This window comes from Gymnogyps californianus, chromosome 4 (genome assembly GCF_018139145.2).
Source record: "Gymnogyps californianus isolate 813 chromosome 4, ASM1813914v2, whole genome shotgun sequence".
Taxonomy (NCBI): domain Eukaryota; kingdom Metazoa; phylum Chordata; class Aves; order Accipitriformes; family Cathartidae; genus Gymnogyps; species Gymnogyps californianus.
In genome coordinates this window covers 31,149,746-31,221,220 of record NC_059474.1, presented here as the reverse complement: position 1 = coordinate 31,221,220, position 71,475 = coordinate 31,149,746, and the positions used below count along the sequence as shown (strand labels likewise).

At 44.1% G+C, this 71,475-nt stretch overlaps 1 protein-coding gene and 1 non-coding gene across 2 annotated transcripts; both read left to right on the top strand.

Moving 5' to 3' along the window:
- Positions 1-7,562: 7,562 nt before the first annotated feature.
- TRNAK-CUU (transfer RNA lysine (anticodon CUU)) lies at positions 7,563-7,635 on the top strand. The gene has a single exon. It is a non-coding gene; the product is annotated as a tRNA-Lys (tRNA).
- A 15,061-nt stretch (positions 7,636-22,696) lies between these two features.
- On the top strand, positions 22,697-55,148 carry KDR (kinase insert domain receptor). Its single transcript, XM_050896136.1, has 30 exons — positions 22,697-22,748; positions 24,033-24,123; positions 24,637-24,833; positions 25,997-26,121; positions 26,447-26,615; positions 27,852-27,991; positions 28,187-28,355; positions 29,757-29,868; positions 29,962-30,129; positions 31,052-31,207; positions 32,305-32,425; positions 33,039-33,147; positions 33,891-34,235; positions 35,185-35,331; positions 35,485-35,616; positions 37,290-37,396; positions 37,803-37,938; positions 38,221-38,325; positions 39,563-39,676; positions 40,911-40,999; positions 42,719-42,875; positions 44,372-44,472; positions 45,825-45,947; positions 46,085-46,196; positions 46,590-46,689; positions 46,806-46,911; positions 48,800-48,951; positions 52,417-52,513; positions 52,626-52,714; positions 53,569-55,148. Exons 1-30 carry the CDS (start codon positions 22,697-22,699, stop codon positions 53,786-53,788), a joined length of 4,041 nt encoding a protein of 1,346 aa, XP_050752093.1. The 3' UTR covers positions 53,789-55,148.
- Positions 55,149-71,475: the final 16,327 nt, after the last annotated feature.

The window sequence follows — 71,475 nt, the reverse complement described above, 5'->3', positions numbered from 1 at the left end:
TTGCTTCTCCTCTCTGCCTTATAGCATAGCTGGGGCCAAGGATAGTGCTTGTCAACACTGTCACCTTATGATATGTTTCTCATTAATGTTTGAGAATTGTTGGGAGAATTTCATAAAGAAAGGCCATCCCATAAACAGCTAAGTATTCTGCCTTCCACTTGTCAGGTCTTCTAATTGAGCTGCCCACTGGCTAACCTCTTCTCTCATCCCTCAAAGGCCAAATCAGTCAGTGTAAATGGAGATGATTTCAGTGACTGTGAAGAAATTACACTAGTTTGTACCAGCTCCAGCTTTCTCCCACAACACTTCTCTTCCTTCAGTGTAAGTGAAAACTTGCCTCTTTCTAAAACTGATTACCTCAGGAAGGCATCTGATGATGGACATTATAAAACCATATAGGAGCATGCTGTGCTCTGGAGCCCAGTACAGAAATACCCAGGCTAGGTGTGACCAACCTGGGAACGAGAATGCCTCTGGAATCCACCTAGAAGCCCTCTCCTGTGGCAGTGCATGCAGACCTGCTCATCGGAAGGTAGTCTGGAGCATTTTGCATCCTACTTCATCCATTGCACAGCCCCAAGATGCTGAGTCCTCCCTAACTGCCACCTGTGGCTCCTAATTCCAGAGCTGTAGGCTAAACACCTGCATAATTTTCCAGCAACTTAACTTTCTACTCCCAGGCAAAACTCATTGCTCCAGTGAATCATCCTCCAGCCATTCTGTGTGGGAACGATGGTCACACATGGTGATGCCATGCATTCATGGATCTCCTTCCTGTTACAGCAGGATAGATGGCCACAAATGGCCATGATGGCTGGTGTAGCAAGAGACCATGTTGGCCCATTTTGTCTAAGTCTGGGAGAGCAGATGTCCTGTGTTGGTGTAGATAGTCCTGATGTGCAGGAACTTTCCCAGCCCTTCAACAAAAGGCTTTGCACTCCTATCTTGTCTTCATGATTCACAGGGATGCAGGATTTTCCTGGTCTCTCCCTTTTGAGCCGCAGCCCTGGGAACTCATCATTCATCATGCTGCTGCAGGGAGGTGGGGAACGGGCGCTGCCCTGCTCCTGCCTGGTGCGGTGGGGTGGAACAACCCAGCAGGGGCATGGCTTCATGCAGGAGAGATCCCCATTTCCTGTTTGTCCCCATTTCAAAAGAAACCTAATCCAACAGCAAATAAAAACCCTCTTGCTAAGACCTTTAGACTTAGGACTGACTGACTTAACACTGAAGCCGAACTTAATCTTCCCCTTCCAGATGTGGTCACCTGGATGATGACTGAAAATGCTGGTGTTGCAATAGAGAAAGGCTGCCCTTGTCTTTTCTCTGTTAGTAATCAGAGGGCTTCGGACTTCAAACTTCAAGAGTGTCAGCCTATCCCCTTCTGCAAAAGCTATTTCTATTAATAAATACATAAAATTAAGGGAGAGCTTGGGGTCCCATCTTTCCACCTCAGTGTGCAACAACAGTTGTGGGTAAGCCCCATGTGAGAAATAAGTCCTCACAGCTGCTATCCTGTTAACTTTAGTTATTTTGTTATTTTGGCTAAGTTGTCAAAACGTTCATTTCCTGATGTCTGGGAAACTGGCTGAGCAGCATCTACAGCGCTCGGCTCTGCTGCTTGCTCCTGAGATAGAGGGAGGCTGGATACGAGAGTGCAGGCCTTCAGCAAGCAGTAATGCAAAGAAAGGACTGCTCTTAGTTCCTCAGCAGCAACTTTATCTTATCGGTGCACATTGCTCTTTCCAAATCAAGACCAGCCTTTTCATTATTATAAACAGAAGAGAGTGGGAAAATATTCCCTGAGGCAAGAAGCAGCACTTGAAGTAAAGTGCTGTAATGGAAGCTGCAGCACGCAGCAAAATTAATCACTCCTTAAGATATATTCCTGCTCTCAGTGCAAAATTCACTTTTGCCCCAAATGATACACAGCCTAGTGTCAACTCCCCGAGCCCAATGAGACCATATTAGAAGGACAACATGTTGAGTCACAACTTCTAATCATGTAAGTCTCAATCTCATGAGGTGCTGCAGCTGAGCGTCCAAGCTGCAGTCCCATAGTGCATGTCAACATAGTGCACGTCAGCCTCAAAACACTCTCCCCATTTGTGGAAGGCACGGGAGACACATATATGCTTAAAATTGAGCACACATGCTCAAAACTCTTCAGGAGTATCAAAGGCAGGACCTTGCAAGACTGAGCTAAAACAAACCATTAGTAGCTGGACCTGCGTGGAGTCAGAGTACAGCTCTTGTCAGAGATGATGCCCAAACTCAATTCCCTTCTTTAGGGAAGAAAGTTGCTTATTGAAAAAACAAAGGTTTTTGTCAATGAACCCTATTAAATTTTATGACCTCTTCCACCTCTTCTTCCTGCACTGTGGTGCTGCTGCTTTTATTAGATGTTACAAATGTCCTCATTGTTACTACTCTTATTGTGGATCTGCTTGTTGCTAACTGTTATATGCAGAGTACCTGGGTGTTTTGCAGTGCTGGTGTATCATTTCACCCAGTATTTTCTCCAGTGAAGTAACTGAGCCTGCCTGTAATCGGAAGACGGTGTTTGTGCGAGCGTGGTCAAAGTGCACCGCACAGCACAGGATGACAGCCTCAAAGTCAGCCCTGCAGCTGTTGTGCTTCTTTGAAAAAGGTCTCAGTCAGCTCTTACAAATTTGCTGATGTTATTTCATTTCCATCAAACGGGCCAGGAGCCCCAGAGCTGTCTCTTTCCCCATCTGCTCTTGCCTTCCCTGCCCACCTTGCTGAGAGCTTGCTGAAAAGGTTTCCTCTTCATTTCAAAGCCTGCTGGCACTCTGAACCAGGTCACTGTAACAAGGTGCTTGCAAGCAGTCAAAACTTGACACGGTCTTGAAATGTGATTGCATCAGATCAGGACTTTGCTTTTTAGTGGTGTATGAACTTATTTTGATCAACAGCTTGCAAAAGGAAGAAAGAAAAGCAAAACTTCTATGAAGTCAAGGTTGGTGAAAGCTGTTTCCAGAGCAGTCCTCCAGGTTCTGTGCCCTCAGGAAGGGAAAGGAGAGTACAAAGAGGGAATCGTGAATGTGATTCAGTCTGCGAAGGCAAGAGACACTGCTGCTTATGCCAGTTCTGGAGATGATTTTTTTGAAAACAGGAAGCTTTGCAGGGAACACGAACCACTAGACTCAGTTGAGACAGCAGCATTACGGTGCAATTACATGATTTACCAAATCTGACCTAACTGCTCACTGCCAACAAGGGGGTGATCTCTGCTTCCCAGTTTTTATCATGCGTTCCCTACCCTCTAGCAATTGCATGATTATGGGTTGTGCTGGTCCATTGAGCTGATCTGACGGAAAACTGTTTCTTGGAAGCGGGTTTGTTTTCTGCCAGATGAGCTCAATGGACCAACTCACTGTAACTGTGGGATTATGGCTGTGAAGAGAAGCAATGACAACTTATGCCTCAGGGTGTAGGATGGGATTCATCCCTTTCAGTGCAGCCTGGATCATGCTGGAATAGGTGAAATATTCAGCTTCATTTTCAGAGGCCGTGTCTGAACCATCAGCTGGACCAGTGGTGGTCAGATTAGCCCTAAAACCAGGACTGGGGATACCAGTGTCGAGGGTGCGGGGAGCTGTGTTTCCTCTAGGGCTGTAGCACTAACGCTGGCCCTAAGAAAGCCACAGGGATGCATGGCTGAGGCTGGGGGAGAGGCTGGGACCATCTTTCTCAGAAGCAGTCTCAGCTCAGCCAACTTGTGAAGCCGCAACATCAAGGCCTGAACCTGCCACTGTTTGTGGGTAATGTAGGTGAAAGCTTCTGTGTCCAGTTGAGACGAATACTACTAGTAAAACACAAGTCCTAAACCAGTGTTGTTCCCTGAGTGCCAGTACATGTAAGTCATGGTGAATGATTCAAGCACAAGATTTTGAAAGCTGACCATCTAGCAGATTTGGCTGTTACTACAGCTATGTGGTCAAAAATCTGTTTAGCTGCCAAAAGACATCATTTCATACTCCTGTGCAGTTCGCTTTCCATGGCAGGGAGCACAGTGGCACTTACTACACACAAGGAAGATGAGAGACCAAGCCATGGCATCAACAGCACACCTGTGCTGTGTGAATGCAGAGGTCTTGTGCCCATGTTGGCAGTGACTGATTGTTGAGTATTTTTTGCTAGCAAATGGTGAGCATGACCCAGTATCAGCAACATATAAGAAAGTGGAAGGGGAAGCTCCAAAACCACTTCTGTGTTCAGTGATGCTTCATCTTCCTTTACAGGTGTTTATCTGGATGTGACTATCACATGGCTGGAAGGTCTCTGGCTAAGTCCATGTTGTGAAAGACCTCAGGAGCAGGGTACATACCTGGTGAGATATGATGGATTTAGGTGTCCACGTCCCTATCTGTTCAGTTGTCTTCTTTCCCAAAGGGTCTTGCCCTTACTGAACCATTGCAGTTTATAATCTTTTCATAAAATAGGCACTCATTCTGAGATATTTTATTTTGCTGGATTGTAAACCACAAGGCTTCAAAAGCTGGCACAGGAGCCAGTGAGATGTCCTACAGCAAAAGCAGCAGCTTCTGAGAAATGGGTGAAGGAAATCACCATGAGTTTTTCCAGCCCATGAATCAGACCTTCTTTCAAAGAAAAACCACCACTTCCCTGTTTTCTTAACCATTCACATTTCTTTTAAAACAAGAGACTATGCGCAAAATTTTGGATATCTGTGGATTTATTTCCCCCAAGTAAAGGTACTGAAAGTAGCTTGTTAAAAATGAATTAGATGTTTAGACACATACAGCTTCCTCTAATGTTTTTTTCTCAGATAGTGAGTACTGGGGCAGTAGACAAAATGAAGGAAGCAATAACTTTAAAATCCGGGAAAAAATACCAAAGCTTTTTGCATAATTTTTGCCCGGACTAAGCATTAGGAATGCATCAGAACCATTGAAATGAATGGCAAGATTTCAGCTTGTTTCACCATCAAAAGAATTGAGCCCCAAATGGATGTAACTGGTCCATGAAATTTAGTAGGCACAGTTGTGCAGTGTGCTGGATTATCTGTGAAGAGCCTGATATTTTCTGTAAGTCTAGTTCCACTTTAGAGCCTTGAGACACTTTAACTTACATTATGCCTTACTAATTAATTGCTCTCTGATGACTAGAAATGCAATAGACTGGCAACTCTTAATGAAAATCCAGCTGAGGGAAAATTATATGAGCCTTCCTGGATTTTTCTTTCTTTATTTTTACTCAGAGTTGATAAGTTCAGAAATTTCACCATAAATTATGTTTTCACTTTCCCTTTACTTAATCTTTAGTCTTGAAAGCACAGTGTGCTTTAGATGATAATGGAAAAATGTACAGTAATCTTCACTGGGCTGGGATATAGAGCAGCCCCTTCTTTAAAATGCACTATAGGAAGTGGGATGGGGTGGAACTGCTTACAAAATAAGAGCTCTGCTTCCTGGCAGTTAATTTTCCATCATTTTATTTTATCTAGGTCTGGGTGTGCTTGCCACTTTCACTGGAAATCCATGTTTGGCTCTGAGTTTTAAGAAAGGATTCAAGAAGTAAAAATCAAATGGAAATATCCCCCAGAATGGAGCGGGCTATCAGAGCCTTTTGCTACAAGATTCCTTTTATGTGTGAAATATTTATTAGTCCTTGCCTGTTCATTATTTGAAGGGATATCTGAACTGGTGTATCCTTAGGGAATCATGAGGGGAGCAGAGGGAATGTTTACAATGAAAATGGTGCTTAATCTCCATGAATGACAGGAAAAGATTAAGCAAACTACAGATAAACCATCTTATCATTCAAAAGTATACATGCTGAATGCGTTGTAAAATAAATACACAGCTGCTCTTTAAATCCTTTGTGCATCAAAGGACCAGAAGCAAAAAAAGGACTTATTCACCTCAAACAGGATTTACATGGACTCTCCATCCAAAGATTTAAAAGAACTTCCACTGATCAACCACCTCAGTCTAGTATCTGAACTGGTTTGGAGGTCCCTGTTGGACCTGGAAATCAGACCTGCTTGTGCTGCCTCCATAGCCAGAGTGGTGCTGGCTTCAGCAGCTCTGTACCTCTCTCCTCCACTGCGATTCAGAAACTAGGCAAAAAGTGGCCTCTGTTCCTATGCTGGCATCAGTGGGCTATTATATGAATATAGAGCCTTTATTTTAGGAAAGGCTGCCCATGGTAGCCCATTGTATATATAACACGATAGTCAACTCACATATCCAAGAAGTGGGGAGCTCGGGTTTTATGCCCTTTCTGGTTAATGGTAAATCACAACTGTAGTTGCTAACACTGGATTATGACTGTCAGGCTCTAACTGAACCTATGAAAAACCTAAATATTTAGAGAATGTGACCTCTTGATTGACAAATGGCATTTTGAGAAGAGTTTCACAGAAGGAAAAATTTCTGTGCCTATAAGACTTTTATCAATAAGGCGAGAGGTCTCACTAATGCGTTCAGAAGGTTATCTAACTGTTCAGTTACTGTGTTATTTTCCCACTATAATATTCTCTCTCACAACTAGAGCATTTTTCTACCACTAAAGTTAACGTACCAAACTCAGAGATTTCCAGCCTTCATAAAAGTTCATTTTGCAGAGCCTTTCCTGGCATCTGACACCGAGATGAAAGCTCTTCCTCACGCAGTCCATTACAATTCCTCCAAGGCTTAAAGGCCGCATTTCCAAAGTGCCATACGGCTACCACTAAAGATGATCGCAGTGACTGAGCTAAAGATAGGGGTGGTTTCGTCTATGCCTGGAAGAGGACAATGTACAAAACCTTCAACGGGATGGCTAAAGTGTGGAGCTGCCTGATTTGCTGTTGTGCTGTGTCATCTCACAAAGTAAATCTCTTCCAGGTTAAGACTGTACCTAAATGTCACCTCCAAAATTCGAGACAAGGATTTTCCTGTATCAGAAACTCACCTGTCTATCACTAGATGTTGATGTTCACTTGGAAGAAAATGATCTCTCTGTTCCTACTGCATAAAAAGCCCCACCACACTTATGGTGGAGGATAAATCTATCTCTACTCCAATTGATAAAAGTAATTACTTCAGGTAGATACTTGATGAAAGCCATCCATTAAGAATGAAATCTAACCTGTTCATAGTGAAGAAATCTAGATTAACTCCATGATATTCAAACCAATTCTAGCTGAATTCCAAATACGTGTTCCTGCCCCGAGAACACAACTTTTTAAGTTGTGTTTCTTCTTTTTATAAAACCAACAGATTTCTACAGGCTGTGCAAACACTTCATGATAGATGAAAGACAGTGTCCTTCTTTGCATAGGTCCTTTCTCACATGTAACACTGACCATTGTGCTTAAGAAAAAAGATCTGACATCAGCTCAAGGGTGAGGTTCTTTTTACTAATTGGTGGACGTGTCTGTGTGAGGACTCTAGACACTGCAACCGGAAGATCATATTTCAGATGAAGAATTATTTGGCATTTCTTCTTTCATCACACTGAGCCAAATTCATTATCCACTTCAGAGAAATTAAGGGTTACTGAATCTGGGTAACTGTCAAAAGGATTATAGAGCCCGGCTAGCTCAGTTGGTAGAGCATGGGACTCTTAATCCCAGAGTCGTGGGTGTGAGCCCCACGTTGGGTGCCAAAAAGGACTGTAGCGGGTTGACCCTGGCTAGATGCCAGGTGCCCACCAAAGCCGCTCTATCACTCCCCCTCCTCAATTGGACAGGGGAGAAAAAATAAAATGAAAGGCTCGTGGGTCAAGATAAGGACAGGGAGATCACTTCACCAATTACTGTCACGGGCAAAACAGACTCGACTTGGAGAAAAATTAGTTTAATTTCTTACTAGTCAAAAATGGAGCAGGATAATGAGAAATTGTATTGGGTTTGCGTGGCAAGGTTTTGGTAGCAGGGGGGCTACAGGGGTGGCTTCTGTGAGAAGCTGCTAGAAGCTTCCCCTGTGTCCGATAAAGTTAATGCCAGCGGGTTCCAAGACGGACCCGCTGCTAGCCAAGGCCGAGCCCATCAGCAACAGTGGTAGCGCCTCTGGGATAACGTATTTAAGAAAGGCAAAAGAAGTTACAGGGGAGTTGCAGTTGCAGCCAGAGAGAGAGGAGTGAGAAGATGTGAGAGAAACAACTCTGCAGACACCAAGGTCAGTGAAGAAGGAGGGGGAGGAGGTGCTCCAGGCGCTGGAGCAGAGATTCCCCTGCAGCCCGTGGTGAAGACCATGGTGAGGCAGGGTGTCCCTCTGCAGCCCATGGAGGTCAACAGTGGAGCAGATATCCACCTGCAGCCCGTGGAGGACCCCACGCCGGAGCAGGTGGATGCCCGAAGGATGCTGTGACCCCGTGGGAAGCCCGTGCTGGAGCAGGCTCCTGGCAGGACCTGCGGACCCGTGGAGAGAGGAGCCCATGCTGAAGCAGGTTTGCTGGCAGGACTTGTGACCCCACGGGGGACCCACGCTGGAGCAGTCTGTTCCTGAAGGACTGCACCCCATGGATGGGACCCATGCTGGAGCAGTTCGTGAAGAACTGTAGCCCGTGGGAAGGACTCACATTGGAGAAGTTCGTGAAGGACTGTCTCCTGTGGGAGGGACCCCACGCTGGAGCAAGGGAAGAGTGTGAGGAGTCCTCCCCCTGAGGAGGAAGGAGCGGCAGAAACAATGTGTGATGAACTGACCCAAACCCCCATTCCCCGTCCCCCTGCGCCGCTCGGGGGGGAGGAGGTAGAGAAAATAAGGAGTAAAGTTTAGCCCAGGAAGAAGGGAGGGGTGGGGGGAAGGTGTTTTAAGATTTGGTTTTATTTCTCATTATCCTGCTCCATTTTTGACTAGTAATAAATTAAACTAGTTTTTCCCCAAGTCGAGTCTGTTTTGCCCGTGATGGTAACTGGTGAGTGATCTCCCTGTCCTTATCTCGACCCACGAGCCTTTCATTTTATTTTTCTCCCCTGTCCAGCTGAGGAGGGGGAGTGATAGAGCGGCTTTGGTGGGCACCTGGCATCTAGCCAGGGTCAACCCACCACAGAAATAAAACCAAATCTTAAAACACCTTCCCCCCACCCCTCCCTTCTTCCCAGGCTTAACTTTACTCCTTATTTTCTCTACCTCCTCCCCCCGAGCGGCTCAGGGGGACGGGGAATGCGGGTTTGGGTCAGTTCATCACATGTTGTTTCTGCTGCTCCTTCCTCCTCAGGGGGAGGACTCCTCACACTCTTCCCCTGCTCCAGCGTGGGGTCCCTCCCACAGGAGACAGTCCTTCACGAACTTCTCCAACGTGAGTCCTTCCCACGGGCTACAGTTCTTCACGAACTGCTCCAGCATGGGTCCCATCCACGGGGTGCAGTCCTTCAGGAACAGACTGCTCCAGCATGGGTCTCCCGTGGGGTCACAAGTCCTGCCAGCAAACCTGCTCCAGTGTGGGCTCCTCTCTCCACGGGGCCACGGGTCCGCAGGTCCTGCCAGGAGCCTGCTCCAGCGCGGGCTTCCCACGGGGTCACAGCATCCTTCGGGCATCCACCTGCTCCGGCGTGGGGTCCTCCACGGGCTGCAGGTGGATATCTGCTCCACTGTTGACCTCCATGGGCTGCAGAGGGACACCCTGCCTCACCATGGTCTTCACCACGGGCTGCAGGGGAATCTCTGCTCCAGCGCCTGGAGCACCTCCTCCCCCTCCTTCTTCACTGACCTTGGTGTCTGCAGAGTTGTTTCTCTCACATCTTCTCACTCCTCTCTCTCTGGCTGCAACTGCAACTCCCCTGTAACTTCTTTTGCCTTTCTTAAATACGTTATCCCAGAGGCGCTACCACTGTTGCTGATGGGCTCGGCCTTGGCTAGCAGCGGGTCCGTCTTGGAACCCGCTGGCATTAACTTTATCGGACACAGGGGAAGCTTCTAGCAGCTTCTCACAGAAGCCACCCCTGTAGCCTCCCCCGCCACCAAAACTTTGCCACACAAACCCAATACAAGCAGAATAAGTCTATTAGAAATGTTGGGGATTTTTTCTGTGTCTTTTGGCACTCTCAGGGGGAGTTACTTTTAAGTGGCATTTTAGACACGCTAACATTAACCAGTGAAGGATGTTCATACAGAGTTTTCCAGTTTGCATCAGTGCAAAGGAGGTCAGAACCGGACTGATAGAAGTGTAGTTCCTTTGGAAGCACTGTGGCTTCTTTTTGGAAGGCACTGGCCTTTCATTTGGCTACGACGTGCAATAAATAAATCCAAGGCACTTTGGCATTTGGCACCTGAAGTACATCTGAATATGGTAACGCATTAACACACTGGGTTTTTTGAGCAGCACAACTAGCAGAGCTTAGTTTCCCATGGACTTGTGTCCTCTCAGCAGTCCTTGCAGTGTGACCCCAGCTCCCATGCCTATTTCCATGTCCACTGGGCTAGAGCTGTACCTGTGCTGCGGGCAGTCAGGAGGTAGGAACAAGTTGACTGGCAGGCTGATATGTGTATGCCCTTTAGCTATCTGGCTGCTGTCAGAGAGATTACCTGTTCCCTAGAGGGACAGTGAACTGAGTCTTTCTTCTCTGCCTAGCTGCCAGTTTCCACAAACATAATTATCTGTGCTATTTCTAACCCCCTTTCGACTTTAACAGAAATTGGCCAATGAATTCAAAAGCTCGTAAGGAGAGTGGGACTTACAGATGGACAAACAATGTGATGGCACAGTTTATTTCCTTAGGACAACAGGCTAAAGCTCCATAAGTGTGGAAATCTCTCCCAAGAGGTTGAGATATATTGTTTGTTTCCCAGTTTGAACTAGGCATGGAAGAAACAGCAAGTCAGCACATATTAGACCACTTCCAGTCCTGCCTAGGGGAGAGATCCAGCTGTGCGCAGTAGGATTTCTCAGAGCAGTGAGGTTTGGTTAGAAGTTCCCCATTCCCATCTGGCCCAAAAGAGACACGGAATGATCTTTCATTTGAAAATATTCTTGATGCTCAATTTGGATTCCTTCTAAGTTCAGTTGCTTCATTTATGAAACTCATTTTGTCCACATGTAGCCACAAGTTCACAGAAGATGATCTCAGCATTGAGAGAGATGCAGTCCTAGTCCTAGTGCATTGATGACAGGGTTGGAGGGACTGAAGTTAGTAACTATTTCTAGACAAAGGAGCATTTTGTGGTGAAGCCCTCATTAATACGTCCTGGGCTCCCATGGCTTTCCAAAGTCACCGTGCAGCCGAGAGTGTTGTGCTGCTCCTTGGCCTGTCTTGTCCTCTCGGGGAACACAGCACTGGAGCCTCATCTGGGAGGACCTGTCTCCACTGCTCAGTCACTGTCCTTCAATGGTGCAGCCTGAACAACAGCAAATGGGCAGTAATTTCATTTGCTGTAGCACCAGGATAGCAACCATCCCGTGAGTTGGTTCAACAAAGGTAAGAAAAAGATCATGTTGAACTCTAATGGGACTGAAGAGACTTTTTTTCTTCCAAGCCTGAACATTCAGGGACAGATACATTTCTCCTCCTGGCTCTGCCTTTTTAGGCTGGTTTATTTCTTTGTTAAACTACCTCCTTGATGATGTCTCCTGCTTACCTTCCAGCTGTGGCTATTCTCTTCTGTTTTCTCAGAAGAAGCATCTCATAAGGAGAGATGCTTATCCTGGAAAAATTACCAGGGAAAAAAATTGGGGGGAAAAAATGGGATTGGGAATATTGAAGAAATGACTTTTTTTCTGGCACTCACAGCAATGTCTCCCTTGGAAGAAGAGGACAGAAGCATTTGGAGAAACGGAGCTCTGCTTTTTCACATGTACTGTCACCGCTGTGTGCCATTTTAAAGGCCAAGGTCCCCATCCCCACGAGGCATTCATTGTCCTACCCAAAGAGGCAGCAAGTGGGATGCTATGTGGTTTTTGGTTCCTTTTTTACTGTTGAGCTATCCCTGCTGCACATCGCAGTGGAAACACTGCTTTGTTTTCCAGTCGCAAGGATGGTTTGAACCCAAATACATTCCCATCACACAGCTATCATACGGGCCGATGAAAATAATGAACCCCGGACACGCGGAAGGTACAGGATGTGGTTGTGCTAGCAGAGGCGGCGTGCAGGTGGCAAGCCCTCTCAGCAGAGGAGCCAAGGGTCAGGAAACATGTGGAGCTAAAGGGGCGGAAGAGAAAGTAGTGAGCCTGGATTCAGTTTTCCTGATGACATGCATATCCAAGAGGAAGGCTAGAGGCTACAGAAAGTGACTTTCACTGACTGCACCAGGCGAGTGTGGTAAACCTGCCTACTTATCTGTGCTCTCCTGGCTGGCTGGGGCCATGCTTCGTAGGTCAAATGGATTAAGGAAGGGAAGCAGAATGCAAAGTCCTTTAACAGCTTTTAATCAGGACCTGTCATTTTTCTTTCCCTACTAGCTAGAAACTATATACCTATATTTTCCTACTTGCTTCCTTTAATAACTGGATAATGTTATTATATATCAGTAGGTGTGTTATTCTCCTAGCATATTTTGACATCCATACCTTGGGTTTGCCTGAAATATTTTTGCACCAGTTCAATCAAAATATTTTCACAGGTTCACAAGAAAAAAAAAATCTAGGGACTGAAATAATGACAAGAGGGTAGCAAATCTGCAGTTAAACTGTGTGAATAAAGTAAATGACATTATGGATGAGTCAGAGGGAAAGGAATGAGGAGACAGAGAGGATTATTCAACATAGTGACTGTTCATACATCTGTGGATGTTAGAGAGATTCGTTCTTCACTGACTCGAGTTGCTACATTTTCTGGGTTAAAAAAAATTATTGTGATTTTTAAGAATTTAGAAATGGCAATTCTATGCTTAGATTCTCACCCTTTATAAAACAAATATTCCTGTATTTCTATGTCATCTAAGATAAAATAAGTCTTGCTGGCAGGTATCAGTGACCCTGAGCTCAATGTCTTCCTTCCTTGAACTGCTCAGTTACCTTTTTCTTGGCACACGACAGTCAGCAGATGTCAAAGAATAAGGAGGTGTGTGGTGCCAACACTTCAGTGCTGGCATAGTATTTCCTGCAATAAAGGGTCTAATTTCAGGCTTGTGGAGAATTCCTGCTGACTCTCATCCTGTGGCATTTTATGGACAAAAGTCCAAAAACAGATAATCTGAGGTCCATGACAATCCTATAAGGTTTTCACCCTAAATGGTTGCTTGCACCACTCATTTCTAATGATGATAGTTGTGGCTTCAGGAGAAAGTCCTTCCTACAAATTTAAGCCTGGAGATTTGGCATCCCTGTCTGCTTTTGCACCTGTGTAGCTTGCACCATGTCATTCTTGGACTCACAATTCCTGTCTCACCTCTTCTCTATTGCCCAGTATTACTCTGCTAGTCTCAGCTGGAAATGCTGCCACTGAATCATAACCTCTGCAGAGAAAGCAACACCCCAGAGGACAGCCTGGCAGCGCTCCACCATGTGGCCTCCTGTGTATTGGTTTTCCTGGTCTGCAGTGTTTTGTATCCAGGGCTCGCCTGGAAAATATGATCCCAAGGATGGAAAGGAAGAGAGCTGGGCGCTCTCCCAGGCTGCTCCCTCGACTGCAGGATGGGTCTCTAGGAAACCCTCCAGCCCCTCCCAAGGGTCTGGGCTTTCCTTAGAGCTTCCTTGGCCTTGCTAGCCTTAACCAGCTCCCTCTGAGTCTGGGCAGGAGGAAAGGAGTGTCCTCATTGCTTGCTATGAGTATTACAGGGAAGGGTCACCTTGTTTATTCCCACAACTGAAAGGATGGGAATGGTAGTGCATTTCTTGCAAGCACTGAATCAGCATTTCAGTGAAATGAAATAATTCCAAAATGCTTATCAGCTATGTTTGCTGTGTAGTTAATAAATGCTCTACTAGTAGAATTCCAGAAATATTCCTGATCTCCCACAAGGCACAGATATATATGTATATATACATACATGTATATTTGTATCTCATAGCCCCCACATATATGAGTGTATAGTTATTGTTTGTCTTTTTAGAATAATCTCAACACAGTGCTAAGTTTGCTATTATATATGATCCTAAAATCCTCCTGGATAACACACAGGCTCTGAGTCCTTCACAAAGTATTCACTGTCTGGCTCTAACTTCAATCAGGCTCAAGCTGCTAGTAAATATTCCTCTTCTTTTCTAATAGCATTTGCACTTAAATAATGAAGAATGGCATCCCAGTGGGCTCCCTGTGTTGCCCCTGGTTTTCAAAGGTCAGACTACATGTCTTAATACTTCCTTTTGGCCTTAATGACTATTCTATGAATTTTGTGTATGGCTTGTTTGGGCGTCCCCCTCCAGAAAACAAAGTGGAATGTATTTTTTAACCTTTGGTTGGTGACAACCTTTGGTGAGACAAACTCATTGGGGAATAGAGAGAGTATCTGGTCACTTCCTTTTCTTTCCTGTTGATGCTTTTCTTCTGGGAGCCACACTGCTGCACATCAGCTACAAAATGTTCAGAGGGTTCATTTAGCTACAGCCCCAGCAGAAAAGAGTGAGAAGGTGATATGATATTTGCTATGCTGTTTCTGTTGGATGAGAGGTGTGAGAAAACAGTCAGGTGTTAAAAAAAAGTGTAATCAATCAGTCAACTTGTTCACAAAGGCAAAATATGTAGAAAACAGAGTTTTAGGTTAGGGTTTCTGGTTTCGGGGTGAAGACTCTGGTTGTGAGAACTGAATTAGTCTGCTTCCCCAGGCTGTAGAAAGGTGATTTGCACCCCTGTAAATAGAGGAATTTGATCAGCAAATAAGCTGAGACATTCTCCTCGTTCCTTTTCAAACCTGATTAATTTGTGTCCTGGAAGGGGAGTCTGAAGAGAAGCTGAACTTGCCGCTAGTGGAACAGTTCTTTTCTTTGGGACAAATGATGGCCAATAGCTCATAAAAGTAAAACAAGGAAAAAGATTAACAGGCAAATAGACAACTAGTTGTGATGATCTTTTATACTTTGTAAGAAAAAGGCTTTTGGGACATGGGTGTTAAAAATCAACTTGTGTGTTACAACTTTACAGTGATTAATGACATTTATGATATCATATGTGCAAATAAATCTTGACTGTAGCATACTTGAAACAAGGCTTCCTCACTGCTGAGATAAAAATAGTTTTTCAGAGGGACTGTGAGAGCCAGGTGTGCTAGTACCCCAAAAAGTCTTTCAAAGAATGGTAGAATGATGGAGATCCCTCCTGTGTCTGTAGAAGCCCTTGCTGTGTCCTTTTCTGCATCTTGTGGTTCCTTATCATCTTACGTCCCTACATTGTTGGGACCCTACATTATGTCCCATAAGACTGTTCACTTACCATCCAGTTATCCTGGCTGTGAAAATATTTGCGAAGAAAATTAATTACTTGGAAGGAACCAGTTTGGACATTTCCCCAAATGCTGTTTAAATGGACTGGCAAGTGTTAGCTGAGAAAGAAGTCACGCGCTATCAACACATGCACTGTAAACTGCCATTGGCACTGATTTGGGAAAGTCATTTGACATCTTTTCAAACCATCACTATAAAGTGCTGCTTGTACTTTGGCAACTATTGACACATTTCAGAAGTCCCCATCAACTTGTGCCCTGAGGTCTCTCCCAGGAGTTCCTAGCTGGAACTAGGGCTGTGTGAATAATGGTTTGGAGGTTGGGTGGGGTTTTTTCAGTTTTGTTGCTGAACACAAAAAAAATGACAACAAATCCACTCACTCCAAGATACCTTCCAAAAAAAGAAGTAGAAGAGGTATCAGCTCAAACTGATCATATTAGTTCTCCCAGCTGAGAAGAAATACTGAAATGTTGTTGTAGGCTGGATGAAATGTTACACTTGACCCAATAAAGAAGTGCTTCATTTTTGGGCTGCTTTATTAAAGAACAGGAAATCACAAATTGTATTCCTATCAATCATGAATACGTGGGACTTGAATAAACCTGAGAAGACTATCTAATACCTACCTCTATTGTAAACCAGAATTAAATTTCATCCCTGACAGAGATCTGTCAGACCCGATCTTCAACACCTCGATTGATGCCAGTCCCAGACTCCCCAGACAACCTTATTCAGGGCTTAGCAGTCCTGAAAGTCAGAAAATGTTCCACATTATCTGAGCTAAATCTCCTGTCCAGAAAATTAGACTGATTATTTCCTCTCTTACCCGTGGTGGCTATGAGAGTAATTGATCAGGGACCTCCAGCCTTTCCCCACTGGAAGGCTGTTATCACGCCCATCTGTCTGATCTCCTCTTCTAGATTGAACAGTCTCAAATCTTTCAGCTTTTCCTCGTAGGCTGGGTTTTCACAACTTCTGACAGCACTTTGCTTTCCTTTGAGTTGCCTCCAGTTTCAACTTCTAATCCTATCCTATGAAGTTCTGGCAGTTTTTTCCAGTTAGTGTGACCTGTAAATTATAGCCTGGTTTCCTAGGGAAATAGGACTTACCTAATCATTTTTTATGTCTGTCTGTTTATTTTTTCTATCTACTTGACTCATAATTTTTTAACCCTTCTGCCAGTTACAAGCAAACATGACAGTGGTCAAATATCTCTAAGATATGAAGTCCATATATATTTCATTTAAAAAGTGGTAGGATGTAGGAGAGACATCTCATTAGAGCCCTCACCAATGAAAGGCTGCAACACTATAAAATCCTTAGCAGACACCGAGGCACCTCCGTGGCAGAAAGGTGCTACAAACAACCCAAAAACCTTCAGCTGGAGATTGTTCCTTATGTGACATGGGGGACACAACCCCCCTGGAGCTGGGGTGCATTCTTTCTACTCCTAACGCAATGACTTGTTGTAAGAATACGTTGGATAGGCTGGCTCCCTGTCAGATACATTCATAATTTTTCTTTATTTCATAACAAACCAGTAACATATATTTTTGGCAGACTGTTTCCCAAGCAGTTAGACTTCCACCACCATGGAAATTCACCTGTGGGAGGCCTGGCTTCAGGTCAGTAGAAAGCCTTAGGCACCATGCTATAGCAGATGGGCATTTCAGGTTTCCCGATGGTGCTGTTCCACATCGAACAAAATCCTTCAATATTTGCAGGCGCGAGGGCCGGAATCCAGGTCTCTCCTCCAGGACTCTCTTTGTGAATAGTGTGACATTCCTTCTCCTTCAGTGAATATTAAGGGAATCGGCATAAAAATCCATCCATGTGGACAAAGCGACTGAGGATGCTACTTTCCATTCCTGCAGCATGGAGGTGAGGGTACTCTTGTGAGATGCAAATGTCTTCACGGGAAAGGATGCAGTGAGAGCATGCTGCACCAGTGAACTATTGAAAAAGAAGATTTTGTCCTTCTTCAGCAGTTTTGTCAACCTAGGCTTTGAGACTTTTTTCACAGACTATCAACTTTGAGCCCCCTCCAAAAAAAGGAAAAAGAAAAAAAAGAAAAAAAAAGTAAAAAAGGAAAAAAATATCGCATGTCACTTACTTCTGTGTAAGAATCTGTAGCTTGTCCCTGTCACCAGTTGCCCATCCATTAGCCTGACTGACCACACGTCCAGGGGCCCAGACACTGAATTACCCTCTGCTTCCTGCTCAGAAAGTGATGCTTCAGAGCTGCTTCCTGCTGCAAGCAGGAGAGAAGTTTCCAGAGACTTCAGCCACATAAACAAGTAAAGGCATTTTTCTCTTCCCCACAAAGGGTTTGGTGGGGAAAAGCAGCTTGGTGGGGAAAAAATGAACAGCTCGTTCAATGGAGGGTGCGTAGGACCCTTTTGTCCTGGCATGAACAGTTATACAGAGTTTTAGGACATGATGGGGGCAAGCAAATAAACAGTGAAAGAAATTGAATTTTTCAAAGATGTGTCCCTAAAATTCCACGTGCTTCCAACCATAATGAGGTGCCTAAGAGTGTAGAGACATATCCAAGGCAAGTTAGACTCGTCTAGGCCTTGACAGCAATGAACCTGCTCCTCCAGTTTTGTTACCATCAGCATCCAGCCAAGCTAGAATAAAGCCGCTTTGGGGATGTCCACACATGCCCAACTCACACCTCCTGTTTATAGCCGGACATAGCCAAATACAAGTGACATGTTCACAGATTCCAGCAAAGGTCTCAACATTTTTGGCATGCTCTGAAAACAGGGTCATTCAAATCTCTACCTTTAGGCAACTCTGTCTGAAAATGAGTGGTTTTATGCTTTCTCATTCCTGCTTCCATGCCTGTTCTCACCTGGGAGTTATTACTTCATTTCTAGCTAGAAGGATAGATTTTGTCCTTTGCAATGCCACTTGCAAACCAACACATTTTCTGTGGTCTACACATGGAGTATGTGTCGTGCTAAATGTATTTCTGATGTTGCATGTGGTTTATATGAAAAGTGATGGCATTCAATGTTAAATGAATGCCTTCTCATTTTCTTCTTGTAGCAGCATCTTGAATGTGCTTCCACATCTGCCTTAGCAAGGTTTATCAGTGTACTAGTGAAGCATGCCTGATGAAAGCCACACTAAGGCCATATTGCCTGGCTCCAGTGGTTGTTGCAAGGGTGCAGGCTGTTGCAATGGTGCAATCTGCAATGTAGACAGAGCTGAAGGTAGCTTCCACCCTTGCATTAGATGCTGAGGTGCTTGCAGCCCCAGCTGTGGCACAGAGATGTGACTGCGAGCCGGTCCGGCCACTGGCTGCCGCATTCCAGATGTGGTCTGCATGGGACGTTGACCACTTGCAAACTTATTCAGCTACGTGAGCAAGGAAGCACATAATCGGCATTCCCAGTGCCAGTCCTTATCTGCCCCCAGGTTGTTACTTGAATAATTAAGCAAACAAAAGGCAGCCTGGTTGCTCCTGCGGCCGCAGTTGCTCTGGCTGGGCTCCTCGGCCAGGCTGCCCGGGAGGCGCTGACAGAGCCGGCGAGCTCGGGGGAGTCGTGACAGGTCGGGGAGGAGAGGGGAGGGGGGTTGTCCGGTTCCTCTGCTGCTTCTTTGTGTCTTGTTTTTAATGAGCGTTTGGCGACCAGAGGAGCAGATGCATAAACAAAAGCTTGCTGGCCCTGTTTGGCCAAGGCGAGACTTCGTGCCCCCTCCCATTGCACAGACCGTTCCCAGGCACTATCCACGGACACAGAGTTTCCCCTGCACGGGGGCTGCGGCAGAAAGAGGCTACAGGGAAGGAGGAAAATAACTCCAGGGGCTGGGAACATACAGATTTCAGAATGGGAGCTGCTCTCCGAGGGGCTCTGGGAGATGCTGTGCGAGCAGGGAATCGATCTGGTGAAACACGGAGTGATGCATGTGGTCTGATTGCATCCCGTCTGTTGGCTACCAGCTCTCCTGCAAATCTCCAGGTCCGGTCCCACACTGGGCTGAGATCTGCTCAGTGTGGCAGGAGAGCTGACCATTCGTGGACCTCCTTCCAGCCCCTCATTTCTTTACTGGTATTGTCTGGCCAAGGCAGGGGCAGACTTTTCTGAACTAAACCAGATTTGAAATGTCTTGACGGGATTGCTTGTTATTTAAGGCAGGTGAGGGTGCTGAGACAGAGGGTGGAGTAGCTTTAGAAGCCATTGCATGTTATTTTTGGGATCCCAGGAAGTTTCCCAGATTGAAACTGTCTTTGGGGAGGGAGGAAATCCCACGCCGTACTCACTCAACATGAATATATTTGGCTTCTCTCACTAACTCCCCATGGTTCAGCACTGATAATCTCTGGTGCAAGCTGGGCTATGCTAGATACTCTACAAGTCTAAAGGATGACACAAAGGCTATGCAGAGATTACAGCCTAAAAGGCTGGATAAGAAAGCTGCCATCACTTGAATCACTGGGGTTTTGGTTTTGTAACCAGACATCTGTTGTCCCATAGCTATCACAGTAGCAGTGTATTTAGATGAATCTTTCACCTGGACTTTAGGTGACTGTCTTTCTTCTGTGCTTAGGTTGATTTTTCTCTCAGAGGTGCCCCGTGACATCTTCCAGTGACAATCCACTTGAGAAAGCCCCATCAAAGCTCAAGACAGAAAAATCAGTGTAGCAAAGCACATATGATACCATATATCCTGTGTCAGTAAAGTCACCTCACATCTTTTCTAGCTCTCACTTTCCCCAGACACCTACCATTTCCAATGATTCTTGGCTACAGTTTTTACTTGATCTTACTAGAGGATTAGTCCCACCAACACCATGGTTATAAGTAATTTGATTCAGATGAAAAGCCCTGCATCTGTAGAATGACTCTCCAGAGTCAAGTTATTCTTGTGCTTAAATGTTTACAGGGTCGGGGCCCCATTCAAGTATCTGGAGTGTAAAGAAGTTATCTTCTAGTATTCTCATTGGTATCACCAATGTCCCTGGTACTATAGGGATGGCAATTCATACAGTGAAGCAGCAGTTCCTGCAGCATTATTCTTGTTAACAAGATTACACTGACAGCCAGGCAAAGCGCTGAAGGATTGGGTCCCGTTTAGGAGGCACAGTGTAACGACTGAGATCTCACTGGGATCACTCAGGGAGATAAAAACACTTTGTGCTTTTGAAATGTGCACTTCCCTGTGCATGCCCAACATTCACAACGTGCAAGCTCCTCGCTGCCGGCTGCTCAGTTCGATGTGTGCGCTGACCAGCCAGGAGGTTTGTATGTTTGAGGGGTCAGCCCCCCTCCTTTCCTTCCCTTCCCTTCCTCAGGACGCTGCAGGGGAGAAGAAGGCAGGGGACATGGCAAACGCCAAAGGGCCTGGGGAGGGCTAGCATTCATCTATCTTTGCTTAGATATGCTTAGGGCAAACAGTGGGTATTTGTTCCCATAAAGCTCAGACACCAAAATAATTTTCAACAATGAAACCAACTACCCCCCTCCAAACTGCTCACTTAATAGCAATGACTGTGCATGAAAACAGAGCCTAAGCGGTATTGCAGTAAGCTCTAGTTGCACATGATCTGACTAAATTTCAGAAAAGTCACTTGTTAAAATCAATATAGTGGCATATTTTCTACAGATTGTATTTTTGGAAGCTCATGTAGGAAGGCAGAAAGGACTGAAGTGAGCTACCAGTGATTTTACTGTGTTCTATGGATCCTGTAATAATTTCATGTGAATATTTTTCAACTTATGCCTATAATTTCATTTGCTTTGTTGACTAGCTAAACTGCTTTGGAGGCAAACAGCTCTTGCAGGTCCTCCATCCCCTATCAAATTTTTTCTCTGTGCAGTCAAACCCAACAAAACCAGCATCACCACAAATAAAGTTAACAAAACTGGCTCTTTAGCAGTAGGTACCCTTGGTTCTCACTGGGTATTTATCACTACCATGTAAACCCTGTGTGCAGCCTAGTCTCAGCAAGTGTCAGTTGCTTAGTAATCAATGCCAGAGTTCCCAAAATCACTTAGAAATACCAATGACCTGACCTGCAGTGTGATGGAGGTGTGGATATTCACGAGGGCTACCAATTTTCTGGTTTAAGAGGTCATAAGAATAGCAAGAACACATTTTATTTGCACAGTGCTGACTTGCTGCCTCTTGAACCACATGAGTCTTCTTTGACTTTTCATGGATTTTATTGGATCTCTGGGAAAAATCACTATAGAAATTTGGCTTCTCCCACTCCTTGTATCTTTCTGTGAGCAACAGGGGTGTAATTTCAAAGGAAATTACACTCATCCCTCAGTACAGTAAAACAGCTGGAATTGCATAGCATGCAAAATAAAATCACTGCTTCATTAACTTAGTCATTTGTGGACAAGCTCACATGCAGATTTACAGGGAAAGAGAAAAATGTAGCATGTAGAAGTACATATATGTATATGCATGCATAGTTATGTACATAGCTGTGTGTTTCTATCTATCTACTTGATTATCTACCTATTTATCTGTGTATCTGTCTACGCAGATATATTTATTTCCCCCAGAGGCTTTATGGTTATGTGTATGGATAAAGCATTAATAACCATGTGTTTATTTTTCCCAAAGGATTACCTCACGAACTTCTCTTTCAACAGTCACTGGTTAATAATTTTGATTAAAAGGTATAGTTCCAGTTGGGGGGTTCATTTTTAGAAAAAACCAAACCTTTGGTGTGAGAGGGGAACGGTTACTGCCACCGGGTAGCATCCCGCAGAGAGCGGGATGGGGCTGTTGCGGGGTGGGAAGGGTGGCTCTCCCAGGCAGCTGTTGGATCCCATTAGACGTGATGTGGCCAGTTAGGCTGGTCAGTACACGCTACGTGATTCAGGGACTCCCACGTTGTGAACTCAGCACTGATAGTGCCAGACACTTCAAACCTGGTTGGATGAAGTCACTGCCAGCAGGAAGACGGCTGCATCTCACTGCATGTGCCCCATAGGGTTGGTCTTCGGGGTCATTTCTGTTGAGGGGATCTTAAGGAACCCCAAACATGCACGATGAAGCGCCAGGCGACGCTGAATTTCAGTGCTGACGGCCGCTCTGCCTGAGGCCCTCCTGCTGCCCAGCAGGGAGGAGAGCTCCCGGGGTCCCCCTCCAAATCAGAGCATCCCCGGCGGGCTCCGCTGCGGGGCCCTGGGGCGGGACCGAAGGGGCGGGGCCACGGCGGGCGGGGGCGGGGTCGCGGCGACAAGCCCCGCCCCCGGGCACAAGAGGGGCGGTGCTGCTCGCCGGGGTCCCGCATCTCTGCCGTGCGGTGCGGCGCGGCTCGGCGCGGCTCGGCTCGGCTCGGCTCGGCTCGGCTCGGCTCGGCTCGGCTGCCGGCCCGACGGCGCCGTCGGGCAGAGGGTTCGCTTCGCGCCCCGCAGCGCCCGGCGGCCGCGGAATGGAGCTCGGTGCGGCGCGGCTGCTGGCGGTCCTGCTGTGCCTGGCTCCCGGTAAGCCGTCGGGGAGCCCCGGGTGCCCCGGGTCCGGCCTGTCGGGGAGCCACCGGGGTCCGACAGCCTCACGGGGCTCCGAGAAGAGGGGGCGCGGGGATGATCCGGTGCCGGGAAAGGCACGGGTGCGGGTTTCCCTTGGGGTTGTCAGGGCTGGTAGAGCGGGTGAGGCGGTGCGAGCCCCGGGGTGGGACGGGACGCCCAGCGCTGCGGGCTTGCTGTCCTCTCCTGTCCTCTCCTCTCCTCTTCTCTCCCGTCCTCCTGCTCTCTCCTGTCTGGCCGGCCGGTGCTGGCCTGTCGGAGAGGGCTGCCTGCCATGGCATAGTGTCCTGCTCGCTTGGCTCCAGCATCAGCCGTCGTTTCCGAGAGCAAAATGTCCCTGGAGCCAAATGCGGGAAACCCGTCATCAGCGAAGAACATGCTCGGGATGCCAGTGATTAAAGCGCAGGGAAATACTAGGGAAATAGGGAAGGTCCCGGTCTGGCCGCGCTTTCTTGTTGCCCGTTATAGCTGGCCGAGCTGTCCCGGTTGGGGCTGCTGGCTCGCCCCGGTGAGGCGGGATTCCTGACGGTGATGGGAGCACCCAGGGTGGACTGAAATTCTCTCCCTGTGGTACTCGCAAATGTTGTGCAAGCTGGGCTGTTGCCTCAGAGCAAGCACTGGCACCCAGATCTCAGCCCTCACAAGCGCGGGTGGCTCGGGGTGGGCGCAATGCAAGCCCTTGTGTGAATAAAGTCTGGTAGTAATAGATTTTTTCCTAACTAGTTAGGAGGAAAGAGGTAACCTTAGAAAATCATGGGATAAAATAAATTCATAGGATCTTGAATTTGTGACAAACTGTAAAATAGTTTCTTCACATAATTCATTGATCAGCAGTCTCGAAGAACATAAGTATATTCAATTTATTATAAGAAAAATTGGTAATCCCTTTCCCCAGGGAGTGAGATCATCAGATGAAGGTTCACTTCGTTTCAATGTCCCACATCCTCTTGTTAGACCTTGAAGTTGGCAACGCAAGAAAACAGGAACTCCACCCTGGCTGGCTGAATTGTAGTGCTCTGCAGCTAGCTCCTGACCATCTGCCTTTGCTTCCTGTTATGACAGAGTTTTTGAACTTTCTGGGATGTGTGAAAAGTCATTATTTACCCTTCACTGCTAAGTAGGTGATGCGAAAGTGTCCGCTTAAAACATGCTGCATATTCCTGTATGTAATGCTTTTCTGATTGAGTAGCATTTACTTTCTTTATTGGGTTGATTTGAGGGTTTTTATATATGTTTTCGCAGGTTTATTTATTTCTCTGGATCAGCCAGCCCTTAGCATCCAAAAAGATGTCCTCACAATAACTGCAAATGACACGCTAAATATTACTTGCAGGTAAGGGCAAATCTGTCCAGCATGATTTTGATGGCGGTAATTTATGTAGTGAGTTTTTGTACATAATCGCAGGTGATTCGGTCTCTCTCCTGTCATCGCTCCTGTTTCTCCCCACTCCCTTTGTGCCCCCTGCCTCTCTTTTCCCTGACAGACTTTAGAAATGATCTTAGAGGGTTGCAGCAAGGGAGAGCTGGGGAGCGCAGGGCGGCCGGGAGGAGGAAGCGTCAGCCGGGTCCGTGTGGAGCCCACTGGTGAGCTGTGCTCTTGATGCTCCCTTTTGGGTGCTGTGTCACTTAGATTCAGCAGAATGTAAATCTCAAGTAGCTTCCTTATAGGTATTAACAATAGGTCGATTTACGTGAATTTATCCTACGTGGCTTGATGCTCCATGTGACGGGATGAAGCCCGTTCCTCTCCATAGCCGTAGAGACTAGCGGGACTGGGGTTCGCCACCTTGGCGTTAGTACTGGTGCTCATCACATGCTCATGCTCCTCTAATGTTTGCTTTCCCAGCGGTCAGAGACCACTGGAGTGGTCCTGGCCAAGCAACCAGAGCAGTGCTGAGAAGCGTATCTCTGTGACAGACTGCAGCGATGGCCCCTACTGCAAGACACTTACTCTCCTCAAAGTCATCGGCAATGACACAGGGGACTACAGATGCCTTTACAGGGACAACCAGGCAGCTACAACCATTTATGTCTACGTTCAAGGTAAGTGCTTACACAGTTCTTAGGTGGCTTTTCCCCTAGCCTCAAGAGAAAAAAGGGATATCAAGTATCTCAAAACACTTTTGCATTAAAATGTATTAATCCTCGAATTTTTGATCCTGTGAAACTGTTATTTTTCTTGTTTTCATGTTGAGTAATTACATGCCAGTATGCTAGTTGCCATCAATAGAAAAGCCTTTGTACCTGTAATTTTGAACTGACCTGCCGTATGCAGTACTTGGTCTGCTATTCTCCTCCACCCAGAACTTAGCATACGTATCTCCACTGCGCTCTGAGCCTGTGGTCATGAATGCAGAGCTATTACTGACCTCAGCCGGAGTTTCATATGAGAGAGGATTACAGAGATTGCGTATTTATTAAAAATGACAGATCCGATCCCTTTTACGATTTGTACTATCTGATACCATTCAAAGAACCCCCAACCCCAAAACATAAACTTCCATACATTTGCTGACTGTGATGGTAAAATCTATTTAGGCTGTAAGACCTAAGCTTTCAAACTCAGGCTGTCAGTTGTGTTGGTAGCAATGCAGCTGAGCATCACAGACACTGCAAAGCCTCCAGTTATACGCTCAGCTTAAGTAAGTGCATTCATTGAGGCATCTGCCCTTTTGCACTGATGGCTTCATACTGGTTTTCTTATGCGTGCGCCCTGTTTCCTTTTTATTGTTAACTTACAGTTACCATTTTGAAAAAGGAGATGTTATTATGTATGTGGGTTATCTTGTTTTATAAGATTGAACTTACTTTTTTTTTTGGTCTGACTTTGAAAAGGATGCTGCCATTGGGGGAGCCAATGTAACATGTCACTACTTTTAACTGATATTTCCTGTAATACTTACGCAAGGAAAGTCACACTAGGGTAGATCAGACTTTTGTCGGCACAAAGACTGCGGTGGCAGGAAGCTATTCTCCAAAGGGTGCACTGCTGCTGGTAACTGTTTTGAGAATGATATTGTAAAGCTGGGGGGGGGGTCTGTCAAAATATGTACCCCCTATTTAGTCTCAGTGTTTAAGTGTTTTACCACATAGAAAAGAATAAAACTGATTTGAGAAGAAATAGACAGGGAAAGAACAAAATTGGCAAGTTTCCTCCATAATCACGTGACAAATAATATCCATTTACCAATTGAATATTCTTCTAGATTACAGATCTCCATTTGTGACTTCAGTTAGTGATCAGCTTGGGATTGTATACATCACTAAGAATAAAACTGTGGTAGTGCCGTGCCTTGGAACCGTATCAAATCTCAATGTATCTCTACATGCGGTAAGGAAAAACCCTGTTATTATTTTAAGAGTTAGTTGAAATCGCTGTGGCATAAATACATTGCTTGAAGTATAAATACATTTCTTAAAAACTTCTTTCCGTCCTTGGGAATTTTACAGCCTGTGATTACAAGGTGAGTACTGTAACTGTACTCGTCCATGATCCTGCGCTCTCAAAGTGCAAAGTGATTGCCTATGAAAGGGAGATTGCCTGAGCTATGATGTTAATACTGGGACCCTGCGGTTATGGAAAATGTTGGACTTGAAAATTCAGGGTTGTTTGATTTTTGAAATCTGACTATGTATTTTATCAATATTTCAAACAGAAATATCCAGAAAAGATATTTGTTCCTGATGGTAAATCAATTTCGTGGAATAATAAAAAAGGCTTCACTATACCCAGTCATTTAATCAACTATGCGGGCATGGTCTTCTGTGAAGCTAAAATAGATGATGAAAGCTATCAGTCTGTGATATACATAGTCGCAGTTGTAGGTAAGCCAAAGTTTTTTTTTCTCTATAGCCAATGTTACTTTTCTCGCTACAACATACTGAACCAATTACATTTGGTTGGACTCTAGGTTATTCAATACTGACAATGCAGCTAATGCAAAATGGATGTTGTGATTTATATTACTTTTAAATGCAATGTATTGTGTTCTTTCTGGTTCATCATTGGGATAAATGCTTCTATTTTTAGTGTTTTACATAGATGCCAGGGATTTTTTTTTTTCCCCTGACAATGCAAGCCTTTTTCTTAAAATCACTCTATTCTGTACTTTATTCACTTATCCAGGATCCAAGTCATAGTTGAAGGGAACTAGAGGCAGGCATCAGCAGCAGCAGACGGAAAGGAATTGCTCTGAGGGGGTACCAAGGGAATGGGGGATTGAAGGTCGCACTAGGAGCTAGGTTGTCTTGTGTCCTTCAGACCTATGTCCTGATTCTCACAGGCGTTTATGCTCTCCTTGTATATTTTGTCAGTTGTTCACCAAAACCCAGAAATAACATGATGATTCTGTGGAGGCTCAAGCCTGAGTTGAAACTGCAGATATTTCTCTTTTGGGTGAGGACACAGCGGCCACTTCAAGTGGCCAGATGGCACCAAGGCAGTCTTGCCTTGCTTGGCAGGAAGGCATAACAGCCCTCCACCCTTTACTCTGTGCAGCAAGCTCTTGCTTCTCCACCAAATTCATGAGTCCTCACTCTGATTTGGAGCAAATTCAGAATTTCTGCAGAATTTCTGCATTCACAATATTCTGTTTTGGAATATTTTAAATATTTTATTGCACAAAGTAAACTTCGGATAATTTTGCAAGTGCCAGACTGTTATTCTTAATAAAGTTCCTGCTTACTGCTGGGGAGGGGGATATATCTCCTTTAATTTCAGGTCTCACAAGGGTAAGAAGGTGTCTAAGGCAGAGGAACTGTGTGGGTCACCGTCTCCTGCCTGCTCCCACTGCCGGGGGGGCTTTGATCAAGTGCATACATCCTGCTGCGCCGCTGTCTGACGCAGCTCTCGGATGGGAAATGCTCAGGGCAGGCATATCCCTTTCCTCCAGGCTCCTTTGTACGCCCGTCATCATGCTGCACTGGGGCATCGAGGGGCCTCTTTGTAGCTGGGGTTTTGGTGGGAGTTTCGGTGAATTCGCCTGGGAAATTTGGTGCTGAGTGCTGTAAAGAAACCTCTTCTTACCCCTATGTTTTGTGTGTGCCTTTTTCTTCCTCTAGGATACCGAATTTATGACCTGACAATGAACCCGCACTACCAAGTAGAGCTGGCAGTGGGAGAAAAACTTGTTCTCAATTGCACCGTAAGGACGGAGCTGAATGTAGGAATTGATTTTAAATGGGACTACCCTTCCATCAAGGTAAATCTGTAATAACTTAAAGGTGCCAACATCACAACGAAATTTGATTTAGGTATAATGTCACTCCCCCCTTTACAATATTGACAGAGCAGATGATAATACACAAAGAAATTGCTAGTATATACAGGTGTGCAAAGGGTGACAGGAGGAATAACAATAAAATTCCCAAACACCTCTGTCTTTTATCTATTACAGGAAAAACGTGCCACCATAAGGGATTTAAAAACCACTGCAGGAGAAGTAAAGAAGTTTGTAAGCACTCTTACCATCGACAGTGTGTCCTTAAGTGACAAAGGTCGATATACTTGCGCAGCATCCAGTGGTCGTATGAACATGAAAAACAGCAGTTACTTCATTATCCATGGTATGGCATCTTCCACTTCAGTTTTGTTGGTTGCTTTAGATTTGGGATTGATTACTGGGATGCAGAAGACATCTCGGTGATGAATCAAATGACAGAAATGAACCAAACTGCAGCTACAGTATTTCTCTTCCACCCACTATAGGATTATTTTTATACCACAAGCTTAGCTAATGGTAAGATCTTAAAGGATGCTGTATGTTACTGAAAGCTGTAGAATTCCATAGGAAAATGGGCAGTAAAATAAAACTGAGGTAAGCCTCTGGTCCTCTTCTGTGTTGACCTCCTTGAGGTCCTGTAAAGCTGAATTTGTGTAGATGACTTTGTATAAGGGTTGCCTGTTCTCACTCCAGGTGATCTTCTTAGGCTAGATTCTGGTGGCTCTGCGGGACAAGAGTCTGGGTTGGCATGAATGAAGCTAGGAAAATAAAACTTTCAGCTTTTACATTATGAATAGATGAATCAAATGGAGGTTTGGTTGTACAGGAATGATCCAAAGGAAACAACTTTGGCTAAGTGCATAGATAAGTACAAGACCACATCCTACAGCCTTTTCTCAATCCTCTCTTGGGCATAGCCCCAGCGGCTCCACTGGCTTACTTCTAGAAAAAAATTGCCAGCATGAGAATGGCCCATTTTTAATCACTGAGTCAGACAAAGGGGTTTATATTTTGAAGGAGACTGGGTTTCCTGAGGTCTGGTTTCAGGGGCCAGAGTATTAATGGCTTTTTTTTTTTTTTTTTAACATTCAAACTTACTATGTGGCACAGTGATTCAAGATATAATCAATTTCCTCCTGGGTTCTTTCTATTTCTCTTCAGGAGCCAAAACAAGATCATGTGCTATAGTGAGTGTACCAGATACTAAGTCCATACCATCCTAAATCTTAGTCAAAAGGCTAATCGCTGTCTTAGTCTTAATGCAAGTTTATAACTTATAACAAGTAATGTAAATCATTTTGAAGTATTCTGTGACTGCAGTGGTTCATATACAGACTTGAGAAGAGGCTGAAAGTGTCTAACTTTATCAGATCGTAGTTTTGAATACTATTGTTTCCTGGAATGAGCAGATCGAGCCAGTTTTATGATATGTGTGTGTGTATATATATATACAGGTCTGACACTAGGTCTGACAGTTGGCACACCGTCCTGAGAGCTAAGTCTTGTCTCTGCTTTCCAGAGCTCCTTGGTGGGGGAACTGGTCTGTTCCTCTGTGTGAGGGAAAGGACTGGGTTTTCATGGTGGGTCCATGTCTCCAGAGCCCAGTTTGGACCCAACTGTGCTTTACCAGTGGTGTCCTGTCACTGGCCCCTATTTGTCATCTGCTGTTAAGCGCTAACCCAAATTGAGAGCACTAACAATTTTGTTCATGTGGAAAGAACATTTAGTTTAATTTTTTTTGCAGAAAGTCCTTTTATTCATCTGGAGAGAATGGAGAATGTGGTTGAGACAAGGCTAGGTGATACAGTCAAAATTCCTGTCAAGTTTAAAGGATATCCTCCACCAGAGGCAAAATGGTAAGAATCGGGACATAACATGTTTGAAAAACTGAGCTATTCTTAGTCAAGGTAAATCTCTGAAGTATTCAAAGCACTCTATATTTTCTTCAGGTATAAAAATGGAAAAGCCATCAATGCAAATCATACAGTTAAACTTGGCTACACATTAGTCATCACTGAGGCAACTGAAAAGGACGCTGGGAATTACACTGTTGTCCTTACAAACCCTACTAACAAGATGCAGAAGAGACATACATTTACCCTGCTTGTGAATGGTAAGTGGCGTACCAAAAGGGGTACCTTTCTTTCCTGTCTGGATGTGGTGTATTACCATTCTTAGGATTAAATTCATCCCAGAGTTATGAAGGTCTAAGTCAGGGTGGTGGCCGGGAGGAGAGCACTTGAACCTCAGCCCTGGGAGGGCAGAGGTGGCCTGTCTCTCTTGGCTCCAGGATGTGCCGGTCGAGAGGCTGCAGGCTCCTGGTGTTGTTGTTGTGATGATACTTTGTGTGTGGTTTTTTTTGTTTTCTGTATATTATTTCTTTGCCTCTGCATCCTGCTCTTTTCCTGCCCTCCTTGCTGGCTGTGCTGCCGGAGTCCTCCCCCACCCTGCTCCATCCTAGCCCTGTCCCACCTCGCCCATCCTTCCTGCCCCACGCAGGCTGTCCCTCCTCTTCTGCCCTGCCCTGTGCAACCCTCCTCCTCCTCCTCCTCCTCCTCCTCCGCCTCCTCCTCCTCCTCCTCCTCCTCCTCCTCCTCCTAGTCCTTCTCCTCCTCCTCCTCCTAGTCCTTCTCCTCCTCCTCCTCCTCCTCCTCTCTGCTCCCCAGGAAACAGCGTAGCCCCCATGCTTTGAAGACAGCAGGTCTTGGAAAGGGCAGTGAGGCTACATGCAGTGGGATCAGGACTGGGGAATAATATGTATTTAATGGTTGGGCATGGTGGTGGGAGTCCGCAGGCTGCGTTTTAAACCAGGGGGTAATGAAGGGAGATTTTATAGGAGATCCTAAGCATTGCATCTTGAGGGCCTGATCCTCAAGGTGTTGGGCAGGTTCACGTCTTCCCAACATGTCCTTGGAGGTGCTCTGCATTGCACTCGGATGTGGGGCACGGCATGAATTAGTCGCTGCAGGTCTAATGTGTGTACGCGGTGCCATTGGGGAGCCATTAGCGGGAGATGTAACTTGCTGCTCTCTCCTCCAGTCCCCCCCAGATTGGCGAGAATGCGCTGCTGGCCCCTGTTGACTCCTACAAGTTTGGCTCGACACAGGCGCTCACCTGCACCGTCTACGCCGTCCCGCCGCCTGCCACTGTCCTCTGGCACTGGCAGCTGGAGGAGGAGTGCACTTTCAGCCCCCAGTGAGTGCTAAGCCCTTGCCATCTTCTGCGGCTTACGTAGCTCTTGAGGGATGTTTGGGTTGGGTTGGGGTTTTTGTTGGGTGCATCCCTTGTCCAGGCTTGTTATGGAGTGCAAACCCAATGGCCAATGAAGAAAAGATTGTTGTACTTAATAGGAAGATTGTTGCAGGCAGGCTCTGCCAAGGTCATCGCTGTCGGCAGAGGCAAGGGCCACCCGCAGCGAGGAGCCGGCAGTGCCTGCGTGTTGCCGTCATGCTTTCTTGAAGGGCATCTTGGCTTGCGCGGGGTTTCAAACGCAGCTATCTGTGTGCCCTCCCCTCAGATCTCCGCATGGGCTGTAGGCCCAAAACTCCATCCCAAACAGAGGAAATTTGCTGTTTATGCTAATTACAGATCCTTGTGGTGTTTTTTTTCTTATGCTCAAGTGCTGAGTGTGATGGTGCTCTTTATCTGTGTGAAAGTGTATCTCGGAGGAAGTGCACTGATTGATGTTGGGGAATGATAGAGAGAGTGCCTGACTGAGATTCACGCAGCTTCCCTTATCTGGGCCTGCCATAAGCCCAGATTTCCTTTAAAAAAAAAAAGCCAGGGAAAAAAAAAAAGCATTCTTCTTTCCTGTTGTTGTTTTTAAAATTATTTCCACTAGTTTCTTCCTTTGGTGCCTGGTTGCTTCCTACACAATGGCTACTGTCCTCAAGAAATTCTTGTAGGGAGTTCAGTGATTTCTATGTCTCTCTGTCTTCCTTTGAACTAAATTAACTTGAATCATCCATTTATGAATGGAGGTTTGTTCCCAGAATAGCTGCTTCCCTCCAAGCATCCTGATTGAGCTGACACAGGCAGATTAATTGGGAAGTTCACCTTTAGGCTTGGGGGTTCCTTATTTTACATAGCACAAAGGTCTCAGAAGGTTATAGGGTGCAATTTAATAGAAATGTTTCCAGAAACATACTCTTCCCTCTCAGTTGCAGTCTGTGGCCGGTGATGCATCTGATTTATAGATAAGTATCTGCATATTATAAAGAGAACACAAAACCACTCTCTTGAAGGACTAATATTCATCTTATCTAATGCATATGTCTCTACTTATATCTCAGGAAAGTTCGCTCAGGAGCCAATCCGTATGCATGCAGGAAATGGAAAGTGATCTCGGAGAGAAAGGGTGGGAATCAGGTTGAAATTAAGCACCGAGTCGTCACTATTGCTGGGAAAACAAAGGTGAGCAGATTTTCTTTTCTGTTGGTTGGGGATGATCAGCCCTGTTCAGCCATCCACATATCTGGAAATATATCACTAGAGATGAGACTCTTTTCACCTATCGTTAAACTTGGGGATCTACTCTCAGCTAGTTGTGCAAGCTCCTACTGAAGCCCATAGGCAGAGATACACACTTTCAAGTCCTTTAGACACTGACCCAAAGTGAGTATCCATTGAGGAACATCATAACTTACTTAGATTTCAGTGCTTACCTTTTAGCAGTCTGAAGTTAGGTGGGTTAATCTTGCCCATTAACTGTAATAGGGAGAAGTTGGAGAGACTGAAGAGCAGAAGAAGTTGTGAGTGCAGCATTTATTAACACATATACCAAAGTCTGCCTTCTGGCAGGCTGCTTTTTCTGGTTTTCTTTTGCCTGATTGTTACACACTTAAGGACAAAAATGTAAACGTCAGGAGGGCACTGTGCTCCCACCACGCCATGGATTTGTGCTTTGGAGGGATTTTTGGTTGTGCAGATACCTGCAGAGCACTTTGCTGAGCTGTTGGGGTGGTCAGGCTCAAGTACGTACTTTAGCACTGACGTGGTATGAAGTTGCTCGTTTGTTCTTTTGTAGACTGTGAGCACCCTTGTGATTCAAGCAGCGAATGTATCCGCTTTGTATAGATGTATGGCTACGAACAGAGCTGGGTCAAGTGAGAGAGTTATCTCCTTTCATGTGACCAGTAAGTATACCCTGTTGAGGACAGCCGTGTTAAATTAATGTTATTTTGTCTGTTTCGCTAATGATAGGCACTTCAATGCCATTGTGTGATGCCTGTCCTTTACAAAATCCTTTAATCCTTTAGGATTTTAGGTTTACCTAAGGTTTTCCTAAGGCAGCCTTTAAAGTCACCACCTAACTTCAGCCAAGTCATTAGTTCTGCTGGCATCAGTGGGGTGGCAGTCCCATGAAAATGATACAAAATGGGCACGGTTGTCCCAAAAGTGATTGCTATTGGGCTTTTGCAGTCACTTGAAAGAGCTACAGAGAAATTATGGTAGTGTCACAGAATGAGTAAAGATGTTCTGTAAAAGCTAAGACTTAACATTTTCGAAACCAGTGGCAAAGAGCTTCTGTCTTCTTGAAAATCAGTCCCCATATTAGCATGCTGAAATATTATTTTAATCCAAATCTAAAAATGAACTATAAGATAATGCTAAGAATCATCTTAGGTTACTGTAAGTTTCTACAGGAGGAGGACCTGTATTCATTACACAGGCCTTCCTTTGATCCATTTAAAATGTATTGCTTTTAATGAGATTGTACTCTTTAGATGATTGATTGATATTTTCAGTGTTTTGTTTCCTTATTTACAAGTGGATAAGATGAGGATAAGGCTATATTTGTAAAATGACTTTTTCAAGTTAATATTGGCAACAAAATGTGCAACCTAATAGGAATTTCTTTCATTCTTTTAACTTGCAGGGGGTCTTGAAATTAATCTCCAGCCTCGGAATCAACTCACAGAGAAGGATAACATGTCCTTGCAATGCACGGCAGACAAATTCACCTTTGAGAAGCTATCGTGGTACAAACTCAGTGCTCACACTTCGCAGACTCCCTTTGGAGGGCTGCCCATGCCCGTTTGCAAGAACCTCAATGCTCTCCAGAAGTTGAATGCAACGGTTTCAAATACCAATGGTGAAAATGTCACCTTAGAGCTCATCCTCCGTAACATCTCCCTCCAGGATGGAGGGGACTATGTTTGCATTGCTCAGGACAAAAAGGCTAAAACACAGCACTGCCTGGTGAAGCACCTCACTGTTCAAGGTACAGATCTCTTACTGTGAACCAAAATGGGTGGTTGTGTATGAAAATAACTGCAGTAGTGTCAATTTTTGGTATCTTCAGGCCTTGTATGTGTTGGGTTAATGGTGCACTCAGTTTGTTAAATTTGACCTATTTGACCTAGTCTAAATCTGACCATTTGTTGTAACATGAAGGTCTGGGGCTTGTCCAGAGAGCCGGGACTTACTATTTCATCTGTACCAGTGAGGAAACACTGACTGAGCCAGTGTGCTGTGCAAGGAGATGAATTTGGCTTTTGCACAAATAATGGCATGTGTTTAGCATGTGTTTAGCTCAATGACTTCTCAATTTTACTTTTCAAAACATGTTTTTCCCTCTAGCTGTATATGCATGTGTGTATTCATAGCATTAATGCTACTGCTTTGTGTCACTGACTCTTGAGTTTGTAGTAGTGTCTATAATTTAAAACTGTCATGAAGTGATGCTGGTATTCAGGCGCAAGCAACGCAAGCTGATAATTAATCATCTTTTCACACAAACAGTGATGACTTTGCTTTGGGACCTAGATGTCTAGGCTGATTAGCCAGATTCAGGAAAATACCCACACATGTTCATGGGCTCTCCTGAATGCATGTTTGATGGACCAGCAGTATCAGACTTCTTGTAATGACCCTGGAAATAGAAATGTGAGGGAAGCAATTTCTCACCTATTCCTTCTTCCCTCAGCAGCCTGAGCAGTTACAAATTAAACCATCTAAAGCAGGTTACATCAATACTGTTAAAATTTTCTTGGCTATTATCATTTTTTCATGTCATGTGGAAGTTTAACTGTGATCTTAACATGAATGCTGTGGCTCTTGGTGTTATAAAAGGATTTGGGACTTTGTTACTGGGCCATCAAGTGCTGTTACTGCAAAAATGGATGTTTTCTTTAATGGTCAGTAATTTTGCCCTATTTTCAAACCAACAGAGCCCATGGCACCCACACTTGAAGGAAATCTGGAAAATCAAACAACAAACATTGGTGAAACCATAGAAGTGTCATGCACAGCGAATGGCATTCCTCCTCCAAACATAATGTGGTTTAAAAATAATGAAACCCTTGTTGAAGATTCAGGTGAGGATTGCTCCTTTGCGATGAATTTTCTATCACTTAAGGGCTTGCTTTCATGGGACTCACTGCTGATTTTCACCATGAAAAGTTTAATTTTGAATTTTTAACACAAAGTGGCATAAAAATAGCAGAACTAAGAATCATGATTTTTTCCAGGTATTGTTTTGAAAGACGGAAACAAAACACTAACCATACGTCGAGTGAGGAAAGAAGATGGAGGGCTATACACCTGCCTTGCCTGCAATGTCCTTGGATGCAGACAAGCAGTGGCTTTTTTTTCAGTGGAAGGTCGGTGTTAGCTTCTTTCCAGATTGTGCATGAAATCTTTATAATCACTGAAAGGAAAATCTACTGGCTATCCTTATAGGAGATCTGAAAATCCACCATGAGATTTGTGAAAAGTCCTGACCATTCCTATCAAGCTCAAACTGGGTGCTGCTATAGGCATCGTAATCCCAGCTGTTGAGGCTGACGCTTTCTTCTCCACAATGTTGTTTAGTGCTTTTCAACAAAAGCTGAATCTAACTTACTTGTGGTTGCAAAGAAAACTGCCAGTCTATATTACATGCAAACCTATACAATAGAGCCTACCTAAACCTGCAGATATCCTGGGGCATCTCTATTGTCTTGGTAACGTATTGTCATACTATGTTTTTTAACAGTTGTAACTTTTTAAACTATGTCATTGCTGTCACAGCATCTAAGAAAAACAGAGTGAAGACTTTGTACAGTCTGTTGTGATTGCCAACCCATTTCAGTGATAGGAACAGGTAGCGGTTTTGGTTTAGGGGACTCCAGCCTTAGTCCACCAAGCTCTGAAAGCAGTGTTTGTAAGACCCGTCTCTCACTTGTTCCGGTCCTGTTGTGGCACACTGAAATGCAATTCGCAATGATAAACAATAAATCCTAACAAGAGGTTAGTCTGCAGTCTGACTAGCTGGAACTGTGATGGACTTTCCCCCAAGAGTTGCAATGAGAACCCTCAAATTAAAAGCTCCTTGCCCTTGATATTAGTACATTTGCAAAATTTAGTCACTGAATCCTTCACAAACCTCTGTCTTATTAGTCAGGGTGATTGTCTGATCTGTTCCGTTAAGGTAATTAAAGCAGTATCCTGTTATTCTTATAGGTCCCATTAGGATATTAAGACGTTGGGCAATATGTTTACATGGGGTGGAAATTATCTGCAGCTGACATCAATGTCGATTTCAGCTGATGTGATAAATATGGCTGGGGCATGTCTATAAAAGTTGGAAATCTGTGTAGGACATACTGTTGCACTCCAAGAAATTTATAGTGCAGCTCATTGGGGTCATGCAATGGAGTGTGCTACTGTGCAGGAAAATCTGTATGGGGCAAAGGATGAAATACAGGAGCATGGTGTGGTGAACAGGAGCTGAAGAAGAGAGTGGCTCCTGCACATTAATAGATATTCAAGTGGAATCTGTTGGAGACTATTGTACTGGAAAAGGGATGTTGTAAATAAGATCTTATTTTCATGTGTTCTTGTAGAACCGTGTTTTTTCATGCCCCAGCTGAAGCATGTAAAGAGACAAGAGAGAGATTGTTCTCTGGGTCATTCTCACAGCACTTTATTTACTATATGATGGGGGTTTTTTGGTTTCTGGAGAAAGAGTCATTCATTTTGAGTATTCTAAAACAATGATTTCTTTTTAAAATGTGAGATTCTACTTTTTTATATTTGCCAAAGGTCCAGATACTGTCCTTGGAACAAAGCTGACGCTAATAAATTGAGTGGTGTGTAAACTAGCGTGAAACTAAGTGTAATATTCCAACATAAAACCCCAAGCTTTTTGTTTTGTTTTGCTTTCATTTCCTTGCTCCATGTTGCACTTTTAAAATGAACCTTCAGAACAAGGACCTCCATTCTCTACTTTAATGAATGAACAAAACCAATATGCTTCCAACTATCACTCAGATATTCATTTATTTCTTCCCAGGCGCAGAAGAGAAAACAAATCTGGAGCTCATTATCCTCGTTGGCACTGCAGTGATTGCCATGTTCTTCTGGTTGCTTCTTGTAATCATCCTCCGGACCGTTAAGCGGGTAATGAAAAAATTCTCGTACTGTCCTATCAGCACTGGTCTTGCATGACAAATGAGAGCTGACTTGAGGCCTTTTGTGTTGTTTCTTTCTATTGTTCTTAAATCAACAGACACATTTTTTCTCTCAGTGCCGTAACATTCTTGCCTGGAACCAGGGGCACAGAAATTTGTTTTTAATTGAACAGGCCCTCGCAAGAGAAAAAATGTTTCAGCTGGTTTTGTTTATTTAAAAAAAAAAAAAAAGTGCGAGTAATTAACAATGAACACACTCATAATGACATGGTGTAGGGAAATGGTAGCCTGGCATTTCTGGGAACTAGTGAAACACTACAAAGTGAGAAAATGGCACTTTGCCTGCACATCGCCAGCAAAAAATCTGTGCAACTACAACTAATACCATTTTCCAGGCCAACGGAGGGGACATGAAGACTGGCTACTTGTCAATCATCATGGATCCTGATGAAGTCCCTATAGATGAGCACTGCGAACGGCTCCCGTATGATGCCAGCAAGTGGGAGTTTCCCAGAGACCGGCTAAAGCTAGGTGTGTCTTCATTGCACGAGCCATTTAGTGATACTGCAGCCAGCCCTGTGCTGCGGGGTTTCAGGTCCTGGTTTCAGGTCCTGGCTTGCTATGGGGCTGCCCTGATGCAGGACCCCTGAGTGGGCTCTGTGGTCCCGTAGGATATAATGCATCCTCTCCTCATTATCAGCCCTCTGTTAATTTCTGATACATAAACTCAGTTTAGAGTTGCTGTTTATTCTGCATCTTTTGCCCACTGTGCCAGGCAAATAAATTGGAGTATGTTCATCTTCTCACTTCAAGGTAAACCTCTTGGGCGTGGAGCTTTTGGCCAGGTCATAGAAGCAGATGCGTTTGGGATCGACAAAACTGCTACCTGCAAAACAGTGGCAGTCAAAATGCTTAAAGGTAAAAATGATGACTAAAACTTCACCTTGAATACACAATATAGGGATAATGGCCAATACTATAACCAGTAGACAGAAAAAAAATCAAAATTTTTGTACCAATGGTGTATACAAGTTTAGCTTAACAGTTGGTGTCATGAAGCAATGGTTAGGGAAAGTACATGCCTTTCCCTCATCAATAACTGCAGCAATGTGACTGTGATTTCTTAGCCACTGCTTTATAGATCTACTCAGGTTCAGAATATAAACTTACTCCTGCAAGCAATTTGCATGTGTCCCTTTTTGCCTTACGCAGCCTGGTAGGGAGCTTTCTGCAAGTCTCAGACAATGGCTTAGGCACGCTCCAAAATGAGTTGTAGTTTTGAACAGCTTTCTCCTCACTTTAAATCACATTATAGCGCCTCGCATTCGCCACAGAAAAGTTGAAAGCTGCGGTTCCCAGACACGTTGTTCCTGAAAAGGATGTAGCTGGGGCAGCAAAATGGGGCTGCCAGCAGCCAGGGACTGTATCCCACCCTGTGCTGTACTGGAGGAAGGGTGGGAATGCCAGGGGATTTCTGACAGTACAGTGTAAGCAGTAGTAAGCACAGGCAAGACCTGTTGCAGACTCGTTGCAATGGGATGAGCGTGCAGTAATGACAATAAAAATTGGAAAGCCCTGTCCCTCCAGCTTCCCAGTGCTCAGGCAGCCTGCAGAGAGCTGCCTCCTCTGCCCCTCTCTCCCCACTGCTTCAGCTTTTTCCTCTTCCCCTTCTGTCCCTGCGGGATGAGGACACCAGCCACATCCCCCGGCTTTTGGTGAGGCTGCAGGGTCAGGAATGTTTGGCCCTGGTCCTATCTCTCCCAGTCTGTGGACCCATTGGACCCTTAGCATGGACCCCAGCAACGGCTACGGGGCAATGTTTCTAGCTCTTCTTGGCTGGGAGGGTCAAATGGCAGAGTACAAACTGCTCAAAAGGTCTGTAGGAAAAAAGATGTTTGCTAATCTGGATTGTTTGTGTCCCTGTTCTGATGCATTGCCCTTGGCAAACTTTGGAAAATGTTTAAAAGCAGAGCAAAACCAACTCTGTCGTGCATGTGCCTAGCTTTCATCAGTGTCCTGCAGCATAGCTGACCCAGGCTACCAACCAACAAGACTTCTCACTAGATGGGCTGGAAAAATAACAGAAGAGAATGCAGAGGAGGGGAAAACCTTTCTGTCTGTGATGCTCCTGATCTGTGTTGTTTTACCTCTTCAGAGGGTGCAACCCATAGTGAGCACAGAGCGCTTATGTCAGAGCTGAAGATCCTCATTCATATTGGCCATCATCTCAACGTTGTCAATTTACTTGGAGCCTGCACAAAGCCAGGAGGTGAGTAACTTCTCAGTGAGTGGGAAGGTGCTAGTGAAAACCCTATTTCTGCTATTTCTGCTGCATAGAAAATTGTGTTTCAAAATTAAGGGTTGGAAGAAATAGTCTTCTTTTTTTAAAAAAAAATTCTGGTAAGAGTGAGCAGGTCCTCAGGTGGAATAAGGGCTCAGAAGCCCTGAGTTCTACATCCAGCTCCATCCCTTAGTTGTTCTATCACTTTGCTTTTCTGTACCTCAAATCCACTTTTATGGTGGACACCCCACATGTAACAGACTTTAGGTCTGAGTCTAGTACCAGATTTAACAAGTTGGTCTTATTCTTGTCACCAGCTACAGTGCAACTGCAAGTTGTGACTTCCCTCCCTGGCTTTCGATGGGCTGTGGGTGCCTCTGTGTGTGTGTAGGAGGGGAGATTGCAATTTGAAGTCCAGCTCTGGGTGGATGAACCTATTTTACTTTATAATCGGGGACAGATGTTTTGTTTAATAAATCCAGCACTGCACGCTAATTTGGAAGAAATTCAGTGTAAAGTAACTCAGTAATAATTTTTCAGGGAAGCTGACTTGTTGGCTTACTGTGGGATCAGAATTTAATTTGTAAAGTTCCATGACAGAAGTGCAGTAGTTGAAGGAAACATAATCTATAAATATTTCTTTCCTTGTTTATTCCATAATAAAATAGAGATGGCCAGTATCTGGAAGCTAGGATGGAAATTTATCATTGTAGCCTATGCCTGCATGAAGCAATTTGAGCATGAAATACCACATTTGGGCTGTACGTTAAGGCATTATGTCTGAAACCAAGATTCCTGTTTTAAGTTTTTAGGACTTAAACTGCCTGCACAAAAATGCATGGAAAATCATGTGTGTACTTTATTGCAGATGAGTGGTTAGTGGCACTGAAGTTCATTCAAATATGTATGTCGCATCCTTACAATGTCAATTCGCATAGGCAGTTATTGGCACTTTGAGTATAAGCACACCACTATACATTTTCACATATGAAATTAGGCCTGTGTTTTTCAAAAGTATGTACTTTCTTTTCCTTCCTTATACAGCAGAAAAGGAATCATTTCCCTGCTTTGATTAGATTTTTTTTTTATTACTGGTATTTTTAAAAACCTCTGGGTAGTAGAATGCTTTTTGAAATGTATGTATTTCTAGCCACAAATTATGCTGTGAGATAAGGTGGGATATAAATGGTCTTTCTAAGGAATTGCTTTGTGTGTTGTACAGGCCCACTCATGGTGATCGTGGAATATTGCAAGTTCGGAAATCTGTCAGCTTACCTACGGAGCAAGAGGAGTGAATTTATCCCGTACAAGGTAAGGAGTCAAGGTTAACAGTATAATGTTTGATTTGGTGGGGTTTTTCCACACACGATATTTCTGTTTCTAGTGCAGACTGAAGTGGCAATCCTTGGGGATGCTGAATATCTAGTACTTCTCATGGGAATGAGAGATGGCAAAGACATCAGAGGTCATCTAGTCTTTCCCCTGGCCCCTGCAATGTAGCTATTTTGTTATTGTTAGCTTAAAATGTGCAAAGGAACTGGGCTTCCACTATTTCCCTTGGCAGATTGTTCTACACTTGGCCGTATCTGTCAGGAAGTTTTTTCTGATTATCAGCCTGAATTTTTTCCTTTCTTAGTTAAGCTCCAGACCACCTTAAATAACTGCACTCCCTGCTTAGTATATATGTCCATCAGATACCTGTAGGTATCTTCTATCACGTGATTATCCTTTCCACTATCCCCTTGGCTCATTGCTGAACCAGGCTATGCATTTTTTTTTGCTGTTAATCATTTTGTATAATTGATGTATCTCATGAGTTTACATTCAGCTTTTCACCTCCCAAGTTCTTTGCAAAGGGGAACTCCATCACAGCACCCCCTCTTTGCACCCCGGTTTGAAAGGAGGGGGAGAATGGAGGCTGGCATTTTCAAACTCCTTTCTGGATGCCTCTGAGAGGGGGTCTGATTTCTGGAGAGGGTTGGGAGGATCCATCCCCTCTGAAGGTCAGATTGCTGGATGAAGAGCATGGCTGCATGTACCCAGCGCTGAGCATCATGCTCGGAACCCTACCCTTTTTCACCCACAGCCGAGAGGGAGGCCCCTGGGCTGTGCTCCGCCACGCTGGTAGACCTGAGTCTTCCTGCAGCTGCTGTGTTTAGATCAGAGCTTCTTCAAACTGCTTGTCAGTTCTCCAGGGGGTTATTTTTCTTTATCCGTGGAGTCATTGTTTACTATTTTATATTGGCAAAGGCAACTCGCTGCATCCTCTTGTGAGGTAAAAAGGATAAACAAATATCTGAGAGGCCTTGAAGGAAGAGGCAGGGTTTCACGAGGGTGCTGACCCTTGCTTACACAAGCAGTGGGGATGGGAGTCGGCAATGGAAAAAAACAGCCCTGCTGGGGGGAAAAAAGTCACCAAACTGAAGCAGGAGAACATGGAAATGTGGTGGACGAAGCCTGTGGGGCTGGCATCCTCCCTAGAGGCATTCAGTGGCTTAGGAGAAGAAGGAAATAAATCAAATTTTGAGGGCTGCCAGGGTTTTGGCCAAGGTAGAGGTTTAGCAGAAGGGCCTTTGCAGCAGCGGGAGGTAAAGCCATAGCAGTACGGAGAGGCTGGAGTGTATGAGAGGGGGTTCGGCAGCATCCACGCGTGCTTCACAAGTGATGGGCACCAAGGGGCTGCGAAGGCCAGCTCCTCAGTGTGCATTTATTCCCCAGCATGTGGAGATGTTCCTGGGGGGTGGCTGGGAGGACGTGGGAGCAGGCTAAAGCCGTGCTGTGGAGTGGCAGAGGGTGCTCGAGCTGGTGAGCCTGCGTGGCCATGGCTTGGGGTTTGCCAGCGCTGTCACCAGCGCCTCTAAGCAGAGCTGGCTTGGAGAGGAGCGGCCGGTCATGCCAGCGCTGGGCTGCCCTCCCTGCCTTCAGGGGTGCCCATGGCACAGACCGTGGGGAGCATCAGTGCCTCTCTTGAGGAAGCTTCTGGCACACTTTCTGCTTCTGATTTCTCCCACTCTCCCCTCACATTTCTAGACCAAAAGTGCCAGGTTTCGGCAGGGGAAGGAGAACTACGTTGGTGACGTCTCCACAGACCTGAAGCGACGGTTGGACAGCATCACAAGCAGCCAGAGCTCAGCAAGCTCTGGCTTTGTGGAGGAGCGGTCCCTGAGTGACGTGGAAGAGGAGGACGGTAGGATATGTCTTCTCCTGGTGTTGGAAGAGCTGTCATTGGTGGGGGCTCATGAGGGACATGGGGAACCGTGTGATTTCCAAAGCTCCCTCAAAGCTGTGTGCGGGGTATTTCCTGGATGACCAAAGTTCCCAAGCTACAGATTATCTAGTTCAGCATCCCAAACCCCTCAGCCCAATCCCAGGTAATGTCCTGTCTGAAAAGAATGCACTTTTAGTGCACTGCCTTTTGGAGATCTGTCTATTTAACGTCCCAGCGTCTTCAGGGAAAATCACAGAGCACAAACTCCGAAGGCAGTGCAGAGAGGGATGCGCCAGGATGCGCCAGGATGCTAACTGAATTTTCTCAATGTTTACCCAGAAGTTAAATATCATGAAACGCCATCTGCTTCACTGCTTGTTAGCAGAGGTTGATTTGCCTTCCCTCTGTGCAGGTGGTCTGTCAGGAACAGGAAACCTGAATTATACACTCATTCAAAGCCTCCCCTGGATATACATAGCCTCTGCAGTGGTTTCACTGATGCATTTGCCATGTTCTCCTTTGGCAGAGACAGCACGAAGTGCTTAGTGCTGCCAACATGTTTCAGAGACCGCTAATTTCAGCAAGAGGTGGGATCAGACTGGTCACGAGGGAGGCCGTAGCTCAACTGCCTGTACCTCGACTTCTACTAAAAATCATTTAATGCAAAGAAAAACATCAGTATGTTAACAGGGAGGATGATCTTGCAGTTTCAATGCAGTCCTAATAGGTAATGTCAGGCATGCACTTTATGCATTTCCACACCATTTTTGTCCTTTTCAGACCTCTCTGGTGTAACCACTGACCCTCTGAGCTGGGATGTTGTAAGAAGTATGTAGACCTAAAGCAGGCCTTGAGATGAGGGTTTTAGCCACCAGTGTTGTAGTTCTTTGTGGATTTCTTCTTAAAATCAAGAGCTGAGCAAAGTCATTGAGTTGTTTATTTCAGCAGGAACTAAATGCCTAGGTATCTTTGTTGTACTTGAGCACATTATTCCTCCAGGTCACTAGATGATGAGGTTAGGCTTCTTCTACCCTAAATTAGCAGGGCTTTTTGCCAAATTCAAGTCTTTCCCCCATGGTATATTCTTCCCCCGTAAGGCCTAGGTGGGGCCTCCCTCTCATCGGTTTCCAAATTCATCTGCTGAAACCACAGCAAGCCTTTCCTGTCCTAGGATCTTGTGAGCTGAGTTTTGGTTGTTTTTCTTTTGGGATTGTTTTGCAAATCTTTCCACTGGTGGGAACTCTGGAAATAAGCAAGGAGGCCTGGGGTATAACCCATCATCTCGAAGTTTATTTTACACAGGACTAGTTTGGTGTAAAATGGGTTGTTAGTGATAATTGTACAGCCAAAAAAGGGCTCGGTTTGCTCTTCCAGTTCAATGTGGCATAAGGTTAAGATGGACTTTTACCTAAGAAGCAGTTATGGGTGAAATCAGTGACAAAGGGCGTGTTTGACTGTCATCTGATTCTTTGCAGCTGGTCCTGAAGACCTTTGCAAGAACCCTTTGACCATGGAGGACCTCATCTGTTATAGCTTCCAGGTGGCGAGGGGAATGGAGTTCTTGGCTTCACGCAAAGTAAGGAACTTCTCAGGAAGAGTGGCATGTTATTTATTTGACTGTAGGAAATAGTGCTGTAGATCTATAGAAGGAAACAGCCTGTTCATCTTTGGACTAGCAGTCATCCACAACATTTTCTTTTTTCCCTAAGACATACCTGAATCATTAATACTACAGAGTGAAACAGCCCATGCATTTATTGACACAAATGTTAGTGATCTGTATAACATTTATGGGTCACCGATTCACAGAAGAATAATTAAGTAGTTGGAGGAGGGGAGCTGACTTATGAGGACGATTAAAGAAATTAGGGACAAATCCCTGATAACTGGAGCTAAACTAGAGTAAAGGAGTTTGCTCTGAGGAGGTTGCCTGTAACTTGTGCAGTGGGATTGGAAGGGCAGTGTAAGGAGAGATGATGCTCACCTATGAAACTTCATGGATGACTCCTTGGAGAGTCTCTTGCCAAAGACACCCTGGCAGTCAATAGCACCTCACCTGCATTTTTGCCTTCTAGAAGTGCTTTTCTGTGGTTTGATCCTAAATACGTAATAGTACATATTTCAAAGGATGTAAATTCCAGCAAGAGCGAGGAATTGCCTGCAGCTGTATAGAAACAAAAAGTACTTAGAAATGGGAAAAGGAAATAGAAGCGGGGAATACAATACTGCTCTAGAGTGCAGGCTAGGTGTTCAAGAGCAGACTTCAGAGTCTTTTCTAAAAACATGCATTTGTCTATGTTTCATACATCCTGGTTGGTGAGTATATGTAAAAATATGTCTTTCCAGGATATGCAGTTCTAGTCCATACTAGAAGCAAATCTGCAGCCACTTTCAGAGCCTGGCTTTTTTACTTCAAGCTATTGAGGCTTGAGTTTTGAAGTCTTTGGGTTGTTGGCTAAGCTGTTGTTCTGCATAGGTAAAGACATGGACTTTTTTTCTCTCTGTAGTCAAGATTAGTTTGTGTTGGAATCAAAATGGCGTTTTAGCATGGTATGTTTTTCAGAGAGAGAGTAGAGTACGCAGATTTGAGTGAACCTGAGTAAATCTAAAGGCAATCAGATCTGAACCTGTTTTGTGTCAGCTTCTTAGGATAATTAATTAGCTAACTTCAAAGGCTCTCTCTGCATAGTGGATAAACAGATGTATGTTTGGACTTGGGAACACAAGTCTCCCTGAGCCAAATCAGTTGTGACCATCAAAAAAGCACTTAAAATCAGTAACTGTTGATGCTGAGGTTTCTTTTTCTTAAAAGGTTTTAAGAATTATCTGGCCTTTGAGGGTAGGAGAGCACATATGTGAAAGAGATCAGCCCTGTGGACAGAGCTGTGACGACAGGCAGCATATGAAGTTGTTTACTTCTCTTTGCAGTGCATCCACAGGGACCTGGCTGCTCGTAACATCCTCTTGTCAGACAATAACGTGGTCAAAATCTGTGATTTTGGCTTGGCTCGAGACATCTACAAAGACCCAGATTACGTCAGGAAAGGAGATGTAAGTTTCAGATTCTCTATTTGAGAGAGAATTAGTATGAAGTCAGGACTCGGGTTTTTTTTCACCTTAGATGGCTTTGTGGAACCTCAATGTTTTGCTAAACTGTCATACCTTTTTGTTTACGGAAATGCTTTCAGGCCAGACTACCCCTAAAATGGATGGCACCAGAAACCATTTTTGATAGAGTATATACCATTCAGAGTGATGTATGGTCCTTTGGAGTTCTGCTATGGGAAATATTTTCATTAGGTGAGTCACTTCAATTTTACTGAGCCATCTTAAATTTTAAACAACAGAGTGTGACGAAAACAGTCAAAGTGTTCTTGGATGCTCTTTAGCATTTATTTTTACTTCTTGAAAATTTTCTGTTTATTTTCTCCATCAAAATAAAATACTCAAATTTCCTTAAAAATGCAAATGTAGGAACATGGACTTGAAATGCTTCTTCATACAATTTCTGTATGTGATGATGTGCCTCATTTACTCAATCAGTTACTGTTTCCATTATAAATATAAATTGTTTGCACATCCAAATATACTGAATTACCTTATTAAATCAGGCCATAGCAAATTATTTGTTTGAAAATTAATCCCAGAATTTAAGAGTCTAATGCATTAAAATTACCATTGCTCTCATTTTAGGCGCATCGCCATACCCTGGAGTGAAAATTGATGAGGAATTTTGCAGAAGACTGAAAGAAGGAACAAGAATGAGAGCACCAGACTATACAACACCAGAAATGTGAGAAACTGTTCTTCCAGCTGCCCACATTTACCCCACAATAATAGCAGGTGCTGGAGCAAGCAATAGGCACTGTTTTCTTTATGCTGGTATTCTAATGGGCTTTGTCCTTCTAGGTACCAAACAATGCTGGATTGCTGGCACGGAGATCCTAAGCAGAGACCGACTTTTTCAGAGCTGGTGGAGCACCTGGGGAATTTACTGCAAGCCAACGTCCGTCAGGTACATGAAATGTATTCTCTGGTTGCTAAAACCACCAGCTGAACCCCTCCTGTCCTGCCAGCCACCACAAAAACCTGTAGTCGGGTACTGTCCACTGGAGCTGTTGGGGAGCCTGGGCTTCTTCCACAGCTCCCATTACTGACCAGCAGTTGGGGCAGCTTGCAGGGAAGAATGACCTGGGGGGAAAGATCTCAGAGGTCTGTTGTGGTAACCAAAAGCCACCTTGCCCTGCCAGCAAGGGCTTCCCATGACACCACCGCTGTGGTTACTTAGCTGTCTTGCTGGGGAGTTGTTGGGACAGGCTCAATTCCCTGCTCTGCTGATGATTTCTCTGCATACTGCAGAGGCATTTCGGCAGGTAGCTCCTGTTGATGTTACTGTGCCAAAGACGGATATCTTAGCATATGTGAGGATGTGGGCTGCAATGCTTTTAATGACTCTTCTGGAAAATGAGGATACAGACATTTTGCTGCCTGTCAGCAGCTCCATGCAGATAAGTGTATTAAGACTTGTCCTGTGTGCAGGCATTGTGGTAAGAGAGCCCACTGCGTCCAGGTGGGGTACATGGGCCTCCCTCCCAGGTTCTCCATCTTGTGGCTCCCTCTTCATTTACTATGGAAGTGGACAAGGCCAGGGCAATAGATGTGAGCACACTGGATGAAGGAGGATGGATTTGGCCACGTACTCTCCTATTAGATGAGTTCTCCCTTTCTGACCTATTGGTAATAATGGGAATTACCTGCCCTTCCAAACTATCGTGTCTTCTGTGCATACCAAAACTCAGAAAGGATAGCATTGCTTCACTTTCCTAAAGAGCAGCTTGAATCTTATGTATCACAGAATCACAGACTGGCTGAGGTTGGAAGGGGCCTCAGGAGGTCATCTGGTCCAACCCCCCTGCTCAAGCAGGGCCACCTAGACCCGGTTGCCCACAACCACGTCCAGACGGCTTTTGAATATCTCCAAGTATGGAGACTCGACAACCTCTCTGGGCAACCTGTGCCAGTGCTTGGTCACCCTCACAGTAAAAAAGTGTTTCCTTGTGTGTTCAGAACAGGCTTTGTGTATATTTGCCCATAACTTAATATGGCTGGATTGCTAATGATTTAGACCCTCTTGTCATAAGCTGTAGTGTACTGTGACTATGAAAGACAAACATGATTTACTGTCTGATAACTAATAGCTAATTATGCATGTGTCATATTGTAATCCAGAAGGGATAGATGCAAAAAAATTAGAGAAAAGGTGGAATCTACTGAAGGATTTCTTATGGGACTATAAGTAGGTATGCAGTACGGAAGGATGCATAATCAATTTTTTCTCTTTATACTTTAGAGCAGAAATGTAAACAAATGGAATAAATTTTTAAAAATTATATCCTTGTTATTCACGTCAAATTAGATGCCAAAGTATTGACAGAAAATTTCCTTTTTTGCTATCTCGATTTCATTCTTTTTTTCATTTACTTATACTTAATTCAGTCTTTCTGATTAATACGCTGTAGTCTAATTCAGTCTCAATTTCAGTTTAAGGTTATTTTTTTCCTGAGGTTCATGTTCTTTGTGTCATTGGGATTCAAACATTACTAAAAACTACATTTTTTATTTCAAAGACATCAATAAAAAGTTCAGTTTATACATTATGTTACAGTATGTCATATAAACATCTCAATTTTTTTATCTAAAACTACTTGGCAGTAGTTCTTATTAAGTTTCCTTCTTTTAGTGTAGTTGGTCCTGCAAAGGTGGTATAATGTTCATAGTTTAATAAAACAACGAAGGTAGCACTGTTGGACTGACGCATTCTCCACGTACGTGTGTGTAGCTGTTTATGTCTGTGTATCTCTGTAGCCTATTTAATTTTTGTATTTTTTCACTGCATTCTACAGGATGGTAAAGACTACGTTGTCCTTCCTTTGTCAGTATCGCTGAATATGGAAGAGGATTCGGGTCTCTCTCTCCCAACTTCACCTGCTTCCTGTAGGGAGGAAGAGGAAGTCTGTGATCCTAAATTCCATTATGACAACACAGCAGGAATTAGGTATTTTATATGGTGGACATCCTACTGGGGCCTCTGGGCAGGTTTTGTTCATGCTGGGGGCAGGGAAAATGAAAGGAAGAGACTTCAGCTGCCTGGTCCATATTTAACCTCCTCCAGAGGGATAAGAAGGAATCTGTAGAGTTTTTGTAGGCAAAAACTAATTTCTTACCTCCCCAAATGCTAGTGATTTTTTTTTTTTTTGGCTACCCTTTCAAGATTTGGTATTCTCACTCAAAAAACCTACGAGTATTTGTTATTTAGTTTTTAAGAACCAGAACGAATACAAAGTTTTACCGATCCAATTCAGTTATGTTCACACTCTTGTATTGCAGCTCCCTAAAATATTAATGGTAATAGATCTATCATTAATAACGTCTCTCATTTCCCTTCCTAAAGTGAAATGTTGGTAAATAGGTCATGAGTTGATAGCCAAGGGGAATGTGACATAAATAGTGTTGTCACTGGTTTTTGTCCACTGCTTGCTTCTGGTGGGCTGCTGGGGCATCCACGATGGACCAATAGTGGTAGATGCTGTTGGGTATCGTGGCAGAGGTGACTTCCCTGGTAAGGAGTTTGTACTAATGCACTTAAGCAGGGCTTATGTTGGACCTTGTGAGGACCTCAGGCACAGGATATAAGGGATGTCTTAGGCATCCGGTGCTGCCTAAGACCAAATTCAGCCACTTAGATGCTGGGAGCCCTGGGTTTCTTGCTGCAATCTCAGAAGAAGGAGGAAGATAGAAGGAGATGGATCCAACCATCAGGGCAGAGATGGACTCTGTTGGCAGGTTTCAAATGGTTTCCACAAAGTGGAGCCCTCTCCCTCACTGCTTGTATTATATCCACCAAAGACAAAGTTCCCAATGATTTTGGGTACTGCAGGATGACATTTTTGTGTGGTCCTGGGAAAGATTAGGTAGGCACAGTGCATTTCACACTTCAGTTGAACTTATGGTCCTAGAGCTGAACTCTCAACCCCATGTTTTAGTAGTGGGGCAGTCCAAAATATAAGTATTTAAAAGACAAAAAAGCATGATTTAACACTGAAAACATCACACATTTTCCACTTCTAATACTTCCTATATGGCTTTTCCAAGTCCCCACTTCCTGTTATGAATAGAAGTAAAATCTCTCTGTCAACCTTTTAAAGAGACTTTGAACCTCTTTTCTCTAGTCTTACAGTGTGACAGGGTTGTGAAAGGACTTGTGGAAACCATGCTAGGAGAGGCAAAGTGGGGAGCTTAAGACATGCTTAGGGGCTTTATTCTTCTGTTCTGGTAGCTGAAAACGATTTTGTAGGCATGGATCTTGCTATACACGTAGTGGAAAAGATAGATCTGTCTTTTCCAATCTTCACAAAAGTACTAACTATGAGGAGAGGCTGATAAATACAATCTCTAAATCAAAGCTGGAGGAGCAAAAGCAAGCACGGGAAAACACAGACAATATTAAAGAATATTTAGATTACTGAGGTAAATTAAAATCAGCAGGACCTCCTAACATCTGCCATATTTGGCTTAGGAAATAGATACTCAATTTCTGAACCTTGAAAGATTGTCATTAAGAACAATCAATCAGGTCAGGTAAAGAAGATTTAAGGAAGTGTAAAGATAATGCCTGTTTTTAGAAAAAACAGAAAAGGAGTAACCCTTAAATCAGGTTAACTTAAATCCTAGGAACAATCCCAGAACAAACGATCAGATAAATAATGATAAATGCCTACAGGAAAATGAAGTAACTAAAAATGGCCAGCATGGATTTGTCAAGAACAAATCAAGTCAAACCAATCTAAGTTTCATTTTTAGGGAGAATAATTGGTCTGGTGGATAGCAGGGAAGATGGATTTTGATTTTCTGTAGGGCATTTTTGGCCCTTTTTTAATGGGACAATCTATTACAAAATGCAAACGTGTCAGGAAATACTGTCACGATGTCAGCTGAGCCCTCACTGGCACCAGGCAGGAGTCAGACTCCACGTGTGGCCTCTCTCTGCCTGCACACTATTTCTGGTCCTGTTTGCACAGTAGCTTGGCTTCTCCAGGAGAATCTCATTCATTGTAGCCCATGTAGGCTGACTCTTGTCTGGGCTGAGCAGAGGCAGGACTCCCATACCTGGGAGGTCGTTCAGATCGAGAGGCTGGGATTCCCAGCCCTCACCACCCTGGTAACTGTAGTCCTGGCCATGCAGTTCTGTGCCTGTGTGGACAATTAAATGCAAGCACACGGGGAGCTTTCAGACTAAGGCAGCAAGCTGTGGAATGAACTTCTCATCACATCATTCAAGGTCAGGTTGTCCAGGAGGATAAGTGGACTAGATTGTCCATTAGATGTTTTTGGTCCTGGTGGGGTTGGGTGGGAAGTGGATTAGATACCATTGCAGAGTAACAGGAACAGAAGACATGGTCAGTGCAGAGATCTTGAAAGAACTGGCGTTGTTAGGTCTAGGAAGAGAAAATGGAGAAGGAACATAGGAACAGTTTTCAGTATATGAAAAGTTGCTCAAAAGAGGATGCTAATTAATTATTCTGTGTCCCCAGCAATAGTACAAATTTTATTTGCAGCAAATACTTGGGTTTAGTATTTGAAAAACATTCTAAAGTGTGATTGAGCACCTGAGCAGGCTACACAGGGAACTTGTAAAATCCACCCCCCCAGTTTAACTAAATGTCTGTTGGAGATAGGCAGGACTCAGCATAGCTAGACTCAAAGCTGGGAAATGGGATGAATGATGCTCTTAATTGCCTCCAGCTTTGCACTTCAAGTGGATGCAGGTTTCTTTTCTAACTCCATGGCTTTTTCTTCATTAGCTGTTAGGAACATAAATTTGTCCTGTTTAACTGGGACAACATCCATTTTATTCCATATCCACTTAGACAGAAAGCTGAGGGTAGCTGTTTTGTTTGCTGTGTTAGTACCTCCATGAAAGTCAATTTTATTTTTTTGTCCAATATTTTTTATGGATGTCATCCTGACCAGAGGGCTTCTTTTGGAGAAGAGCCTTCAAGAGAGATGTAGCACTCGCTGTCCTGATCCCCGCAGTTTAAGGGCGGCAGTCTGCTGAGTCTGCTGTTGTTGTCCTAGGTCCAGCCAGGGGTCTCAGAAGTGCAGTCCAAAGGAAGAGACACATGTCTGTGCTCCAGGCTCCTCTGTTTATTATACTTCTAAGCGAAGCTTGCAGGAAGTGAAGCCCTCCAGTGTAACTGAGGAAAGGAGCTGTTTTCTCAAAGCTCTTTCTTAGAATTTGCTCAGAGATCAAGATTGTCAGGACCAGAAGGTCAGAAACATGCCACTTTCTAGGCTGTTCGTCCTTTTCAATAAATGGATATTTTGAGGTTTGCATAATATGTTTTGACAAAAGGATTAACTTCTCTGTAGAGAGATAAAAGGATTCTGATATCATTGTGCTGTTTGCAGCCAAGTTGTGTATAGTGGACACAAAACTTTTTTTGTTTTGTTTTCTTTTCAGCCAGTACCGACAAGGTAGCAAAAGAAAAAGCCACCCTGTGAGTGTGAAAATGTTTGAAGATGTCCCATTGGTAACCACTGTAAAAGTTGTTCAGGAGGTGAGTTCGTCTGTTGTTTGTATGTCTTTTCCTTCTGTTGATGTCTTTTTTCGTGGTTTGGTTTTTTTTTTTTTATCCCTTTCCATTTAATGCATTTCTAACACCGTTGCAGGAAAACCAGACAGATAGTGGGATGGTTCTTGCGTCTGAAGAGCTGAAGACATTGGAAGAGAGCGACAAACAAGTGAAAATACCCTTTAGGTAAGGCTCAGGCTGCACATAGGATTGAATATGACCTTTTGCTTGCAGTATGTCAGAAGACTGATTGGTTTGTAAAATTTTTTAGAAGACAAAATTTTTTTACTGTATTTTTAAAAACACAAAGAAAAATTGTGCACTGGTCATCTGCATTTGGTACCAGGAGAGGAGAGGTAGTGCAGCTGTTGGAAGCATCAGCCAGCACCGCAGAAAGGACTTGTATTTATCAGCTGCAAAAGCATCAACCACCCCTCAAAGGAACTGAGCTGGTGCACACAATTGAGCGTATTTGTGAGGGCCTGTCTGCAATGACAAAGAGCTCTTTTTTTTTTTCTTTTTCTTTCTTTTTTTCTAAAGCTGACTCTTAAGTTTTCAGGATGTACCTGGGTGTATTTTCAGAGCATTGTACAGGGGTTTCATTGTGCAGTTCACAGGAAGCACAGTGGCGTTCATGGAGCTGAAACCTCACGTATGCTCTCTGAGAGCTTCTCAGGAATTATTTTTTCCAGGACAACCTCAGTGCAAACACTTACGATCGCACCACAGCTGAAATGCGTGAAGCCTCTCAAAGCTTTCTCTCCATTTCATCTGTGGTCGCAATCTAACTCCTTGTATCATCATAAAATTAAATATCTTTTTCGTGCGTTAGTGAAGTTAGGGCGTATAAGAAGGTCTCTCCTTATAATCAAATGCATGTTTAAAAAGGCTTGAAGCCAGTTTTGCTAAGAAGTGCACCATTTTGCTTTGGTTGTTGCTGTGATGGAAAGCAGCTGCCGGCAGGCAGGGAATTGCCTGCCTGCCCTCCAGAAGACAGTCTCCATAGCTCTCTCAGTCCCGTTTCTGCTTGTTTTTCACAGCACGCTGGTGCCCAGCAAGAGTAATGAGTCCGTCATGTCCGAAGCCTCCAACCAGACGAGCGGGTACCAGTCGGGGTACCACTCGGACGACATGGACACCACCGTCTACTCCAGCGAGGAGACTGAACTCTTGTGCGCCCGGGAAGCTTCGCCCCCGCTCTGCCGCGCGCACGGGCTCGCCTACGACAGCGCCGCACCGCTCGCCTCCCCGCCGCTCTAGGGCGAAGCCGGCGGCCCCGGGTCCCCCCGGGATGTGCCTTCCTCACCTGGGCTGGTGGTATTCAGGTTTGATGTATAGAAAGACGGCGTCCGTGAGACTAAGAAAAGACGTTTATTTTTCCTGAAGAGGATGCAGAAGCATCTGGCAGCAAAACTGCGCCATGCCAGGCTGCGGGGCACTTTCCTCAAGAGACGCTGGCGGCTGAGTGTGCAAAGCCCCAGCTGCAGTGTGTGGGCTGTGCCAACCCGATGGCAGAGGCAGTGTGGTGGCCTTTGGGACGCCGGTGACATGCCAAGCATCTGCCTGATGCAGGCAGCGGCACGGCATTCAACTTAACTGTTTCTAGTTGTACGAAATAATGGCACAGCCCTGCTCTTTTTTTTGTTTGTTTTTCCCCTTGCGGCTGGACTCCAGGAAGGAAACAGCACAGCACTGGCTTCTTGTTTCTCAGAGTTATCCCTTGCTTGCACCTCCACAAACAAAAAAAGAAACCTCCAGCTCAAGGCTTTGGCACTCACCGACGGCCTGAGACTAACATAGGCTGGGCTAAATATAGGTGGGGGTGATGGTCTCTGTCATTGGCAGAGAAAAAAAGTTGCTGTACCAGACCTCATGAGCTGCGTTTGCTTGCAAGTCTTGCACGGTGAGGTTGGTTAGTAGGGAGAAGGCAGAGCACCGAGCCAAGTGATGGGACATGGGTGCCAGGGGCATGCCTCACCTCTGGGGATGGCTCTGCCCCCCGTCCTCCCTGGCACCCTTGACCCATGCCAGGTGCCTACCTGCTTCTGAGCTAGCCTGAAACGGCTGCAGAAAATACCCACCCCCCGAATCACCGCTGGGGCAGCCTCTACAACAGGTAGAAAGGGCAATGTAATCTACCTTAGGACCACAGGGAGCCCTGTGGTCCTGGTGGGGCATCCTAAGGGCACCCTACCTTCTCATCTCATCCCCGCTCCCTCAGATGTAGGTCTGACTCTTTCACTTTGCAAACTCAAAGTCTGTTTGCAATGGCAGAGATCTCGGTTTTTGTAGTCTTGGGAATCTGTGACTGGTTTCATGGCAGCTCCGATCTTCTCTGAGTGGTGAGATTGTGCCTAATTGTTGGACAACTTCTTACCTGTGCTCTTGTAGTCCCAGAGCTCTATTGATAGACACAATGCAGGCTACAAGATTTTAAAATGTAAAGCTATTTCTACTGAGTTCTTTTTTGTATTTTTATAATTTTTTTTTGTTTGTTTGTACTTACTATAATGTCAAATGCTGGGAACCATGAATATAAGGCATATACAGTATTTATAGCCTCTTTATGTAGAAATAAATGTAATATATTAAAATATAAATATATATATTATATAATGGATATTGTACTATTCACATTTTGTATCGGTGTTCTGTAGCATTACAAGGGTCACAAAATTTTTAATAGCTAAAACTTTTCACTTTATTAAAAGGGACTGGAAATTTAGAGGTGGGGGCTACGAGTAGATCTGTTTGCTTTTCTGGCATGTATTTTCTTATATCCTTTCTATTGACAGGGAAGTTTATCAAGTGCTACTTATTTCAAGTGCCATTTAATGAATCTAGTTATTTATGCCATTGTACAGGTCTATGAACATTTCTGTGGGTACCTATAGTAAAGAAACTTCAGTGATTTTAACAGTTGGCAATAAGTGCCTTTAGAGAAATGGTCAGAGGAATAGACTGCTTGTACAGACTGAATCTCCTCTGAAAGAGTTTATTATGTTCAGTTAGGGAATGGTTGATCTAATTGTATTGTGGCTTTTGCCTGGGGAGTAGCAGTTTCCCTTAAAGCCTTATTCATCTTTTCCCACTTGTGTTTCTTCCATCTCACTTCTTACAGCTGAAATGTTGTTGTCCCTGCTCTTGTGTAGCAACGTCTTCCTTTTTATTTTAAATCTGTACTTAAAGCTCCGATCCTTTTCACTCTGTTGTCCACTTTTTGACTTTCTCTTCTGCACTGTGTAGGCCTTCGTTCTCAGTGCAAGACTGGCCACCGTTGGGGTATCAGGACTCAAAGAATTATAACAGATTATGCTAAAAAAAGTGCAATGGAAGTTAAACTAAAAACTGCAGACTTTAATTCAACTTCTTTTCATTGCAGTTTGAAATGAGACCTTCGTAGGCTACTGCATAGTGAGAACACTTGTCTAGGAAGTGGGAGATCTCACTGCTCAGGCTGAATATGGGACTAATACCTTCTACACACTACATGCATGCCCCAACTACGAGGCTGTGGGATGTCAAGCTTCAAATGTTTCTCCATTCCCTGAATCTAAAGCATTTTACAGACAGGAAGGCAGGAGCTGGGAGATCAGGTAGAAAGATAAGGGAGAGGCTTCCTAGATCTGCTGTAAGGGCTTCTAGGAAGGACTTGTATTTTCATGTATATATTTGACATTTATCTTGCTTCCCAGGCAAGAGTCTAGCCAGTAGAGTACGCTCAACAGACAATGCTACATTCTTTAACATCCCCGCTCCCCAATATTCTTCAATATCTTTAATGAAAGTGTTCTTCTATGTATTATTATACAATAGACAAAAAATACTGACGCTGGCAGAAGCTTGATGGGTACCCTGCTGAGCCACATGTTGGTGAGTCCTGACAGAGAGGTAGAGATGGAGATTGTCATTGATGTCCATCTGCCCTAGATCTGGAGCTCCCCAAGGTTTGGGATGTTCAATTTAGACATCTTATTTTGTAGTTTTGTTTCCTCTCCAGCTTGGTGTAACACACGATGTGTGCCACATACACATAGTCAGATACTTCCCTGTGTGTTTGGTCGTACCTCTAAAACAGTTGTACACCATAATGCAGACTGATGAAGTTGCAATATAGCCATTTCAGCTAATGAGTTCTCACCTATAATCCTTGTCAGCCAATGAAACTCTCTTGTGGGTCCAAATCATTTTAAATATGCCTGGAAAATGTGGGAACTAGCACATACCTGCTTTAGGAAAGGAAATTAGCTGCTTTAAAAAAACCCCAAAACCCTCATATATTCAGTTTCAGGAGCAAGCAAAGCTTCTATAAATGTGTTCATATATTTGGCATCCAGTAAAACAATTCTTTTCTTAGACCATGGCCATTACATCCTTTAAAACACCTGGACTTTTTGTTGTATTCTGAATACAGCACGTTCAGCTAAACCCCAGTCAGGCCACATCTGTCTTGGTAGATGCTTTAAATTCCAAAAAGGATATTTTCAATGACATGACAGACATATAGTGCACAGATTTGCAAAAGCCTCACAAACCAGTCCCGGCTTTATCTCCATTCCGCAGCCCTGCAGCGAAGTGTCAGCATTTGGATCACCATCCTTATCCATGAAATGCATGGGAGATCCCAGCCTAGATCTGAGCCCAATGAGCTGCAAACAGAAGGGACACTCGTGAGATTAGGGATCCAAACTTACCAATGTGAGCAGCTGGGTAGGAGCGGGGAGAAGCAGTGATGGGTTTGACTCCTCTCGTTCAGAAGAACTGCCATAATGAACTGTAATTGCTGGTGGGTTTGTACATGGGGAATCAAGCAGAGCCATGCCTGAAATAGGCAGTTTCGGGGCTTGAAGATGGCTCATGTCAGCTCTTATCAATGTAAACACAGCCCATCTGAAGAATGCAGGGGCATTCAAGCATGGTAGCTAGGTCCTTCTCCCTGCAAAAGATGCTGTAAAATGTATCTCATTCTTTGCATGGCAATGTCTTGGCAAATCCAGTCCTTGCCTAAGCTTTTCTTATTAACGTATCTCCAATCAATCACAAGCAACTGTATTCCACACAAGCATAAAAAGTGTTATGATGATCCTCCATGTCTTCTTCTGATGTAATTGTCCCCAAACACCATGCCTGGGGACTTTTGGGACAGAGCGCTTGTTAGTTCTAAAAGCAGCGTGTGACTAAAAAAGACTGCAATCACAGAGCTGTTGAAATTGGGGACAAAAATTTCCTGCTAATTGCATCTCTTTTTGATGGTTCTAAGGCTGGAAAACAGAGTTGGGTAGCATGGATAGCCTCCAGATATAAAGCTGGAATTTGCTATTTTTATGTGAAACATTCTCAAACTGTGAATCATCTGAGGTTTCCCCTCATCACTGATACTTGAGTACACACCCTGTGTTACCTCACAGTATGGGACCTCACAAAACAACAGCAAGGGCAAGGAAAACAAAGTTAACGTTTGTTCTTCCTAATTGACAAATTTATTAGTGACAGAAGTTAACCAACACAGACCTTTCCTTTGGACTTCAGCCCTGGATTTTCATTCTGCCTGGCTAAGCATTGTGTTCTGTGTCATAATATATGTCCTCAGCTCCTCAACCCCTGACATTCGGGCTGATTAAATCCCAGAAGGTCATTGGGAAACATAGCAGGAGCTCGTAACATATGGTGCTGATAAACATCTCGGCATCAGAGATAAGGAGCTGGTCAATGTAATCTTAGGAAGCCCAGGTTTTGTTACCATAAAACTATACAATGTAAAGCCTAATCCCTACACAGATTTAATTAGCTGTTAAACGTATCAGGTTCATGATGAAGGGTGTTCTGGTTACCTAGATGTTATTCACTGACTGCCACCAGTTGCTTCAAATGTGAAATATCTCTGCCTTGCAGCTTGTTAGGATGACATGTTATGGTGAATGATGGCTGCTCTGTAAGTTTGGGGGGGGAATAAATGAATTCAATTTCCAGCTTTAGCATCAGACACAGACACTGGTGCCAGGAAAAATGGCAGTGCAATGTGGTTTCCCGAGTCTTGGTCAAAAAAAGCTTTCTTAAAAGTTGGAATATATGAACTGAGGTTTAATTCTGTTTTCCAGGGGGAGCTGAAGCTGTTCAGCATCCCACAGAGCTGTTTCCCTGGGCTCCATGCTGCTCTCTCTTTCGGTATAATCATGCTAAGTGGCATGATTACTCTAGCAATGGTTTCACAAAAGCGAGTGGAAATATAGCTGCTTTTAGTTTTATTTCTCCTGGTCTGTTTTCACACTACAGTCAGAAGCATGATTGCAACACGTTGTAGATAGACCTAAGAGAGTTTTCATCCTGCCAGGCTAAGGAGCATTACCAGCGAGGGTTCGGCAGCCTAGGCAGTGGGGCACACAGCAAAGCCCATGCCGCTGGCACCAAGCTCACTAGCAGAAAGCCAGCCGCAGGGTATACCACTGTACACGGCAAAGTCACACCTTCGACTGCAGTGCATCCACGTTTAGGAATTACTTCAGGGATGCAAGTCATGCTTGGTTACTGGAGTTCCTTGCACTTCTGGGTGTACTGCACTAACCCATGATTGTACCTGTGTCATGCACCGCAGTGGCAAAGGTTATCTGTGATGTTTCATCTCTTTGATTTCAGAATATCATTTCCACAATCTCTTCCCAGACTCGGCTGAGGCTGTAGATTGCAGTTTGTTTTCCACCACTTGTTCCTGGTGTACTAGACCCTTGTTTAACACCGCAGCTGATGGGGACCAGCAGGCAGCAGCAGCCTTGGGTTTGGGATGGACATTCTGCCTGGACTCCGCAGTGCTGCATTGGCATGGAGCAGGAGAGAGGAGCTGAAAGAAAGTTTTAATAATTGTATATGTTCTTTTAAAACATGCATATTTCCTTATACTGGAGAATTGTACTTTAGCACCAGGAACCCAGGAAGAGGAAAGGGGGTTTGCTCATTAGAGACTATCAGGTTGCACCGTAGGACTGGAAGACCAGCATTGCTTACCGCTAGTCACCTGGAGGCTGCTTTGCAGTGCGTATTTCATGCAGGAACAGGGCTCCTTTACCCCTAAAGTTTGCTAGCAATTCACCTGCAGACTTGCAGAGTGCACTGGTTATTACTCTGTTCACCATGTTCAGACTATAGTTTAAGAGCTGAGGGCAAGGCATTTGAACCAGCAATGGGCCCTTATGTTTAATATCCTTTGATGGATTTTCCACTTGCTTTTTGAACCCATGTAAAACCCTTAGCGTCTGCGACATCCTGCAGCAAGGACTTCTTGCATACAGATTTTCACTTGGTGGCCCCAGCTATTTTCCAGTACACCAACCAAGTATTCCCTACTCGTTTTCTCCGTGTTATTTAGGATTTTATGGACAGCTATCCCCTCAGTCATTCCCTTTCAAGCCAGACTATTCCTAGCCCATGGTACAATCTGTTTGCATCTCCCCAAACCTGTAAATAGGGCCCCTTGGTGAGAAGGTGACATCTGCTTGGCACGATTCCCAAGCAGGTCTCCGCAAGATACCCGGCTTCCGTCGGGAGGAAGGAGGGTGTGGGACAGCCAGCAGAGGACGGCGTTATGTCAACCGATTCGCGTGACGGATGTACCGCAGCATCGGCAAACATCAGTCAATGTCAAGATCCGACTTTGCTGGCATCTTCTCAGCGTTGCTATTTTTGGCCGGTGAAATGTTTCCAAGGGTTGGGCTGGACTTGCCTCCTGTGTGTGCAGCGTCGCCCCGTTCCCAGGCTGTTTGCGCTGGCTCCTGGCTGGCTGCGGGGAGGGATAAGATGCAGAAAGCAGAGGCTGTATGGCTCAAACGCGGCACAAACAGGGGCACCATTTACCATCGCAAACTAACAGAACAGAGTGAAAGCAGGGCCTATCTTATCAGTTACTTACTGAGTTAAGACTCGGGGGTATAAAAACTCTCTTTAAACTCTGGGTAATACCCATAAACGGAGCCCTTAGGAGATAACTTCACAAGTGGAACTTTTTGGGTGCACTTACGTGTAGTTTTAAATTACAATCACAAAGACATCTTTATATTGTCTGATAAACTTCTTAAACTGGCAACAACTATTTAACATTACAGTTTACTTAAGTACTAAAACAGCAGGGAGTGTGCAGCTAAAGCGATACAATTATTAACGTATGGTTTGGTAATGCTATCAAAACAATGGCTTTAGGCATTTCAAGCCTGCTCTCAGGCTAATGTTGCTAATCTTTCAGGAGGATTATTAAGTTTTATTAGCAATTTGCGTCTCAGTATAATTATATGGATATTAGAGAAATCAATATTGTATAATGTAGAGTCCCTTAATGGCTATACAGTTTGTTGAGTCTGTTATGGGACCAGCTTTGAAGTCAATTTAAGGAGGAATCTTTATAATTCTGCTGGAATTGGGCTTTGCATGATGAGATAGATGCCTTAGACATTGAAGAGAGGATTGCAAAATCTGTTCTCAGTCTTGAATCTTTGCATTCAAGTGACAGTTTTACACGTAGACTACAGAAAATCATTGCTGTATGTTTAAACATCTTCCTCCCATTCTGGCTCCTAAACTTCATTAAAATTCCTGACCACTACATAGCTTTCAAGTAAATTGATATATTCATATAAGTATGTATATTCAAATCACCATGCCATAAACATGTTTGTCACCCATTGCAAAAATTCACTGATCTAAGGTGATCGAAGGTGGAGAACTGTCTGCCACAGAAGTGTCTGTGACAGATTTCTCATCTGAATTGAGGAAGTGCTTTTTATTTTTCATTATATAGTGTTTTTTCTTTTTTAAGAGCATTTCCTTAGGTCTGGGCATATGACAGTTAAGCAGAGCTTAAATATCATGACTTTCTCTTGTGTAAAAAACCCAAGATGCATCTCAGGCAGCTTTTGTTTCATGAGATATACTTGCAGTTTATATACTTTCAGTATAGCTCAGCCCAGCATTTCTCTGAGACTTACTCTGACATAAGATGGCAACGTTACCAGAAGAAACTACCCTACCTTTCCTCAGGACTCTCAGGCTTAACCCTTATCCCATGCTGCATGGGTTTTTGTGCCAGCAAAGCAGCTGCCTGCCCACAGTGAATCCAGTCAAAGGACAGAGCGGACTGAAAACAAATTGGGGTTTTTTTGTTTGGTTGGTTGGTTTTCTCAGGTTACTTTCAACTCAAGTAAGTCCCAGGACACAGTTTGCTAAGCACCGCAGGTACAAAGGGACGTGGCAGCCACAGGAGGGAAAGCGGTGGGTGCTGGCAGTGGTGGAGAGGCACAGCTTCGTTCCTTCCTCCAGCTAACACTGCTTGTGAAACTAAAGCCATATGGCCTTTTCCGAGGCAGCACGGTGTGTCTGTGCGGCTGTAAGCGGGTACCAGCAGAGCTGTGAAGGGGGAGAGTGACCCACTGCTCCATCTGGAGTATTTTTCAAAACGGCAAGAAAGGCATCTTTCCCTGTCCACTATGGACTGGTTTCTTCTTCACTAGCTGAAAGGATTTCAAGTAAACTTGGAGATATTCCTGCAGATACTTAAAAGTCCTCAGCAAAACAGTTCTCTGCATTTCTTTTATTGGTGTTACAGAGAAGAATGATAATACTTCGCTAGCTCCTCACTTAAGTTTTAAGTATCTCACAGAAGGAGAAGAGTTGTAGGGAAAAGTTCTTTTCTGTGGTCACTAGCACAAGAACTAGTAAGCATCAGCTGAGAGTAACGGGACAAGTTCAAAACAAATACAAGAATATAGTTTTCATCTGTGCTCAGCGAACCTGTGAAATTCTTTTCCACAGGTTGCTAATATTTACATCAGTTCAGAAAACTGTGGAGCAAATTAATGGAAGAAGAAAGCAGTCAGAGGTACTAAATATAAAGATGCCATCACAAGTTCAAGAAATCTCTGAGCTGCAAATCACGGGAAACTGAGATAGGATATTTGGGAGAAGTTTTCTATGTGCTTATCCTGCTCTTTTCCTTAGGCTTCCCCTAACGACTGCTAAAGATCCTAGAAGGGTGCTTTGGTATACTGTGGTATGACCCCCCTGAAGTTTTTGTCAGTTAACTTGTAAGCTCTTATAGTTAACTAAAACACTGGCTTGACACATTAATTCTCTGCAAGAGTTACAATTTCCAGGCTGCACGTAAAAGATTATAAGTGTGTGTTTTTCAACACACACTTAAACTGCTCTGCACCGAGCACCGTGTAGGTTAGTAAAGGGAAGTCTGCTGAAATTGCTCTAAGTGGTCCCGAGCCCTTGGAAAATGAGTGTGTCTCCAAAGAGAGAATGAAGGGGCAGTGGATCGGACACCGCAGCTCGCATGTGCGGCCGCAGCCTGCAGTCTGATTTCAGTGATGCTTCAGCGCCACCGTGTACCAGCTGCACAGCTTATACCTCGTGTCAGCAGCTTGTTGAAGAGTCGTGCAACCTCTGGGTGAGAGGCTTTAGGCCCTGGTTTTCAGCCTTTTCACTGCAAATAAACAATGCATTCCTGACATTTCAAGTACACAGAATATCCTCAGCTCCAGCAGGCTGCTGACAAGTTGTGCAGAGGAAATCTACTACAACCTCAGGAACTGATGGGTTTCCTACTCATTCTCAACAGATTGACTAGTGCTAAATATATATATCCTGTATTTCCACACAATCTTGGTAAAGAAGTCAACCTGTTTACTCTTTTTTTAAGACAGAGAAAAACATACGGTGAATGTAAAGCAGTAATTAATAAAGGAAAAACTAAATCACATTTTCATTACCACTCCATGCTTCTAGCTCAAAGTTCGCTGAACACTACATCAGACCGTGCTCAGCAATGCACAGAGAGGGAAAACTCATTGACATCATTGGGAAGCATGTGTAGTTAGTAATTTTACAAGGAAAAAATTCCTGGAGACTAAAGCATGGAAGTGCTAAACAACTGCTGCAAGTCCATGAGATGTAAACACTGTTTACTTCACTGTCTTTGGATGTTGCCTTGCCATATTAACCTTTAAGAGATACTCAGATATTCTGGCCTTGGGAAAATCGCCAGCAACAAAATGTAGCTAGATACAGTGAGCTCAGTCCTGAAGCTGCTGGGACTCGCACATCCACAGCTTCTCTGCAGACAAATAACTGCCCTGAATATAAGCCTGAGCAGAAAAGCCCCGTCAGATTTGAAGCTTGGTTATTTGGTGCAGTTGAGCACCAAATACCTGGCAGTATTGCTGCAGCTCTGTCAGCCCGTGCATGGCACGTAGGTGAGAGATCTGGATCCAAGGATTGTACAAGCCGCGTGTGATGCATATGGGTAAGAGACCTTCACAGGACTGTAACACAGCAGTTAACCTGTCTGACTTCTGCCGAGCCTTTCCCATAAGGCTGAAGAACCCAAGCGGACAGCCTGATAAAGCTGCACACTGGGAAATCCAGTTCCCTGTTTCAGCTTACAGCTCGCTATCTGTGTGCTTTTCCAGTGTGCTGTCTCACTTGAAGTCTTCTCCCATGTGAGAGATATGATACGAGCTTGTAAACAAGCTGCTTCTGCAAATATTGCTGTACGTCTGGGGTGGGGCCCCAGGAAATTTCTGAAACAACTTACTTTGCTCCCCCTTTAAAAAGGCTCTACCTTAAAAGTTTAAGATTAGCCCTTAGGTGTTAAGTATTCAAATAGTTTTTTTCTTGCTCACTGTCTTGCTTCACATACACACTGACACCTTAACATTTCAGTTATCCTCCCTACTATCTTCAGAGCAAGGCTATATAAACTTGGTCTAGCTTCCCTTAATTATTGCCGGGATAGATGGAGATGCAAGTAAGGCTGTGATTGGCATTGTCAAAGCAGGAGCTAATCAGCACCTGGGAACAAATGTTTACTGTTCTGCCAGGAACGCAGTAGGGAAAACTCAAGTTACAGCTGGATTTCTCTATCTCAGCCCAGATAAGGGCGTTTTAAAATAAAACTCGTTAGAGGAAGAATATGTTAATATTACCTGAGATTGGAATAAAAGGGGAAAGCAGACAGGTCTGCCCTCTGAGCCTGGAACCAGCAAAGCTGAACTGGTTGCGGCTCCCGCTCTTGTGGTCAGATTTCTTAGTCCCTAATAAGTCACAAACTCCATTTGAAGCCTTTCCCCAGCACTGGAGTATATAAAAAATAATAAAATGGAAAACTAATGGGTTAAAATGGTCAGTGGATTAAAAAGTTACTGCAGGGGGCAGGAAGGGAGGACAGACAGTGTGATTACATTAGAGTGATTTCCTGCCCAGGGTCTGCAAGAACCATCAGAGCGATGTTATGCAAAAAGTTAAATGCCGTATATAACATGCCACAACCATTGAATACTTTTTTTTAGAGAGTTCAGGGAAAACTTAAGAGTTTTCTCTGAAGTTCACTGGATTTTTTCCCTCATACAAACCTCCTCCCTGTGAGGAGCATCATCCTGCAAAAGGAACTGGGTGAAACTCTGTTCTCATTGAAATCCAGGAGTGTTTCACCTTTGGTTTTAATCCAGCCAAGATTTTACTTGTAGCTGTCTCTGCAAGATCTCACAAACTATGCATAGAAAAATCACCTTTCACTGGTCTCACAGTTTCTGAAGCCCATGGGACAGTATCTGTGGAAAAAAACAACAAGGCAAATTAGACAACAATAACCCTGGCTTCTCCCTACAAAACAGTGGTCCCCTCCCAGCGCAGCTAAAGGAAGCAACAAGCCAGATGAGGAAGGTAAACTTGGGATCTGAAAGGAAAGAGTCTCTGGTATTTATAAAAGTCAGAGGTTCACACGGAAACTTAGTTACAGCACTGATCCTCTCCAGTCTATTTCAAGACACGCAGCCCTTTTTCAGATATAGTATTTGAATCATTAGTGTTGGAATATTTCTCCTCTTTTTAACTCTTTGAGTGGAAAACCTTGTACTGATTTGAAACCATATTGACAGCTAGAATATGAGGTGAGAGCTGAGCACTGAAATTCATTGCCTGAGTAAGAACAGAGAGAAAACTAAATCACAGCTTCAGCATGTGATCTGTAACCAATGGAGCCATTTGACCCATCATGGTCTTCTGTGATTAACAAACCCATGGCATGGAAAAAGAGAAAGGGAAACTGCCTGCAGCAGGCACTGTGATGAAGTGCAAAGAATGCTGATGCATACTGCATTTCAAATGTTAATATCCTCTGAAGGAACAGCATGGGCTGCATTTAATGCCTTCTCACAGCATCATGGAGTAACTCAAGTCGGAAGGGGCTGCAGAAGGTCTCTAGTCCAGCCTCCTGCTGAAGCAGGGCCAGCTCTGAGATCAGATGAAAGTGCACTTCACCACCCCCTTTGGGCCGTTGATAAAAATGTTAAACACAAGAGGTTCCAAGATAGACCCCTGTGGTACCCGACTTGTTACCAGCCTCTAGGTGGAGGATGACCCATTAACGCTCTAAGCCTGGTTACCCAACCAACTTTTTAGCCATCTAGTTATCCACCCATCCAGACCGTAATGTCCTAACTTGGGATACAAGAATGTTGCAAGCGACAGTCTCAAAAGCCTCACTAAAGTCAGGGTAAATGACATCCACTGCTCTCCCCTCACCCACAAAGCCAGTTATTTTATCACAGAAGACAATCAGGTTGGTCAGGCATGACTTACCATTGGTAAATCTATGTTAACTGATCCCAATCACCTTCATTCCCTTATATGCCCAGAAATATCTTCCAAGAGGACTTTCTTCAAGATTTTCCCAGGGATCAAAGTGAGACTGACTAGTCTGCAGTTCCCTGGATTATCCTTTTGGCCTTTTTTGAAGATGCATGTAGCATTTGCTTTTCGCCAGTCATTAGAGAGAGGCCTCTCCCAATTTCCATGACTTTTCAAAGATGATAGAGAGGACCTTGCAATGACAGCAGCCAGTTCTCTTCTCACCTTCAGATGCAGCCCATCTGGTCTCCTGGTGTGAACATCTTTTATTTGGCAAATATTTAGGTTCTCTATATATTGGTTGTTTAGTACTAGCAACTTGCAGTAGGAGTAACAGTACCGAGAAACTGCTGAATAGGATGCTAGAATTGGAAAAACATACACAAAAGGATTTTCATTGTGACAGTGGGTGAGTTAGGATAGCTTTCTTTATCATCAGAGAAGTCAAACTAAAGCAAAAGTTGATCTCATCATCTGTTCCTTCAAATCAAGAATGAATCCACTGCCAAGGCTTCACAATGGTATAAATCTGTAGTGGCTCCACATTTTAACCAAAAGCTTTTTTGCATGTTTTCACCTCATTTAGTGGTATGGGTAACACTGAAATACTCGTCTCTATTAAACATAGTTGAGGTTGTAAAATTGTCCCTCGGTATTTCATAAAATCCATTTCCTGACACCAGTTGAGGACATCATCTATGCAGAATCTTTTAGATAAGTCAGCTGCTTTTGACATTCATCTCAGTGGACTGTGGCTACAACTTCTGGAGGGACCAGAGTCACCTGAATCCTTTAACCACAGAAAGCCAAGAAAGTATTTAGAGGTAGTTGGTCCTTAGCCTTACGAGCTCCTCTGGGGGCTACCACAGGGGCCTAATCTCTTACATTTTCTATTCAATAAGTCTATATGATACTAGATGGGAAAATAAAGGCTCTAGCTGTGGTGATATATAGATGTCAAACTGCAAGGTTAAAGGATCAAACTATAGATGATACCTGACTGTAAGTTTCTGTTGTTCCTGTCCAGGTGATATATTGACTCAAAGGAGTCAATAGTTTTGTTTAGAAAGGATTCAATGCTAAAACCTGGAAAAGAGCTAGATGCCTCAATCCATAGAAGAGGAAATATGCCTTGGTCTACAGCAGGGATAATCGGAAAGCAAGTGAGATAGATACCCTAATGAAGGCATATGGCCATTTATAACTCAAGTGTAAAATGTCTCTAGTTTCTGAATGATTCAGGTAGCAGCTCAGGACAAAACTGCTCTTTCCATCCATAGACGACTGTAACAATTAATTCTGGATTATTCATTGCTCACTTGCACTAACAATGATTCATGCTTGGGTTGGCTGTACTGAAAGGTTGGACGCTGCACTGTTCTCTACCCTGGCTATTGCGAGCTTTCTGCTGCAGTTAGTGCAGAGAGCAGCAGCCAGCCCAGCCAGAGGCCACCATTACTTCCTTATGTACCTTACACCATTACATAGACCCTACTGCCTTTCAGGTACTGGGAGAAGACTAGTATGTGCAAATTCATATTTAGATCCTTGGAAAGCTCAGAACAAGTGCCTGGATCCTCAGAAACACTAAGGCTGCCACATTCAATTGAGATCCATAGAGGAGACATGTCTGGTTTTGATTCAGCCCCAGACTATTTCTGAGCACCTTTTCCAGTCATGTGAGATGTCATCCTGGGAAGGACAGGCACTCTAGCTGAAACTCTGCGTGGAGGATACCCTCCCATTCAAATGCTGGCCAGGCATAAAAAAGATGCAGGCTCAAATTTAATCTGTTGGAAGGTGGGTAAGTCTTTCATCATCCCGGAGAATATTTCTTGGCTTTTTACCATTGTACCTGGGCAATTTCATGCGAGTAAGTACTCTTGGTTGTGTCGACCAACAGAAATTGTCTATAAGGCTTTGTCTGCATTAGCTTCAATGCAGCTCTGTAAAGTGAATCAGTTGGTGCCAAGGACTCAGTGGCCACATTGTATGTGGGGAGAGGAGGTTGCTTTGAACTGTTTCTAGTCTGGTCTTGTAGCCTGAATGCCCGTTAATGGCTGGGACACATCAGTTGTGTTTCTAGAGCTCACCTTTCTGTCCAGCGTCATCTGAAGGGACCCCAGTTTGCACACTCTGCAATAGTGCCCCGACATGACCAAAACATTCACCCATGGGAGAAGTGGAAGATTTGCTTCCAAAATGTTCCTTCAAAAAGGAACAAAAATGCTAATGTCGGTGCAGCCTGAGTTACCCACCGTGAATATTGTTCTTGACTGTAGGAGCTTCCATATCACTGTTAGTCCAGGCCCCTCTCCTTGCCCAGACCCTTCCTGAGACTTGTTAATATAAGCTTTTAGCTTTTCTCAACAAATTGGTTTGAACTTTCTAACCTCAAAGGTTAAGCCTGCTACTCAGTGAGTATCTTATATTATCTGCCTTTATAAACTGGAAGAGGGCCTGTGTCATCCCAGCTGCAGATGTTTGCTCCACTCCTGGCAGGATTTTAAAATTGCAGGTTACACCTGTTTATCATCTGGAATGAGAAAAGCAACGTGACTCTTTCTGTAGCAGCACTGTGTTTATCTGAGAGCTCAAGCTCAGGATCGCGAGATCCTCAGGAGACCACGTTTCAACTTGGTATCCTGATTTGTGGCCTCTAATTGTTTGTTTTGAAAACAGAACTGTCACCAGCATCCCTTGAAAACAGAGCTCTGCGCTTTAACTATGTTGTAGCAGTCACTCGATATTACTGCTAAAATGAGAGTGCATGTCGGTGTTAATTGAGGTCAGCATCAGATGTGTTTTATTGGCTTCTGATTGCTACCATTACAGCCATTATTACTACTGCTTACCTTTCTATAACCTCCTTGCTCATCAATTAGGTAGTATATCAGTTAAGCAGGTTTCTTCCCATTGTAATAAATGGCAAATGAGAGATAATAAGAAGGTCGGCTTCTGTTCCTTGAGATTAATGGAAGTGTTGTCATTTCACCAGCATAATATTAAGCTAATTGTGCTGAAAGAGATACTGTAGCATTTCCGTCATTTAAAAAAAAATAAAAGGGGGGGGGGGGGAGGAAAAGAAAAAAGACAGGATTATGCACTTAAATCAGTCCTAAAACTTAAAAGCCAGAATTCCAAAGAGGAATAAGGGAGAGGGGGGCACCTGTCAGAACCATCACCTTGAGCAGTCCTGGCTTCTGGTCTAATGATAAACACTTTTCTCTGCTTTGACTTTGGGAAGACATCCTAGTTTCTGCATGCCTGAAAATGGTCACAGGGCACATACATTCACAAGTACATTCAAGTGTGGTTGTGTCATAGGGAATTTGATATATAAGTAGCATGACGTGTTGGACAGAAATGCTGGGGGCTGTCATACCATTCCAGACCATTCCAGGCCATCTCAAGTAAGACCCTGAGATGGTAGAGGAATGAGCTAAGATGGGCTAACAGGAACCTCACAAAGTTCAACAAGACCTGCAAAGAATGGAGACGTCCTGCGTCCTGGTGCCATAACCCCACACAGCAGCATGGGCTGGGACCAATTTTGTGGAAAAAGGGGGACCTGCTGGACAAGAAGTTGAACGCAAGCCAGCAGTGAGGAGATGCTGAGGAAGCTGGGTTTGTTTATCCTGTGGAAGCAAAGGCTCTGGTGGACCTAATCACTGTCTTCAGCTACCTGTTGTGTCATAGAGAGAAGTTAGAGCCAGTTCTTCTTGGAGGTACAGTGTGAAAGGACAAGAGGCAATGGTCACAGGTAAGAGCAAGGGAGATTTCAGATGGGTATAAAGAAAAGCTCTCCACCATGAGCACTGGAACAGGTTGCCTGGAGAAACAACCTTGCAGATTTTACAAATTTGACGGAGACAAGCCTTGAATAATCTGATCTAACTTTGAAGCTAGCCCTGGTTTGGGCAGAAGGATGGACTAGATGACCCCCAGAGCTGCCTCCAATCCTAAATTATTCTATGACTCAAAGTGTTAGGTTGTTCTGGGAAAATATTTCAGCAGAAATCTTTCCATAGAACAATTCTGCTCCAGTAAAAATGAAACTATTTCATAGGACCATGTGTATTTTGACATGAAACTTTTCAAAAATCTCAAAAACACTTTTGAACAATTCCAAACTGAAATAGGACATATTATTTCAGTTGTTACATTATCTGTATACATTTTTTACAAATTCATACTATAAATATATATGTATATTTGCTATTGTAACACTGAACTACTGTGAAAAGGAATGAATTCCACATTATCAAATGACTGTGATAAGGTCTGGCTGACGTTTCCAAATTCACACCATTTGGAATACATTCTGCAAAAATTTACACACTTTTAGTTATTTTCTGAGAAAAAAAGTCAGACTTACCTGAAAAGAGGCAGATAGAAATCTATCATCTATAAGTCATATGCTAACTCACAGAAGTGATAAAATGTATCGCACCAAATACATCCTACTTGTATGTTGCCTCACACAGAAGCTACCCATGTTTTTGTTCCAGAGAGAAAATCTACTATGTTATCACCAGTTACTTTCAATTCTGATCTCTGTATCATGTGGGTGATAAAAGGGATGTAGCACCAGACTGAGGCGGGAAGTCTTTTTCTGCTTCATGATTCAGAAGCTATGCCACATCCCCTTTTCAAAGCATTTGGTGAATTTCTCCAAAGAAATAGGATCTTCTTTCGTATCAGCTGTTGAAGTCCCAGGAATCCATCCTTAAAGGGAATGATGAACTTGGCCCTTTGTAAACAGGGCAGTTTGAACAGCTCTAGGTTTTGTGCATGGTATTGGCACTAGCAGTTGAAAGTGGTTCCCAACACTGTGTTCCTCATTTGGTAAAATAGATGATTTCTTCTCTTTCTGCTCCTGCTAGCTTGCATTTATCTGATCGTCTGGTTTTGCTTCCATTTTTCTAAGTCAAGTTCCTGTTGTGTTTTTACTCATAGCAGTAACTTTGATTTATTTTCATTTAGTTTTCAAGATTTTATAAGGGAGCATAAGAGGAGACAAGTTTTGCAATAACCCGATTCACATTTGCAGGGACATAATGGAGTTTGAAATCATGTTTGAACATTCACTTCTCTGTCTCTGGTAAGTAAGGCTGAGAAGTCACCAACCACGGGCTCAGGGATGGAGACAACTGGCTTGGGAAAATGATGTTCTTCACATCCTGGATGAAGTGGGGACAGGTAAAGATGAGTAGGCAGGGTAGAAGATACATTTCTGCCTGGCTGGCCCTACTACCCAGAGAGACTGGAGGAGT

Excerpts from the sequence above, each read along its gene's own strand:
- KDR (XM_050896136.1), top strand. The coding sequence starts at position 22,697 with ATGGAGCTCGGTGCGGCGCGGCTGCTGGCGGTCCTGCTGTGCCTGGCT. Across the intron at positions 24,124-24,636 it reads ACGCTAAATATTACTTGCAG|CGGTCAGAGACCACTGGAGT; the intron begins GTAAGGGCAAAT and ends TTGCTTTCCCAG. Across the intron at positions 46,197-46,589 it reads ATGGGAAATATTTTCATTAG|GCGCATCGCCATACCCTGGA; the intron begins GTGAGTCACTTC and ends CTCTCATTTTAG.